Genomic DNA, 72,089 nt, shown 5'->3' with positions numbered 1-72,089 from the left:
GAACATAGTACATATATATATATATATATATATACACTATAATTTAAAGTATTGGGCCTGTGCTGCCATCTAGTATTAATATTTAGAATTAGATTAGATTAGATTAGATTAGAAATATTTAGAAATGACAGTTATGAGGACGAATAGGGGCAACATTGTAATTTAATGTCTTATTTGGGGCAAATTTAAAACTGATCAAGAGAACATATTCCATTCGTACAATCCAGAGGCTACTATTCTCATCCATCTTCTTCCTTTTCTTTGGTGAGTTTTTCCCTGTTGTCTATTGTGCTTATGTAATGATCCAACTATTTAAATTCGGAAATTAAACTAATCAAATCGAACTAAAAATTTCGGGGCAATTTTCTGGGGTTTATATTAAGCGAAACTGAACTCTGTTACAAATAAAGCTACTGATATGGAATGAAAATAAACTGCGCTAAGAAATCTCCATTGATGAACTTGAACTCGAAACAGAAGAAGAGAAAAGGAGAATTTAGGGATTGAAGAAGAAGGAGACAAGAAGAGAGGGAGAAAGAGGATTAAAGGAGGGGAGAAAATACTCAACTGATCATTATTCTTGTTGCTCTTTCAAGCGTCTAGTTATAGGATTCTCACGCAATCACAGCCCTTAACCTTCGTTAACTCAGACTTAATCTCGTGCGTCCACGTGTTATAATTCTATTCGTCGCTTTGTTATACTTCACTATGCCAATATATCCGGGTCATTACAGTTTATTTGTTGGTACTAGAATTTGGGTCTTCACTCATTGAAGTTTGTCCAGTTTCTTTGGTTATCTATCGTTGCGCGTTATTAGTGCAATATTACTCTGTTTATTGCACTTTCTTTGTTTGTACTCACAATTTGGTGTGCATATTTGAACTTTTTATTTTATTTGAATAATGTCTTGGTAGAATTCTTACACACATCTCAATAGTTGTACCTGATTTGCACATGCATGATGTGTTTTTGATGAATTTTGTCCTTTGCTACCAACTAATAGTGCAGAATTAACCTGGGTCTCTTTATTTGCCATATATTTGAGGCATCAACATTGTTGTAATCTTCTTAATTGTTTACTTATTGGGAAATGGACTATGCAACCAATGTGTTTGATGATAAATCCTTATTTGGAGTAGAGTAATGAAGTCCATAAATTATATTTTAGTGTTGCCATTAGTCGAAGATTTGTGGGTTTTTAATACTCGCGAGCCAGAATTATATGAATTGAACAACTCTGCACTTCATAATTGTAACAACTGACTCCATTGAGAGGCCTGAACATACTTAGCTCTTGCACTATGTTGTATGGTTGACATTTTGTGGTGTTATTCAGGCTGCTGCAATAGAGGGGAAAAAAAGAACATCTATTTAATGGGTTTGGTCTTCGACTCTTTGCTATGGGAGGGTGTAGAAGATTCTGTCAAACCATGGAGTCTGGGGGCTACAATTCTGCATCATGAGGTAAGTCGTTTCATGTTAATTTGGTTTAGATAGCCTGTCTGCTTTCCACCTGAACTGATGCAAATTGCCATCCTACAAAGTGTTGATTAGATTGCTCGGCATGCTAAAGATGGAACAATTATCACCATGTATCTTTTTTTTTTTTTTTTTTTTGGTAGCAAATAACTAAATGGGAGTTGACTTGACAAGATGACCCATGAAGAAATAAGTTAGCCATACATGGCTTTAGTGAGACGAACAGTACGTACTGAGAATGGTCAGGACAAGAGCTTGCAGAAGTAGAATCCAAGTGTTGAACGCGTCAAAGTCAATATTTGCTCCATGTTGGTTTCAATTCTGCATTTGATATGGAGGTACGTAGTTTGTGATAACAGCGAAACAATATTTGAATATGATCGCATTATTACTGGCGTATTTTTATCAAACAGAGAGGCTTATACTGGATTAAAATGGAAACCTCACAATCCAGGAGTTTAGTGAAAGTGGAAAATGAGAGATTTTAAGAATCTTAAGCAATTGCAGCTATCAAATTACGCAACGATAAACAAAGCCAAACTGCATTTCATATGACCGTTGAGGTCAGGATACTTATATGAACGAGCAAGTACTGGATGCTGGCAGCTCAATATTGATTGAGCATGACAAGAAAGGCAATACAACTTTACACATAGCCACATGGAAATATCGTCTTGATGTAGCTTTTTAATTAGTTTCTTACGGTTATAACATGAACTTGCTATTCTGAATGCATTAAAGATCTGATCTCATCTTTGGATTTTGAAAGTAAAGGTTATTTTTTGTAGCACTCGATTTCCTGAACTGTTCTTGAGCTGTCAATGCATTCTTAATCCTTTCATTTTTATCGTATTGTTAAACAAAATGGTCAGTATAGATTTATGCTAAGATAAATTTCCAGAATAATGAAGTAGATTTTTTTGTAAAAATAAAGAAAAAGAAAAGAAAAAATATTATCAGCTATAGAATCTAGCAGTGAGTAGGGGCTAGAGTTTAACTTTAATGTTTTTGATTGTTTTCTTCAGCTTTTGTTGATGTGATTTTCCCCCTTTGTTGTGACATATAAAATTTAGTGCTGATATGGATATGTCGGATGGAGACTTTTTTGTGGCTCTATCACTGTAACATAAACAAAGTTTGAGTTTCAGATTCATTAATTTCATTGCTGACCGAAGCTTCGTTAGTTTATCATATGATCTTTTGTCAGTTTCACAATATGAAGGCACACAAAAGTTACTTGGAAGATCTACTTAGTGTTATATTTCATTTGACAAATTCTTCTCTGGTGAACTACTAAAGACAAAAATATTCTCTTTAATGAACTTCACTACACTAGTATTTCCTTCCTATTAGTTGTGAACTTGTGGTCGTCTCATCAATGCCTTTACAAAGATGATACTTTTATTTTTCAAGAACTATACTTCATGAAGTGTGTTCATGCGCATCATGCAATTTATGGCTCCATATTATTTATATTTCCAAAATAGATTGGAGAGCGTATATAAATGTAATTCTTTTTGTAGCTTATATGATTTAATTTTCTGATTTCCTGCTTCAGATCTTGCCATTGCTTTTCCACATTGGCCTTTTCTCGAGGTATATGCCTATATATACGAAGGGTCATATTGTAAGTTAACTATTGCTCTTTTTTGGTCCTATGAGCATTTTCTTTTTCTGTTCTACTGCATATTTGATTTGCTGTCTTGAAAGCTGCTCAGGTGATCTGAGGAGACAATGGTTTCTTTCATACCTTAGTCATTTGATTTATTTGATTCCTTACATGTAGCTGATTAATAATTGTGACCTTAGGAACGTCCAACATGATGACATTTGTCTAGAGAAACCAGGACAATGGTTAATGGTAATAGCTGCCAGCTTAAGTTTCTTGGTTTTCTCTCCTCCTTGACCTCACACAACTGGATTTCATAATAACTGGGATTGTCATTGTATACTGTTGTTATTTTCACTCTGTGGCTTCTGATTGGTTTTGAGGAGTTTCTCCTTCAGTGGTGTAGAGGAGAAAACTAGCTTTTCAGATATATTTTTTTCTCTGCTTTTTTGGAACCCCTGTCATTTATGTTTGTGGATGAAAGTGGCATTGTAACTCTCTCCATTTGCTATTGTTTTTTGGATTCTGAGATGGAGGAGTAGAAAGGAAATGAGGACTTTATGAACATAGGCTATAAATTAGAAGTGGTCCAGATTATTTATCTTTGTTGAAGCATGTGGAAGACTTAAGAGGTTGAATTGCTAATTATGAAAGTTGGAGACTCAGAATCTTTTTGAGAAAGAGTTATCTGATATTGTTTTCATTGCTGGAAAGGTAGAACATGATATGCCAGCTGATAAGCTTAGTTCATCCGTTGAAGAAATTGTTCACCTGCCAGACACAAGTTATTCAAAGTTACATGTGTTAGCATCTGTTTAAGTGTTCAACTTGGAGTCCCTTTTGTGCTTCTGCTTTGTCTTTCGTGGTTTCTCAACCTGTAATAATAATATCTTTTGGTGTTTGCAGTCTGCTTTGAATTTTAGCAGGTTGGTCTTTCACAAGAGAAGGTTCAACTCCTCCATCCTTTAGAAGTTCTTCATCACATGTAATACAGAGAGAACAAAAACGGAGATTGCATCTACTTTTGAGAATATATTTAGTTTCTTAAATTTCAAGTTTGTAATTACAAGTGAAGTAAGGGCATATAAGATACCTTTAATTCGTGTATGTTGCTATGACTATTTTTGATTCAATAAATGATAGTTACAACGTAATGACGTCTTCATATATTTTTGACTGTTTACTAAGGTTTCATTTAAATTGGATAAAATTAGGTAACCAAATTAGTTATATTGGGCTCGTGCATCCCACGGGCTTTCCCTTCTAGTTTATATATATTTCTTTTCTACCATTTAGAAGAGTGAGTTGTTACTCACTCTTCGTTGTCCGTCGTGGCCCACCTCTCATAAATAAATAAAAAATATTTGAGCCCACCCCTCATAAATAAAATAAAAAAATTTTGCTCCCCCCCCCCCCCCCTAAATAATAAAAAAAAATTGAGCCCCATATTAAACAGGCCCATAAAAATTGTAAAAAAAAAATGCGGGCTCATATATATTAAACAACAATTAATATTGAAAACAATTATGGACCACATATTAAACACCAGCCAGTATTAAAAAAAACCCACCACATCCAAACTCACGGGAAAAAAAAGTGAACCCCATATTAACAAAATCAAGCAATATTAAAAAAAAAATTGGGCCCCATATTAAACAGGCTCATAAAAAATAAAAAATTGTGGGCCCCATATATATTAAACAACTAAGATTAAAAAAAAATTGTGGACCCCATATTAAACACCAACCAATATTAAAAAAAGAGAAAAAAAGTAGAACCCACCACATCCAAACTCACGGGAAAAAAAAAGTAGACCCCATATTAACAAAATCAAGCAAAATTAAAAAAAAGTGAATCCCATATTAAAAAAACAAACAATGTTAAAAAAAAATTGTGGGCCTCATATTAAACACCATGCGTATTCGTAGCAAACACTAATATAATAAAGTATTAAATACGGAGCACAAACTATAATGTTATATTAATCGTGTTTTGAACATAATATCCCATATTGACAAAATCAAGCAATATATATATATAAAAAAAAGTGAATCCCATATTAAAAAAAAAACAATGTCAAAAAAAAAAGTTCAGACTTTGTATTCTTAGCAAACACTAATAGAATAAAGTTTTAGATACGGAGCACAAATTACAATGTTATATAATCGTGTTTTTAACATAGTACATATATATATATATATATATATATATATATATATATATATATATATATATATATATATATATATATATATATATAAAATAGTGCAAACTAATAATGTTCAAAAGGATGGGCCTCATACTAAACAATACCAAGCAATATAAAAAATAAAAATAAAAATAAAAATAAAAGAAACTATATAAAGCATGGGTTTAGACCAATGCTTCATCATCCGTTGTCCCTTAAAAAAAAGGGTGGGCCCCATACTAAATAACACCGAGCAATAAAAAAAAGGAAGAAAAAAAGTGGAACTCACCACATCCAAACTCACGGGAAAAAAAAGTGGATCCCATATTAATAGAATCAAGCAATATTAAAAAAAAAAAAGGTGAATCCCATATTAATAAAACAAACAATGTTAAAAAACAAATGCTTATAAAATCAAACAATTAAATCAATAATGATGGACTCATTGTCACATGTGTATCAACCCATTAGTGGAAGCAAATGAAATTATTGTATAGCAACATACTTAAAATACTTATATATTAAAATAAGATAGAATTTAATTACCTTTTCATTTTTTCGTTACTCTAATAAATGTGAAAAGAGATTAATGTCATAAAAGAAAAAATAATATTGAATGGAGATCAAATAATTAATAAGCTAAATTAGTGCAATTCTAATTCTAATTGACGTTTCCTTAAAAAACCGTGAAAAAAATAACATGACAAGTAAAATGAGTTAAACAAAAAATATTTACTAAAAAATAAAAATAGAAGTTATTCATGGCCCCATATTAAACACCAACCAGTATTAAAAAAAAAAAAAAATGGAACCCACCACATCCAAACACGGGAAAAAAGTGGACCCCATATTAACAAAATCAAGCAATATTAAAAAAAAGTGAATCCCATATTAAAAAAAACAAACAATGTTAAAAAAATTGTGGGCCCCATATTAAACACCATGCGTAGCAAACACCAATATAATAAAGTTTTAAATACGGAGCACAAACTACAATGTTATATTAATCGTGTTTTGAACATAGTATCCCATATTGACAAAATCAAGCAATATATATATAAAAAAAAAAGTGAATCCCATATTAAAAAAATAAACAATGTTAAAAAAAAAAGTTCAGACTTTGTATTCTTAGCAAACACTAATATAATAAAGTTTTAGATACGAAACACAAATTACAATGTTATATCAATCGTGTTTTGAACATAGTATATATATATATGTATATTATATGCATAAAAATAGTGCAAACTAATAATGTTCAAAAGGGTGGGCCCCATACTAAACAACACCAAACAATATAAAAAATAAAAATAAAAAAAAGAAGAAACTATATAAAGCATGGGTCAAATAATGAATAAGATAAATTAGTCAAATTATAATTCTAATTTGCGTTTCCTTAAAAAACCATGCAAAAGACAACATGACAAGTAAAATGAGTTAAACCGAGAATATTTACCAAAAATTAAAAAATAGCATTTCTTCGTTTAAATAGAAAATTAATTTCTACTTTGTTTCATTTCAAACATGTAAAATTAATTTAATAATTTGAATTAGAATTATCCAAATCAAAATTTGATAAAAAATAATAAGTATTTTACACTTTTAAATTAATCGAATTAAAATTGAAAGTATCAACTGATGCTTAAATATTGCTATTATTTCATCTCAAAGAGAGGAAAATAGTTTTCTTTTAAACAAATCTTCTCCTTTAAAAAGTATTAATAAATTTTCGTAGCAAACACGAATAAAATAAAATTTTAAATATGGAGCACAAACTACAATGTTATATTAATCATATTTTGAACATAGTATATATATATATATATATATATATATATATATATATATATATATATATATATATATATATATATATATATATATTATCATTATCTAAACACAACTACATATACATAAATATAGTATAATCCGAAGTGTTGGGCCGTGCGCAGCACGAGCATAGGCCATCTGGTTATATTTAGAAATGGGAGTTTGGGAAGGACCAACAAGGACGTACAAGGGCAAATATGTAATATTTTATTCCACAATTCTTCTATTTGCCTGCTACACTTTAGAGCTTGTTTGGATGGACTTATGCCTATAAGTTGTAAATAGCTTATAAGTTAAAAAAAATAAGTTGAAATAGTTTAACTTATTTTTTTGTTCAGCTTATAAGCTATTTTAGATAAGCTAAGTCAAAATAGATTTAATTATTTTTTTAGCTTATTTTAAACACAAAATAACTTTAAGCTGATCGGGCAAGCGGTCAAAAGAGCTGAAAACAACAAATTATAAGCCAATGCCAACGGGCTCTTACTTCCTACTTAGAAGCTTCTACCACCTTTTTCTTCTATCTACTACTACTACTGCATCTCACAATCACTCTGCTTTTACAAGCTTCCACCTTTGTCTTCTACTGCTACTACTTCTACTAATCTATCTATTATCTCAAGTATCTTCTGATTTTTGGTATTTCAGTATATGGGTTTTCCCCTTTCTTAATGTTTTTATGTGATTATATGTTCAAACACCTATGATTTTTTAAAGATTGACACTTCAATAGCTGATTAATGAATAATATGACTTCACTAATTTTTTGGGTTTACCAGGTTCTTCTTCATATTTTGATCGTTTTGCTGCGTGTCTTCACTGCTCAGTTTAGGTGATCTACACAGTTATTAGGTGAGTTCTTTTCCCGATTTCCCCTTTATTTTTCCATCTTTTCTGATTATCAGTGTTATTTATTAGATTTGTCATTGTGCTTAGTTTTAAATTGAAGAATGCTCTTTTCTGTGTTTTGAGTCTTCCATGGAAGATTTAGCTTACTTTCACCTAAATTTTTTGGCTAATTGGTGATAAATCTCTACACCTCTGTTGTGCGTGTTCAGCTTCTTCGCTGTTTTCATGGTTTATTCTTTATTTTAAACTGTTTTAAGCTTTTCAAAGTGTAGCAAGAATGGAACTGCTATCAAACTTGCCTTGGAGGTGTTTGACAAATTGCCTGAAAGAACAAACTTTTCGCTGTGTTAGGACCCTCTTAAATCCAGATTGTTTAACCAAAAATAGCTTTGAATAGGATGTTTCAGAAGAGAAAAAGGGACACGGAAAAGAGAAAACTTACATCTATAATCTTCATATTACTATATTCTCCCCCAAAAAACCATGAATTGGAAGGGAAAAAAAAAGATGCAAAAGAGGGAGGAAGGAAGAAAGAAATACAGAAAACATACCAAAAATTAGGAGTACAGATACCTGAAATTGGAAGCACAAGGAACAAAGGGAAAGTTGAAATCCGAGAGCCAATTTTGCTCTTTGGAGTTCTGGTTAATTATCAGAGAAAATTTGATTGATTCTAGAATCTATGTAAGGGAAAAATGAAGAATGTGATTATATGTTCAAACATCTATGATTTTTTAAAGATTAGGTGCACAATTATCATCTGGTAAAAATTGATTTAAAAGGGGAAGAACTTCGATGCGGTGAAGATGTAGGATGTTATGCCTAAAATAACTGCATCACTTACTATATTTTTAACTAAAATTTATGTTGTTTTCTCCTCCAAATTTTTGGAGCTTTATTGGTGATAATGCCGAAATAATTTCAAATGTGACTGTAACACGGCATATTGTTAAAGGAGGAAAACTTGTGTCAGGCTTAGACGACTTCGTCTGCTCAAGTTGCGTCCACTTTAATGCATGCGTGTGAAAAGCTTGTGCTTCTACTTTGTCTTTTGCTGCTTTTTCCAGCAAGCAATTGCATCTTTTAACTTCCATCACAAGAGAAAAATATCAGCTGTTTCAATCTCAAAGGTCTCCATCACATGTGTTGGTATTTCCGGATAGAAGGTAAAGATGGCTTTCATTAACTTTAGGAGATATATTTATTTTTTACTCTCTAAAGGTTGTACTTGTAAATACAATAAGGGTATATAGTTATAACTTGATAATGTTCTAGCTGTTCGTCGCCTCAACTGCACATGCTTTGCCACATATATTTAGTCTTTTAAATCCTGTTTGAGTGATATTACACAGAAAATTATCACCCGAGCATATCGAATTCTGTTTATCCTAACCTCTGACAGTTTTGACTTTACATTGGCGTTGGAAATGTTCACATTTAAGTTAATAGAGTGGATTAATCAAGAGTTCTTAACCTATAATAAATTCAATATTATTTTGAATACTATATATATTAGTTTTAGAATGCTTAAATTACACTAGAGTCACTAGCTCATGAATATAGGAGCCAAAGGTTCTAATGTCAGATGCCTTGGCAAATTAAATAGGTATCAAGCAATTGAAATCAAGGTTGAAAATGATAGATATTTTTGGAGGTTGTGATGGCACTGATGTAAAATGAAAAGGATAATTCACCTTTTGGTTTGTACCTGGTGTTTGTCTGTTTGAATTCTGGCTTATGTAAATTCGTGTTTTCTATTAAAAGGCACTGATTCTATATAATTCCTGAATTCCATATCTTTTTAAAGTGATTTTGGAGGTGCAATCAAAGCAAGAGAAATTTATGTCTTTTTAGAGAAGAAATTAAAGTCGTCTCAATATGTTAATTTGATTTTTCCTTAATTATTCTAATTCTCGACTAGATATATTATTTTACATAAAAATATATGTTTACATTTTTCTTTGTGCGTGCGACTGTAGAGTGACTTTCCCTGGGAAAATTGGTTATACTGAATGCCAAAGCAACTAATCACACGGCTAACTTTGTTACTTTTAGCTTCGTTTTCCACCAGTTACTGATTGATCTAATAAAATGTCAAGCATATCTCATTAAAGTATTGTTTACAATAAAATCTTCTACTATAATCTCTTGAATGATGATCTGATTTAGCGGATATGTCCAGTATTAGTGCTTCCAGTGTTATTGGAATTAAGATATATGCATCATGAACCACAAGCCTAATTGAATAGGCAATGTCTGCGTAGTGACTCTTTCTATTTCACAATGGTGACGGGAATGCAATACCAGTAAAATCTAAGAGAAAATTCTATAGACATGGCAATGGAATTGAAGATGAGAAAAGGTAAAGTTGAGATGGTTCTAGAACTATACAGAATAAGGATTCAGCTATGAATAGGTCTTAGCTTTTAGAGGGGGACATCAAGGGAATTTAATTAAAAGAGAAGGGTATGAAAAGTAATGAGAAATTTACTGGTAATTGATGATATGCCTGAGACAATATTATTTTCTTTTTTCTCAAGTGTTCTTCAAGATTCTCATCTAAACTCAATAATCGTTTATTCTATCTCTTTTTTCTTTTTTCGCAAGTGTTCTTCAAGATTCTCATCTATAAGGTACATTCCTCAATGCTTTACTATCTCTTTTTTCTTTTTCACAGGTGTTCTTCAAGATTCTCATCTATAAGGTACATTATTTACTTTTGGACTGTATTTGTGATCAATACATGTGTGGCGTTATCATTTTGATTCCTCAATGCTTTACTATTTTAGTAGAAATCCTGATTCCTAAAGCATAATAAGTGAATGTAAATCAAATGATGTGACACTTATTCTTTGGATGGTTTTGTGTATTAAGTCGAATTGAACCGGAAGTCAATAAAAGTGTACTATCATTCTAAGGTTCTTGAGAATTATTTCAATAATTAATGTAAATTTGATGAAAGTTTAAGCTGTTTGGGATTTACTGGAAGTCCGTTAGTATATTTTGGGTTATTAAGGCTTCGTCTCTGCCTATTGTTATTTAGGTGCATATCAAAGCTTAGTAACAAGTCAAGAGAGTAGGAGTTGAGCTTTTCTAAATAGCAAGTTTTATCAATATTCCATTGGCGATAGACTAATACAGGACTTTTTGAGTAAAGACTTCCTTTCTAGATCATCTGAGTTTATATTATTTTTTATAAGGTGGCATTGATTTTTTATTTCAGAAACGATAGAAACTGCAGTAGTTCCAGATTTTCTTTAATTTCCTTTTGTGCTTGGTTATTTGCTCAACTATCCTGTGTTCTGGCCTTTAGAAACAAACCACCTTCTTCCTAGCATGGTTGGTTGAACTAAACTCTGATAACATTAACAACCATGGTACGTGCTTTTGTTAATTGCAAAAGGTTATGCTTAGCCGTACTCTCTGTGTTCTTGTCAGCTGAGTGAGGGAGGAAGATTACCACTTACACCATTTGTTCCATCAATCTTCCTCTTCTCTTTCACCATTTCCTCAACTTCAATCCATGACCTCCTTAGAATAGGGGACTTCCAGCTGGACTATTCCCCAAAAATGCTGTAAAATCATATGATCTTGATGAAAATGGCCATCTTCAAGTCTACTTGGATAGTCCATGTTTTGCAAAATTTGAGACAAGGTTTTTTTTTAATAGTGTTGTAAGAGCTAACCTTAGCTATGGTGGGCTAATTGGACTTGAAGGTCTTTCTCAAGAAGAGCTTTTTCTTTACTTTTCAAATCATGCTTGGATTATATTATGGTGGTCAGCTTCAAAATGTATAGAAATTGGTTGCAGACTTTAAGCTATAAAATAATGTTACGAACAAATTAGTCTTATTCAATGCATAATGGTGTAGATACAGAAGATATGAAAACTAATTTGATTCTTCTTGTTTTGGGAACTAAAGATTAAGAGGATTTAAGATTTGTTGTTTCAAGGAAATTACCTGAAAAAAGTTGAAAGATATGTAGTGAAATAATTGTGCAGGTTTATTTTAGAAGTGAAGTTTTCATGTTTCTTTGGATGTTCCATATATAAAGCATTACCTATTATTTGATCCCTTCTAAGTGTCTACTGTGTATGATAAACACGGGAAGCAAGCAAAAATCTCAAACGCTTCTTTCCATCCATCTAAACTAGGAGCCCGACAGGTAGTGGGAAGACAAAAGGGACGTATTATGACAGATTAGAGGATATAATACACAATGCATTCCATTTGCTTATCTTGATTAGCCTTTATAATAGAAAACTCTTCAAATAGTAATCATCTGAAAGATTCTTTACCCAAAAAAAAAAAAAAAAGTAATCATATGAAAGATGTGCAAAGAGTCATTGGCTATATAATTATACACATATTATGTCTTCCATACAATATATATGGGTTTGTAATTAATGAGCACACATCTTTTCATGCTATATCTGCAGGGTCTGATTCCACGGACAAAACTTTTGCTTACTCTTGGTGGAACATTCTTTTTGGCATTTTGGTCTATTCCAGCTGTCTCGGCTTGTGACCTGGTAATTGATTTCTTTGATCTTTGGTTTGCATCCTTATGATGTCTTTGTGATAAAGGGGCAACTGCAATTAGTTTTCTCATCGATCTAATCTGATTTGGATGATATATCAACTCTTGAAGCTATTAAAAGAACTCTGAAATTTGTTGTTCTTTGTTTTCCTATTTCCATGATATCTATTTGTTTTTTTAAATTACAGGCAAGCACAAGAAGAAAATTAAGTTAAGCTGGACAACCATTAAGGTTTTGGATCGGTTATGATTTTTTCATTAATTGCATACACCAGGAAAATGCTCCTCAGCCATCCCATTCGACCAATAATTTCGTTGATGTTTAGGTAATATTATGCTTCTCTTTTCCTTCATGTAATATAATGCTTTCTTCCATGGTAACTATGTCTTATCTATTCTGAGCTTAAGCGCCACAATAAGGAACCCGTCCATCTAAACCAGGAGCCCGACAGGTGTTGGGAAGACAAAAGGGACGTATTATGACAGATTAGAGGATACAATACACAATGCATTCCATGTGCTTATCTTCATTAGCCTTTAAATGACTACTTGGATATTCTTCACAAACTATTTAGAGAAGGTTTTTCATGTTTTATGTCATCTTCTTTCTTTTAATGTCTTATACCATCTATTCTCCCTAACGTGCAGGGGTTTGTTAAAAGACATGCATAGTTCTTGACCCTTAATAGCCAGCTTTGGCCTACCGAATGTTGACAGGTAAATGCTTGGCCAGTTAAATTATAATTTACGATATTCAAAGATATTCTAAATAATGGTACAAGTGAAGAGCAAGAAAAAAGTGGATAATACTAAATTACCACCTGCTATCAAGGGATAACGTTCATTCGCTATAGTTGTGTTGATGAAAATGTGATTTAGGTAGCCAAGTTTTCATTGTGCAAGACATATTGCGAAGGCTTACATTTTCGGTATCAGTCTTTTAATATCTTCCTTTTCTCCAGCCTTGTCTCTCTTAAAATCGGAAAAGTTCAGAGTCGCGAAGCAGGGGGGAAAGATTATCTACCAAAGCTCGAAGAAAGGTGATATCTTATACTGGAGCTTCGAAATTTTCCCTTCAAATTTAGAATTGCTGCAACACTCATGGTAATAGTATGAAGTGTTATTATGTCCTGTACTGTACATGTAATTGGTTTTGACAATACGCTTGAAATGAGTATACAAATGTTTTTCCATGTTGAATCTTTCAAGTTATTTTGTAGCTGGAGGTTGCAAACAATGAATCGAGCATTTTCCCGTTATTCACATAAAAGTACATTTAAGCCGGAATGTTGGGTCCGCGCATCACTATCTAGTTTGTATATATTTGAGAGATAGAGGAAAGAAGTCATTTATACATTACATATGCAATGTATCGTCATTGTATAAATATGTATATAATAATTGTATAATATGTATATAATCATTGTGTATACATTATATATTAATTATACATTCCTTTTTGCACTTATTATACACTGACAATGTATATGTGGTGTACAAAATTATGCATTTATTATACACTGACAATGTATACGGGGTGTATAAACACAATGATGTATTTTTATTGTTTAATATCTAACATTCATAAATTTATTCTCACTATCCAACCTTGTTTGTTTAATCTATAACTGTGTTCCACAAATAATCTTTCTATTTTTGCCTTTCCAGCAACGTACACATATAACTTTATTTCACAAATGAATATAATATGCTACGAAGCATGTCATGTCGAGATTTAGTTGAAGCATGTCTCTTTTATTTGCATTTCAGTAGTAACGAATGTTCATGCCCTGTACGGGCACATGCCATCTAGTATAAAATAGGACTGTGATGCGAAATAATAACCAATTTTTTATCCTAATACTGTTGATTTGATATTATTCAACAATATTCAATCAAGTGAAATAATATATATATTCTTCTGTAACTAGTTGACGGATTAGTTGTACAAGAAATGTTATACGAAAAATCAAGTTACTGTCACATTAGCAATATAAGACTTAATATCAAAAACAACAGCGCCAAATTTTATTTTCGAGGGAGAAATGATTTTTTAACCCATTACAAAAAAAAAAAAAAAAAATTTAATTTTATGTCTTTTTTTTATAAGAAATATTCAATTTTTACACGTAAGAATTTGGAAAAAAAAAACATATAAGAAATTTGAAAAAATAATTTTCTTTTATTCAAACTGTAAGAGGCCAAAAAGTCTTATTTCCTCAAAAGGTTGTTGTATGTGTCATTTATTTCTTCTCAAAACCCGTTATTATTAAAAAGAAATTAAATTTTATGCATTGACAGTACATAAAGAATTTTTTTTAATAGTACTGATTGATAATCTAAATTAGGAAATAATAATTTATTATAATAGATGAAATTATACGGATAATATAAAAAGTTCATTATACTCTAAGGGGTCGTTTGGTTGTAAACAAGTAATCCCGAGATTATTTATCCCGGGATTAGTTATCTCAGAATTAGTTATTCCATCCTCCCACTGGGATAAAAAAACACTACAATCTTGAAATAACTAATCCCGGAATTAGTTATACCGTGAATCAAACGTGGGATAAACTCATCTCAAATTTAATCCCGGAATTATTTATCACTTATCTCTCGTACCAAACGAGCCCTAAAGGAAAAATGAATAGTGACCTCACACATACATTATCCAAAAATAAGTATAAACGGGGCCAATGAATTGAGACAATACTATTTTGCATATGCACATGATAGCTTAATACTGTTAAGTCGTTTGATAGGTAGCCAAAATTATCCCGACATTAATTTATCCCATCTCTTGGGATTATTTTATACCATCTAAAAGATGATATAAAATAATTCCAGGATAAGTGGAATAAGAAGGGATATCCCATCTTTTAAGTTGGGATGCATTTTATACCTTGTTTAGTACAAGATATAAATTTATTCCAAGATCAATTTATACCTTCTACCAAACATGGTACAAAAAATTAGTACTGGGATATCCCAACTTATACCATGCATCAAACGGTAAAAGCGGGGGTCGTTTGGTGCATGACATAAGCTGGGATATCCCAACACTAATTTTTTTGTACCATGTTTAGTAGAAGGTATAAATGCAACCCAACTTAAAAGATGGGATATCCGTTCTTATCCCACTTACCCCGGGATTATTTTATACCTTCTTTTAAATGGTATAAAATAATCCTAAGAGATGGAATAAATTAATCCCAAAATTATAATTCCGGGATAATTTTGACTACTTACCAAACGAGATTCTAATTTGGACTCTTAAAGTAGCTAGCGTAAATACTTGGTTGTCAAAGCCTTTTATTACTTGGACCCTACACAAGACTGACGTAATCAGGTTGAATCAACTAACGAAATTCATTGTTATAAGATACCCAAAAATATGATTTTAACTTGAATTTGGATTTTACGTTCTGATAGACTAGCAAAAGACCAGGATTTTGAACTTAAAGAGTATTTGTCTTAACTTGCTCAATACGTGCAAAAAAATTGGTGCTAATGCAGCAATCACGCTGAAAAGCCAACGAGCCTTCCAATTAAGGGTACACAAAATTAATGTAATGAAAGTTATGTCTCCAGAAATGTTGTTGGGTGTGTATCAGATCCTCCAAAAATAGTGCAATTTTTTAGGATCTAACCCCCCGTGCAGCAACATTTGGAGAGTCCGTGCAACATAGAACGAGGCTGCAACAGGGGGAGGACAAGGGAAAGAATAACTTCAGGTGAACCATCACATTTAATACTCAGGGCAGTAAAACAACAAAGAATTCTGAAGTTGGAAAGTGGAAAGGCTCTGGAGTACAATGTACGGGTAAAACTCGACCATAAATTTTGAGTGGGCCACTAAACAGATCTACAACCACTATATGAAAACCATATTATGAAGTCCACTAGAACCATTGACCGAAAGTCAACACAAATTTTGAGGTGTACATGGAACACTAAACAGATCTACAACAACTATATGAAAACCATAATATGAAGTCAACTATAATCGTTGATAAAAAATAGGCTCATGTTTGAGTAAATTGCAGAAGGAAAATGCTGAAAGTCCCACGAACTCTCAGCAATTAACTTTTGCAATTTAAGTACCGCATAAGCCAAGGAGAGATGCAGAAACCTGGAGACAACAATAACTTAGTGTCAGAGTCTGGTTGCGGGGAAAGGAAACACCAACATGAAAAATAAAGATATATATTATAGATGCATCACTAACTATCAAAAGATCAAACGACAAGAACATCTCAGCAACACATTAAGTGCAGAAGCTTGAAGACACAAGTATTGGCAACAACAAATCAAAGTTATTTTTTTGCGCTTACTATAATTCAAACTTACCCCGCTTCTCTGATTTGCTCTACAAGCTAATGTCAGAGAATGCAATCGAACCCAACATACTAGTGCATGTTTTCAACTCACGATATAAGTCTGGAAGAGGAAGTGTTGAACAACAAAAGATATGATTATTATTAAGTAATTAGTATCTAGATAAGGCATTTTTTCATTTGTTTTCTGTCCAACACAAACAAACTATAAGTGTTTATGGCACATGGCAGATCTAAGTTGGATTTTGGGGAAAGCTAAGTGAACAACCCAACAGAATCACACAGTTGCATCCTACTTCAATTCCCAATTTAATCAAATAAGACAATTACCGTATCAAATGGCCAGCAGGTACTAACTGCAGAATGAATATCATAATCAACTGTGCATGAAAAAAGTAGAGAAGACAAGAAAACCAACAAATGAGTCTATAATATGAATAAAAGCAAATTTTCAACTACTACAAATACAAGGAAACATCCATTCTTTCATATTTTCTATAGCCCTGCAAACTACTAACTGATCACCTAAACTTGTGATGTCTAGCAGGGATAGGACTGAGGAGTGAGGCCAATTGAAGAAAATGTTAAGAATATACCTTTACACTGACCAGAAATTTCATAAATGAAACTAACAAAACCAAGCAGATCAAACACCTTCAAAAGATTAACAAGTCACATTTTTAAACAAAGTAGTGTGAAGAAAGTATGCACCTACTTAATACTCCAATATACCATTAGCCCAAGATAGTATGGTTTTTCGTTTCTTTTTATGTAGAAGTGTTACTAAAAGAGGGCATCCATGGGCTCTCCCTAGACAGAGTATGGAAAACAGGAAAAGACGCTGTCTAAATTAAACAAGCATTTTACTATGAATAAAAGCAAATTTTCTATAATATGAATAAAAAGATAACCAACAAATGAGTCTATAATATGAAGAAAAGCAAATTTTCAACTACTAAACAATACAAGGAAACCTCCATTCTTTCACATTTTCTATAGCCCTGCAAACTACTAACTGATCATCTAAACTAGTGATGTCTAGCAGGGATAGGACTGAGGAGTGAGGGCAATTGAAGAAAATGTTAAGCATGTACCTTTACACCGGCCAGAAATTTCATAAATGAAACTAACAAAACCAAGCAGACCAAACACCTTCAAACGATTAACAAGTCACCCATTTTTAAACAAAGTAGCGTGAAGAAAGTATGCACCTACTTAATACTCCGATATGCCATTAGCCCAAGATAATATGGTTTCTCGTTTCTTTTTATGTAGAAGTGTTATTAAAAGAGGGCATCCATGGGCTCTCCCTAGACAGAGTATGGAAAACTGCAAAAGACGTTGTCTAAATTAAACAAGCATTTTACCAGTGCACTGCCGCCCACTGTATGAACCCCTAATATACTTCCATTTCCTTGAGCTTACTTGTTGTTTCAATTGATAACATTTATAATATTGAGGATTATCCCACAGGGCAAGCACTCTAGAGATTTCTGCAAGGATGACAACGGACTAGCTGGCATTATTACAAATTTTTGGCATATTGAACATCCTATCAAAGTGGATTAAAGGGTGCATTTTCAATAGCACTACTGGAAGGTCACTTTTGACTGCTTAAAGGCATCCATATTGTTAGTAAAAGACTTGTTATTCAATTTTATACGAGGAAATAGCTTTGTTGTGGGTATCAATTGTCTCAAAACTCATTCTTTATACTTCAGGAAAAAAAAAAAAAAAAATCTTGTTAGTATCACCATCCCTCTTTCAATGCAACCCTACAAGGACTTTAACTAGCAAACACAATCAACATGCCATCAAATCCCGTACAAATCAAACTAATCTAAGGAAATGATTGTAGTTTACAAACAATGCAAGCATCTGATCACAACTTCCTTTATTACTCACTTAATAAGGTAACCAAGAAGATACTGGCCAACAATCAATTACGTCGTACTAGTTATATAAATAAATCATCTTCATCCATTCCGCTCTATTCAGGTCCATAACAATGATATAGCTCAAAGAACAAAATAATTGAACCTTAAAAGATCCATTTAGCTTAGAACGACTCGACCATTCAAGTCCCAAATTCTTATTCATCATCTGTTACGTAGCCACACACACATCATCCCCATAAACTTTCTGCGACCGCTGCAAAATTCTAAGAATCCTTCATCGTATCATAGTTCGGCTCAAAAGTAGTTATGTTTTTGGGTATTTACTATAATTCACACCACACAAACATGATATGAATCGCCTTTAAATTAATTGCGTTAACATTTTCATCAGAAATTTCTCTGATTTGCTCTACGCAAGCTAATATCAGAGAATGCAATTGAACACAAATCAAGCACTCAACATAAACTAGTGCATGTTGCATACCGTGATATAAGCTTCTTCCCAGTAATCTTGCTTCCGGAACTAATTAAACTCCACCTGCAATCAAATAGTGAGAATTTGTTTTAGAACTTTGCTAAAATTCTAAAATCGAGTACGGAAAACTAAAACTATAATGTACAAATACTTACGCCATAAAACCAAGGTTCTTCAAAGATATATTCGATGACCCTAAATGAATAAACAAGAAAAACATAAGACCATTTTATTAGTCATCTACCAAAATGAAGTAAAAGAGAGTTCTTACTTCTTCGCTGGTACGGCATTGTCCCCAGGCACCAATACCTGATTCTTATAAGGTCCGGTTGCAAATTCATAGTAAACGACACCCAAAACTTCAGGAAAATCATACTCAACGTGATTGATCGGCTTGACATCAGGAGGGCAGTGATGGTAAAAATTCCTAATCAATACGACTATTCCATATGAGTACATATACCACCAATTTGGCTCTTTTATACTGGGATCACTAAGGGAAGGGACCTGATGTTCCCAAGTTTGTAGTAAGGGAGTATTTGCTGAAATTCTGTACTCCCAACCCTCAGGAAAGTAGTGTGATATGTATTGGTTAAAGTGTTCCTTGACCAAATTAGGGTTAATCTCAAAAGCCCGATTAAGCCAGTTAAAAAAGGCAGCCTTCTTACAAGAGCCCCAAAGTAGGGGTGCTCGATATAACCAAGATGCGTAACCCTCTCTGGAAATAACAAATCAAGATAAGTAATAAAATGATTGACAGAGCAAAATTAATGAAAATGTGAGCATAAGGTTGTCACTTACCGAAAATTTCCTTTCGAAGTAAAGTGATCGAACAAGTTATAAAATTGCTGAACTTCAGGTACTTCTTTAGGTACATCTTCTGAGCTTACTCTGGGCGGTGGATGTTTCGAAGTAGCAATAGTAACTAACTCTTTAAATTCTAGAAGGTCTTTTTTAAGACTCTCACTATTAGCTACAAGTTTAAAGTAAAGAGTTAGTACACAAACAAAAGTTAATATATTGTTTACCTAATTCAAAAACAAAAGTTCTAGAGTTTTCTTGAATTCAGTACATACCATGCGGGTGGAAAAAGTTGCCCAAGCGTACATTCTGATCTACTCCAAGATAAACTCCCTTCGACAAATTTCCATGGCGAGATCCATATTTGTGGATTGCTTCCACCCCCAAAATTATTTGACTGTAGAATTTAGAAACAAAACAATGAACAAAAGTTTAACAAAATTAAAACAAATATGAAGGAAAAACATCATAAACTTACTTAAATTTTTTCTTGAACTCAGTACCAACTCCAATACATACACCATCAATAATATTCCACATATTATTTTTGTCCGTATTATACAACCAAGTATCAAATGGAAATATCCTTTCCACGAGAACCAGCCCTTGCCCAGTTTTTGGATCTTTTTTAACACCATACGTTTTGGGGACCCATTTTGAGTTGATGGCACAAAACATATCATATTGCTTTTGAGCTTCTTCAAACGTGGAGAACACTAGTGCACTAGCCTTCTTAGACTCAGTTGAATCCTTAAATTTCACCTCACAGTCCCAAAGGTTATCTGCGCCTTTAACTTTAGCTCCAATTGTAAAATATAAGGTGCATTGGCAAATACCAGATTTAGACATTGCATAACAAAAGAAGGGGATGCCTTACAACTAAGTAAGCATCTGGCACTAACTTTGACCTGCAAGAGAAGGAAAAACAAATGTCAATGCTCTTGGAATAATAATTTTTTGCTTACTTACCAAACACTAGAAAATAAGTAAGAATCTCACTCGTTTTCCAAGAAAACACACCCTAAATAGACGGGAAAGAATCCTGTCCAGTATTTAATGGTCCGGTAAATCTCAATGGTGTCATGGATAAAAGACACCTGGTAGCTTAGAGTTTAAATGGCTTAGATGCATTTGATTTTTTTTTATAAAAACAACATTTCAGTTCTTTCACAAAATAAATATGAGCAGACCGAGGACTGCATAGTTGGTACGTTATTTTACTCATTTATTTCAATGACAAAAGATAAATAAATATAACATATGATTGGAACAATCTTGAAATCAGAAAAGTGGAGTATGTATTTTTTTCTTCTAATAGTTATGTTACCGATTATTTTTTTCTTTCTAACATGTGAACCAAAAAACTAGAATTTCTATATTACTAATACATTTTTGGTTGTTTAGTCTTTTTAGGTTCACTCAAAATAAATGCACAGATTCTTTTTCAGAAACAGCGTTAATGTATAAATCTGTTAGTTTATTTTTCTTTAAAAGCATTGTGAAAAATTCAAATGCATCCGAACCATTAAAACTATAAGCAACCAGGTGGCATTTATCCATGGCACTATTGATATTTACTGGACCATTAGGTACTGGACTGAATCCTTTCCCTAAATAGACATCTTAAGTTGTTCTCTAGATGGAAAAATTCAAGGTAGTGTAATATAAACAAATGAAGTGAAATCAAACAAAAGCACAAGCAACATAGTGAAAATAAGTGAGTCAGAATTATACCCAAGGTCCTCTGAATACAAAATAAGTGTGATATAAACAAATGAAGTGAAATCAAACAAAACCACAAGAAATATAGTGAAAATAAGTGAATGAGAATTATACCTAACCTCTTGTGATCACAAAATAAGTACAAAACAAACACCAAATTAAAATCAAGCTCAGACATATCATTTTAAAATTTGAAAAACGAAAAAAGAGGAAAGCGAACTTACAACAATGCGACGATTGATATCGAGATGGATGCAGGTCGAATTAAGCGTCCACAACAACGCGCGAGAGCAAATTAGATAACCAAACAACCATAAAAGATATATGCAAAACAGAATTGATATTGTCAACTGAATTTTACCCCAAATTGAGTTCAATCAGTCTTTAGGTTCAATCGTGGAATTTTGAAAGGGCGATTCTTGTAATTTCGCTACAGAATTGATGGGAGTTCTGAAATGAAAGAACAAACACAACAACGTTCGAGTGAGTCGTACTAGAGATTCTTGGAAAATTTAAGTAAAGTGACCTTTAAGTTTGGAAATTAGAAGAGGTGACTTGTAGGACCTCATTAAGTCAAAATTTAATTAAATTTGGGATTAAGAAAATTGAGGTTAAAAATATATTTTATCAAACTTGTTAATCTTTAACAAAATACAAAAAAGACCCCAAATTATTTAATCTAACCCCCATTTATTTCAAAATCATCATCGGTCCAATATCAAACCAAACCACACGAACTTCATTCAAAATAGGAACTGATCTCAATTGCTCCTTTAAACTTTCAACTTCAAACCCACGAACTGATCTCAACTGCTAAATGTGCTTCTTGAAACCGTCTTCAAAAGCTGAGTCTCATACGAACTGCTGCTCTCCATTTCTCTCAGGTAAAATCGCTCAACTTTTTCTTCTTTTAAAGTTAGGGTTTTGAAATCAAAGTGAGAAAATGATGATTTTGGTCAGAGGAGAAGAAGAATAACATGGGTTTGTCTGCAATGTTGTTTATTTTGTTGTTCAATGCTTGAGAAACCCTTATTTGTTGTATTTGTTCGAGTTGTTGGGGTTTGTGTGTTTGTAAATAGTGTATGTGATTGTGAAATTCTGGTTTTTGGTGTTGTTTGTGTTCTCGTTCTCCTTAGGAGTTCGAAAAAAGGGCTTGTTGGGCTTGACAAAACCCGCATTTGCTCTATTTGTTCCACTTGTTGGGGTTTCTGTGTTGTTAAATAGTGTATGTGGTTGTGAAATTATGATTTTTGGTAGTTTTTGTGTTCTTGTTCTCCTTGGGGTTTCGAAAAAAGGGTTTGAATTTTTTTTTTATTTTTTCCAACAGCTGAGTAAGTTGTTGCAGCAACTTCAGCACTTGTTTGACAGTTGAGGTTGGTTTATTTTGTTTAACTTGTGATGATTGTGTGTTTGTATTGAAACAAATGTTTTTTCTGGTTCAAAAGTTAGAGTTTTGAAATAAAAGTACGAAAATGACTAATTTTGGTTAAAGAAGAAGAGGAAGAACATGGGCAGGGTGTCTATGCAATGCTGTGTATTTTGTTCAATTTTTTACTGTTATGTGTTTGTAATACACTGATATTGCAGCCTGATAGTGAAATAGATGTTGTTGTCCTGTTGTTGTCCTATTGTTGTCCTTGTAAGGCTTAGGAAAAATGGCCTTGCCATTTTTTTTTGTTTTTACCCAGCAGCTGAGTAATCTGTTGCAACAGATTTCTAATCTGTTAGTAAAAATCCAACAGTTGTTGAGGTTGTTGCAGCAAGTGAATATGTTGTTGCAACAGATTTAAAATCTGTTGAAAATTGTTAAAACAGTTGTTGAGGAAGCTGCAGCAACTGTTCTGAAGGTTTCCAACAGATTAGTCTATTGGAACAACTCAATCATATGTTCCAACAACTTTACCAGTTGTTGCACCAAATTATTCATCTGCTAGAATTAATCAATACAGTTGCTGAGGAAGCTGCAGCAACTGTATTAATATTTTCCAACAAATATATAATCTGTTGCAACAACTTATGAAGTTGTTGGAACATATGATGGAGTTGTTCCAATATATTACACACTTGTTGCAACATATGCTTCAACTCTTGTAAAAATTCATTATTTAGTTACTTTAAATGGTGCACAAATCAATTGAAAGTGTTTTTGCTTATCTCCTGTGTGCAAATAAAATGTCTTCACGAAAAAGAAAAGGGGAGGAATCATCGAAATCATCTACAGTTAGTAAAAGAGCTAAGGGGCCATCATTAGATGATCTTGCTGAACAGGCAAATATTCTTTCTGATCAAACTGCTGAACAGGAAACCTCTCAAGTAGGAGTTTCTGGCCAAAAAAGTAAAGAAGATCAAGTAGATGAACAAGATAAAGAAGAAGAACAAGAACAAAATAGAGAAGAAGAACAAGAAGAAAATAAAGAAGAAGAAGAAGAAGAAGAAGAAGAAGAAGAAAACAATGCTGAAAATGATGATGAAGAAGAAGAAGAAGAAGAAGAAGAAGAAGAAGAAGAAGAAGAAGAAGATGTAAATAATGATGACAATGAAGAGGATAAAATTGCATCTTTTGAAAGGTCGGCGACCGGGGCTGTTGATTCTTCTATTGGGACTAATATTGACAGACCTTCCACTGATGAAGTTGTCAAAACTTTCAGTATTGAGAAGTTCCGTGTGCAGATGCCGATGGATAAACTAGGTGATTTGAATGGTGATCTTGTTGTAAAATCAGTCATGGGCAAGCCCTTTGATCACTTTAGGAAGATACTTCAGGAGGACTTGGAGGATTTCTTCAGGGCCACATGTTTTGGCATGTATCTAGATTTGCCTGAGGACAACAATGCAAGGTTTCAAATGACCATTGTGTATGGTCTTCTCAAACGAAGAATTATTTGCAGCAAAACTAATGAGATATGGATATACTACTGCGGCATGCCAGTTTGTTTTGGCATCAAGGAGTTTGCCATAATCACCGGACTGAGGTGTCATGATCCTTCTCAGCCTCTTCCTACAGTTACATTAAAGAAGGGAGCCATGACACCCAAGTCATCCAAGGCAGCCAAGACACCCAAGTCATCCAAGGCAGCCAAGAAAGGCAAAGCCAAGGTTGATGATGATTTGGATTTAGTGGATGTTTGTGGAAAGAGCTACAAGGCAGCGGATTTGCTAGCAGACTTGAAGTCAGAAACTATGTCAAGAAAGCACAAGGAATCATTGTGCTTAGTTTGGTTTGTGAATTCTATTCTTTGGGCAAGGGATGTAAAGAATAATATAGAACTTGGTTTGATTAAACTGTCGGAGGATCATGAGGCATTCAATAACTATCCATGGGGTCATAAAAGTTTTAAGTTGACTGTTGAATATTTGTGCAAAGCTTTGAACCCTAATGTGAAGACTTCCAACATCTATGGCTTCCCTTGGGCCTTCATGGTAAACTTTCTTTCTTCAATGTTAAATCTTTTTAATTCTTTTCCTTCATTGATTATTCTGATTTTTTGTGGCATAATTTTTTCTAGGCTTGGGCATTTGAAGCCATTCCTCACCTACGAAGTCAAGTCAGGGACTACTCAGAAGAAGTTTGTTTTCCAAGGATCCTCAGATGGTTGACTACTAAAAACAGCAACAAAAAAATGAATCTTGATCCTTTTAACCCCCCCCCCCCCCCCAAGGAAGCAGTAAGTCAGAATCTGTTGGAAAATATCCCTGAATAGTTTTATAAGAAGTAACTACTTGTTGCAACAGATACATTTATCTGCTGCAACAACCTCAGAATATGTTGGAAAATCAAAACAATTGCTGAGGAAGTTGCAGCAACTGTTCTGATATTTTCCAACAGATAGTGAATATGTTGCAACAACTCCTAAGATATTGGAACAACTTGATCAGTTGTTGCAACAGGTTCACAATCTGTTGGAAAATATCAGAACAGTTGCAGAGGAAGCTGCAGCAGCTGTTTTGGTTTTTCCAACAGCTAAAGAATATGTTGCAACAACCTAGGAGGTTGTTGAAACATATGTGGGGGTTGTTCCAACAGATTACACACTTATTGGTTGAATATATCTGTTTATTTGTTGTAGGTTGTACATCCAAGGCTTATCCCGACAAAACGAGAGGTGCAGATGCCATGCCTTGTTAGTTTAGGGCATAGGGAATCTGTGCATGATGAATTGATTGATCAGATAAAAGAAGAATTGGTTGGAGCCACAACCATCATAAGGGCTGGTGTTGTTGATGGTGGTGGTGATGGAGTTGGTGGTGGTGATGGTGATGGTGTTGGTGACGCTGTTGATATGAATACTGTTGTTGATGTTGCAAGACAAGCAGTGGAAGGTCTTGCTGATAAAAGAAGAGATGATGATGGTGGTGGTGATGGAGTTGGTGGTGGAGTTGGTGGATATACTCCCCAAAGTGGTGGTGGTGGCAGACCACAGATATCTCTTATAGGTTGGGTAGATATTCTTCAGTTAGTGCCGGTTCCTCCAAGGTGTATTCTTGTGCTTGTGAATGCAGTACTTGCAGGCTGAAAATGGAAGGTTTTATAAACAAGGTTGAAGAGTTGCTTCAAGCACAGAAAGATACGAATTCAGCTATAAAGAATTTGATGTCCAAGAGAGGTGTCCAGCCATCCAAAAAGCTCAGCTCACCCTATACTCCTATTGGGATTCGCAAAAGGGCAAAAACAATTTCCAAGGCACTTGCTGATTGTAGAGCAAGGAAAACAAGTACTCCACAGAAGTCTATTGCTACTCATCCTGCTGAAGTTGTGCCACAAGTGCTGAAAAAAGTTGATATTTTCAAGCGTGTAAACCCCCCCCCAAAAAAAAGAAGCTTGAAACCTTGATCAAATCCAAAAAGAGTGGGAGAGCACTGTACTCAATGCATGAATTTGGGGCCGAAGACTTCAAGGTTATAACAAACATGCACGAATGGTGGGAGGATTGGGTAAGTTTCAACACTCATATATATGTATATAATTCAGTATATTGTTTGAACAAGTCATATAATTCGACGAACTTGTTGCAACAAGTTAACTAGCTGTTACAACAAGTTACTAACTTATTGCAACAAGTTAACTAGTTGTTCCAAAAAGTTAACAACCTGTTGCAGCAAATTCACTAGTTGTTCCAACAACTCTAACTACCTGTTGTAGCAAGTGGCTGACTGTTTTGATACTTTTACTGCAGTATGTAGATGAAATCTTGTTGCTGATGCATATGAGGCAGCTTAATTTCCCTGAGTACTATGATTCCGCTGATAGAATCATGGACCTCAACTTCTACCATCACTGTCGCAACAGGTACTTAGGATTGTCCGATGAGTCTACAAATGTGGGTGTCGTGCCCTATGATCAAAGACTTGCTTTCTTTAGGTGGGATGATGGTGGTCTCGCTTTTCCCAGAGGTAGTGTGCCCTACCCAGGTGGCTGCGAGTGGATTGGTGCCAAAAGGATCATAGCTGTCATGAATATTAATGACAACCATTTTGTCACTGTTGAGATCATCATTGAGGAGGGTATCATAAATGTTTATAATTGCAACATCCCATGTAATGACGACGGTGCTTTCTTCTGCCACATGCAACCGTTAATGTATTTGTTCCCCAAGTTGCTAAAGCAGAGTGGCATGTTCTCACACTTACCTGAAAAGTTGCTGAATGAATCATGAAAGTTTGTTCGGAAGAAGGATATCCCCCGCAATGAGACCAATAAGGCATGTGCTTCCTGGTCACTTGCTTTTGTTGAAGCTTTGCTTACCCGCACGAATATGACCAAGCCCGATACCTTATTGAGTGATAATACTGTGGAGAGGATGCAATGGAGGTGGGCTTGTGGAATTATTGATAAAGTGTTGGAGCCCTAATGTGGGGACAAACAATTTCTATTAAACTATGTTTGCATTAAACAATTTCTCATATTTTGCTTGCATTTGAATTATGGTGGATGAACACATTATGTAAATTTGGTAAATATATATTATATGCTCAGTACCCTTATATATTGTTTAAGTTGTTTCAGTAGTTTTACGCAAGTGACAGATATGTTGGAACAAATACCTAAGTTGTTGCAACAAGTAAGGAATCGGTTGGAACATATGGATCTTCTGTTGCAACAATTTACTTAATCACCTGTTGCAACAAGTTAGTTAGTTGCAACAAGTTAGTTAGTTGTTCCAACAGATGTGTTACTTGTTGGAGAGAACTTCAGTTATTGTCTCTGTGTCATAACAAAATGCAACAACTAACTGAGTTGTTGGAACAACTAAATTACCTGTTGCAACAAGTGAGGCATCTGTCGGAACATATGGATCTTCTGTTGCAACAAGTAAGGCATCTGTTGGAACATATGGATCTTTTGTTGCAAATAATCCAGCAGCTGCTGAAGATGTTGCAACAAGTAAAGAATCTGTTGGAACATATGGATCTTCTGTTGCAACAATTTACTTAGTTGTTACAACAATGCACTTGCAAATTGATTAAGTATTCCATTGTTTATCACTAAATATGGTTGATTTCCTTTGTTTATCACTAAACATGGGTGAATCGAGTAGTTCACATCAATTCTCTCTAATGATCACTTGATTCAGTGCATGCTGGCTTTGGAGATCCTCTTCGCTGACTAAAAATACATCAAATTGATTAAGTATTCCATTGTTTATCACTAAATATGGTTGATTTCCTTTGTTTATCACTAAATATGGGTGAATCGAGTAGTTCACATCAATTCTCTCTAATGATCACTCGATGTAGTGCATGCTGGCTTTGGAGATCCTCTTTGCTGACTAAAAATACATCAAATTGATTAAGTATTCCATTGTTTATCACTAAATATGGTTGATTTCCTTTGTTTATCACTAAATATGGGTGAATCGAGTAGTTCACATTAATTCTCTCTAATGATCACTTGATTCAGTGCATGCTGGCTTTGGAGATCCTCTTCACTGACTAAAAATACATCAAATTGATTAAGTATTCCATTGTTTATCACTAAATATTGTTGATTTCCTTTGTTTATCACTAAATATGGGTGAATCGAGTAGTTCACATCAATTCTCTCTAATGATCACTCGATTTAGTGCATGCTGGCTTAGGAGATCCTCTTCGCTGACTAAAAATACATCAAATTGATTAAGTATTCCATTGTTTATCACTAAATATGGTTGATTTCCTTTGTTTATCACTAAATATGGGTGAATAGAGTAGTTGATCACTAAATATGGGTGAACCAAGTAGTATCTGCTGCCGCAAGTATAGTATCTGTTGCAGCATGTGAGTAATCTGTTGCAACAACTATAGTATCTGTTGCAGCGGATATAGTATCCGTTGCAGCAAGTACAATATATGTTGCGGCAAGTAGAATATATGTTGCAACAACTATAGTATCTGTTGCAGCGGCTATAGTATCCGTTGCAGCAAGTGCAGTATCTGTTGCAGCAAGTACAATATCTGTTGCAGCATATGTAGAATCTGTTGCAACAATTGTAATATCTGTTTCTTTTGAGTGATTAAGTTGTTGAACAAATCCTTACTCGTGTTGAATAAAACACAAGTTGTAACACATAACTTAGTTGAAAAAACACCAACATATAACTTGGTTGTTGCAATAGATTTATTACTTGCTGGAAGTTAAACATAAATTACCATGCTAAGAAACAATAACATTACAATGTCATAAAGTTCCAACAGATAACTATTGTTAAAGCATAATGCAATTTACAACTATGGAGCATTTAGTCTTGGACAAGTTGTTTTTTTGTGGCTAGCTGTTTTGCATAAGGAGCATTTGTTTTTCCTCGTTGGAAATGATTCCCTGATTCCGCGCCTCCTCTTTGTCCGCCTTCTTCCGGGTTTGCTTGGATCAACATATGGAGGAGGTATCTCTCTCTCTAAAATCTCCAAAGAAACTTCCCAAGATTCTTTAGAAGGCACAGGACAAATTTCCTCACAATATGCAATTATGTAATTCTCCACCTTATAATATGGAGATGAGTAGTCATAAATCCGCCTTCCAAAGTCGTCACCATATTGGACACGAAGCGCTGCCATTGCATGTGGACAAGGTATTTTGTCCAGGTCAAAAACTCTACAAGTACAAGATCTACTTTGCAGATCGACTGTCGCAACTGCACCGTGACCGATGACGCTGAACTTGTAGTTGGCTATTTGATGGGCTAACGACTTGTTCCCCAAGTTGACAAATTTTGAAAAAAAAATTCAACTGAAGGAACAAAGATGTTTGGTGAGTCGATGAACTCCATACGTCTCTCATGAAATTTTTCTGCAAATCTCCTGTTTATGGCATCAAATAAAGCAGTAATAGGAAACTCTCTTTCAACATTGAACATTGAATTCACCGACTCAGCAATGTTTGACGTCATAAGATTATACCTGTGAAAATAAAGATCTTCAGTTATGGTCTCTGTGTCATACCAAGATGCAACAACTATGTGGGTTGTTGGAACAAGTAACTCACCTGTTGCAACAAGTGAGGCAGTTGTTCCAACAGATGTGTTACTTGTTGGAAAGAGCTTCAGTTATTGTCTCCGTGTCATAATAAAATGCAACAACTAAGTGAGTTGTTGGAACAACTAAATCACCTGTTGCAACAAGTGAGTTAGTTGTTCCAACAGATGTGTTACTTGTTGGAGAGAACTTCAGTTATCGTCTCTGTGCCATAACAAAATGCAGCAACTAAGTGAGTTGTTGGAACAACTAACTCACCTGTTGCAACAAGTGAGGTAGTTGTTCCAATAGATGTGTTACTTGTTGGAGAAAGCTTCAGTTATCGTCTCTGTGTCATAACAAAATGCAACAACTAAGTGAGTTGTTGGAACAACTAACTCACCTGTTGCAACAAGTGAGGTAGTTGTTCCAACAGATGTGTTACTTGTTGGAGAGAGCTTCAATTATTGTCTCTGTGTCATAACAAAATGCAACAACTAAATGAGTTGTTGGAACAACTAAATGAGTTGTTGCAACAAGTGAGTTAGTTGTTCCAACAGATGTGTTATTTGTTGGAAAGGTAATGTATGAATACCTATTTCCGGGGAAGAATACCCTGCTCCATCTGTGGAATCCAACACGTTCAAGATGTTCGGCGGCCCCAGGGACAGTATCTCTGATTTGATTGAAATGGTCATTGAACTCATCTATATTGTACCATTTTGCTGCTTTATAAAACTGATATATAACCTTCGTATTGTGAAATGTGGTTCGGAGATTTTCCCCAAGGTGCTTCATGCAACAACCATAATGAGATAAAGGGAAGACAATTGAAACTGCCTTTTTGATACTTGGATGTCTATCAGAAATTATGCACAACTCTTTGGTATCATCTACAAAGCTTCTCATTTGTTCAAAAAAATATTTGTATGAGGCATCACACTTCTTGTCCACTACACAAAATGCCACAGGTTAAACATGATTCTCTGCATCTTGCGCCACGACTGACAATAACACTCCTTCGTACTTGCTCTTCAAGAATGTCCCATCGACAACTATGACTTTTCTCATTTGCGCAAAACCAAGCATCCAAGCCTTGTAGGCTACAAAAAAGTACTTGAACTTCCCATTAGCATCAACCTTCAATGTCGTCTTGCTTCCTGGATTTGCGGAACGAAGCATATAACGGTACGCATCAAGCACTGCATACCCGTGCTCATGTGTCCCCCTTGTCAAAGATTTTGCAATCTCCATGCCCTTCCAGAACTTCCAATAACTTACCTTACAACCCAATTCTGTGCAGAATGATTGGCTCATATCTTTCGTAGATGGGCCTTTACCGTCAGGAAACCTATCTTTGAAGTATTCACCAATGACTTTCGCTGTGGCGTGTGGATTATGGCTAGTAATATGCTCAGAACCACATGTGTGATACTTTACGTAGGTTGTAATACAAAATCTGTCAGAACTTAAAAGCTTCATAGCCCTCAGCCACCACTTGCACTCCGGATGTACACATCTAAAGCAATACACAGTGCGCGAATTAATCACCTTCTTGAGTGTAAAATATTTCTTCACGCAAGCAAGTTTCAACATAGTTGCTAGTTGTTCCTTGTTCTTGAATGACATTCCTTTATAAAATCCTGTTTCATCATCTTGAACATGGTTGCACTGTGAAGATTGTATAGAACACGGTGCATTGCTCGCAACTTCGAGTGTAGGAATCGGCTCACCCCCACTTCCATTATCTGGAATATCCATATCCATATCTACCCCATCCAATTTATTATTTAACACATCTTGTTGGTCTTGACCTAAATTATGGTTCTCTACCGGGCTTCCAACCACGTATACCCTTAAAATGGGCCTAGCTACATCATTCAAATAAGTACGCAAGCGATCCTGATCGGTTATCTTAAAAGGCAAGACCCTCTGGTTTTCAAAAGAGCTATGCATGTAAGTGATGGCAAGATCTTGCGGTTCACAAGTTAATTCACAATAGGTGATGATTAAGTTCACAAAATCATCAAACACAATATCTCTTTGGACACTCATCGCTATCGTCTCTAACATGTGACTACCCTTCCATCGCCAAATATGTCGATTGTTCTTCTCGATCCATTCGCCATGGCAATCAACACCTATTGTTATTGAGTCCCCCATTAATGCTACCTGAATATATGTTTTTTTTTTTAAAAAAGGTCATGACTGTATAGTAACAAAATACAATAACTTAATGACTTGTTGGAACAGATGAACCAGGTGTTGCAACAAGTGGATTACCTGTTGCAACAAGTACTATCCTTGTTGCACCAACTAACTAATCTGTTGGAATCGGCTTCAGTTTTATGAGTTCTGTTTAATCCAAAGACAGTTGAAGATGTCCAACAGATTAGTGAGTTGTTGCAACAAGTAAATTACTTGTTGCAACAGGTAATACACCTGTTGCAGCAACTAACTAATCTGTTGGAGTCAGCTACAATTTTTTTTTTTGGGTCCAGTTTTTGGGTTCTGTTGGACTGAAGCTGAATCCGACGGATCAGTGAGTTGTTGCAACAAGTAAGATACTTGTTGCAACAGGTAGTACACTACTTGGAACAACTCACAAATCTGTTGCAACTTATTCATACTACGTATTTAACAACAATTAGTATAGAAGTTGCAACAACTACATAATCTGTTGTAATTGTGGCAGCAACTACAATAGCTGTTGCATAAACTACAGCAGCTTCTGCAGAAACTACAACAGTTGTTGCAAAAATTTAGAAGCTCTTATACAGCAGCTTTAGCACTTGTTGCAACAAGTACAATTGCTACTGTAAATTGTTGGAAAATCAGCAGCAAAACCCACATAAACAATTGAAACAAAACAACAATATTTTACTTACCAAATGAGCGGAAATTACTTCTGAAGTAATGCCCAGCCAAAAAATTGCAAAATCTGCTGGTTTCGTTTTTTTCTTTGTTGAGCAAATTCTTCAAAATGAACGCACCAATGGAAGAAGAAGAAGCAGGGGAAGCAACAATACTCATGAAGTAATGCCCATGTAGACACTAACGAAATCCAACCAAAAAAATTGCAAATTTGGTGGTTTAGTTTTTTCTTTTGTTGAGCAGATTCTTCAAAATGGAACAGCAATGGATGAAGAAGAAGCAAGGGAAGCAGCAATGGAAGATGAGGAAGAAGAATGGAGGGAGAAAAAGAAAGAGAACAGGCGGATGGAAAAGAAGAAGAAGAAGAAGAAGAAGAAGAAGAAGAAGGAGGAAGAACGAATCGAGGAAGGAGAAGAAGAACATAGGAGGGAAAAGAGCAAAAACGGTGCAGCTATTGGCGCCCTTTTTTTTTGGACCCATTTTGGTATTTTAGGGTTTATATTGACTGGATTAAAGTGTTAAAAATAAAACTTGAGGGCAAAGTATTAAAAATAAAGTTAAGGGTCAAAGTGTCAAAATAAAAACTTTTGGGCAAGGTCAAAATCTCTTAATCACTAATAAAAAAACACCACCTCCACTCAATAATTAAAACTTGAGTCACCTTCTCTCAATAAAAAGACTTAAGAGTCACCTCTAGCTAAATGCCCCGAGATTCTGTAGGGTTGTGTTAAGTAGGTGTGGGCGTTCGGTTTTTCGGTTCGATTTTATCAAATTTTGGTTTGGCTATTTCGGGTTCGGTTTTTTGAAGGTGGACATCGAACACCGAACCAAACTAGTTCGTTTCGGTTCTTTCGGTTTCGGTTTTTTAAAGTTCGGTTCGGTTTCGATTTTTTCAATTCGGTTTTTTGATATAATATTAGAAGCGATTCCATTGACACTAATTTGTATTCTCAAAAGCAATAAAACATAAAACTGATAAATTGAAATCAAAACCAAACAAACAAGATACACAAGAATAGAAAACTATAATCATGATATAGGATTACTATGTGTTATATACATACCGTAAGAATAATTAAGAAAACACATAAAGGACATACATTAATCCTAAAGACACATCCTAGTTACCTTTCTTTGTTAAGAATATTTGATTTTCTCAATTGAAGTGGAAAATTAAGGATACAAATGCAAAAGAAGACTTATTACAATTGGGTTTTTTTTTGCTTTAAACTTAATGGGCCTGGACTATTTTAATTTTTTTTGGGGGTAATGTATTAAATTTCGGTGCGCGTTCGGTTTTTCGGTTCGGTTTTATCAAACTTCGATTCGGCTATTTCGGTTTCGGTTTTTTTACGGTGGACACCAAACACCGAACTAAATTAGTTCGGTTCGGTTCGGTTTGTTGAAGTTTCGGTTCGATTCGGTTTGGTTTTTCAGTTTTCGGTATTTATGCCCAGCCCTAGTGTTAAGATAGTTTCAAGTTGAGACCCAATGTTTTATATATATATTTTTTGGGGCTCATTGTAAAGGGTAGGTAATCAAAATGTTTTTTTTTTTTTTGGTTCTTTTTTCATAGGGCAGGGGTTGGAGAAATGAGGAAGCGGATTATCACGTGGGAATTCAAACTCTCATTAATAAAGTAAAAGTTTAGATAGCTAACCAGGCAGAGCTACTAAGATTCCTACACCTTTATCCTTACTTAACTTCATTCTCAGAGTTATTTTTTATTACATAAAATTGTTCTAATTTTATGATTAGCTAAAAATCATTATATTGGACAATATTTTTATGATATTCCCTCCGTTTCATAATAAATAGTGTTTTTAGCTTATGCATACCCTTAAGAAATTGCTCACTCCTAGAAAATTAGGTGTGTTTTTATTAACTTACCCTAATCAAATTTTACCTCTTTCTAAGTTGACATTCGGTAATTTTAGAATAATAAGATTAATTTCTTCCTAAACTCCTAAAGCATCACTTATTTTGAAACAAAATTAAAAAAAAAACTAAAACACCATTTATTTAGAAACAAAGGCAGTATTATATTACTTGTGTAATAGTTTTTATAAATTAGTAAAACATGGCGATCTTTCACTTAAAATTCAAGTATTGTTTTTCTTCATCAAAAAATAAGTTACCAGACATCAAAATTAAAGTGAGGCAAAAAGTATATTAAGACTACCAAAAGATACGTACTAACATTTAATTCAATTGATTGGTTAAAACTTTGTAAAATGACTAAGAAAGCATAGCACTCTCTTTAAATTAAGCGTGTATTCTATCATCATTATTATATAGAGAAGTTTTCGCTCTATCCAATACCATGGTTTTAAAGTCTCATCCTTAAAATATAAAATTAAAAAAAAAAAATTGGGTCAATTTATTGCATAGACTACTTCTGTGAAATCAAGTAGTAGAATATACATTTTGCGTTTCAGGAAATACAGAAACAAATTGACTTAGCTACTTCTTTGTGGATTATTTTGGTAGCTCAATGGTTTGTCCAAATTTTTTTTTTTTTTTTTAAATTTTGTATATGTAACTGGGATATTTTTGCAGTGCATGTGTTCCAATCCTACTTCAACATGGAATTTTACGGTATGATTTTCAACAAGTTGTGTTAGCTTGGTGGCATACGATTCTGGAAGCGTATATGCTTTTTTTTTACTTTTATATTTTGGTTTCTTTATTTGTGATCCTGTCACTGATTTTTGTTGTTGGGTTTCAGATGCCGTTTTATTGCTGGTTGTTTTGGTTGGATTTGTGTGTATTCAGCCAATTTTTGCATCATTGTATTTGTAGCTCCTATTAGTTTCCATTCTTTTCGTAAGCAGTCTTCTAATTCTGAAACTAAATGGTGGTTTCCGTGGTTCATTAATGTATGGTTTTCTATGAAATTATGTTTGTTTCCATTGTTCTTAAAATTATGTGGTATGGTGTTGTAAACTCGTGGTTCATTTCACGGTTATATAACCATGAAAAGTCTTAATTTTTGAAATCACGGATTTGATGGTTTTCCGTGGTTGTGTATTTTATTTCTTCATTATATCCCACCCTCCATCATTCACTCCACCCCACCCCCACCTTACCACTCACCACCACCCCACCCCACCCCCACCCTACCACTCACCCCACCCCCACCCTCACCCTACCACCCACCCCCACCTCCACCCCACCCCCAACTACCTCACTCCTCTGCCACCCACCCCCACCACCCACTACCCACAACCACCCACCTCACACCACCCACCCCTCCACCACCCCCACCCCTACCTACTTATTTTTTTAAAGTTCCTATTTTATTCTTTACCTGAGTTTTATTAATATATAAAAATTAATTTCTAATTAAGAGTTAAGGGTATTTTAGTAAACTTACAAGTTATTAGACAGTACCATACCGTCAAACCAAACAATATAAATGTTATTAAACCACAACAAACGATACAGTCTATCCAAACATTGTGTTGATTAATACAGTACAATACAATACAACACCATACTGTACAATACCATCCTGTACATTAATGAACCATGGGAAACAACCATTCAAACATAGCGTTAATGCTCTTTGTCGGATGACCTGCATGTTACTAAATTTCTTTACTTACCAATTTTTAAACCTTAGTAGATTTTAAATGCAATGGATTTTAATATTTTAATAAATTGCAATATCGAATAATTTTAAATCTATTTAGTTGTAATATAATGGATGCACAATTTTGATTGACTGTAAGTGATAAATTTTACTGTTTGTGTCCTTGATATTAATAGACCACATTCATCCTCTTTTTATCAATGTGTTAATTGCTCATGCCGGTTGAGAAAATCATTCGTTGTCTTCCTAGATGATTCTCAATGATGGCCGACTAGTTCCCGTGCTGTATGGTTGCACCTTTGTGCTTGTAGAACAATGTTTGCACCTTTGTGTTTGTAGAACAAAATTAGTCCCGTTAGATTTCTCTCCCCAAGCCTTTTTGTTTATAATTTTTTCTTTTTACAAGTCATGAAGCCAAAAAAAGATATGTTGCCTGCAGGAGAATGAAGGAATCTTCAACAATGCTTCTTTAGTTCCATTTGTGCCTCGACATTCAGGATATTATGCAGATATGAATTAAAATCCTTGTATCTGACTAACTTGTAATTGCATCGATTTTATATTCTGAGAATATTATTTGTTGGTCAAATATTTTTGGTGAGTTGCATGTGCATTATGGTACAGAGCTTAGTTTCTAGAGTAAGAGAATGTAGCCGACACTTGAAGGACATAAATACTATATTGAATTTGTATCAAGCGTTAGAAATGATTATTGATACGGATCAACCTGTTTCGGACAAATAGAAGTTGTCATTCCTTACCTTTTTTTTTTTTTTTTTGAGATAAACGATTGTCAAGTGATTTTTACACTCCAAATAGATTCATGAACAGGTATTTTACCATATGTTGCATTGTGCCCAGCCTAGATTATTGTTATTATCTCTTTAAGCCAGGGCCACCAAATATACGAGAAATATAACACTATGAAGTGATAATACAAAAGTCCTGGACACTTCATATTAGTAACTTCTGTCAATTTTCTTGATGACTGTTGTGCCTCTTTTGGTTATCATGTGCTCCCTTTTATTAAATTACTCTTTGCATTCTTTTTGGGATAATTCATTGAATTTTGGCAGTATAGATTTCTTAACCTTGGTCGTAGAGGACTTCGACTTTGTTGATAAATACACTGCAGTTAATTAAAATTACTTGAGATGTTTGTATCTTTTTGAACCTCGATCTTCTAGCTGGAACCAGTTGCTCCTGAGTTGCTTTATGATAGCTAGATCAGAAGTGGTATACTTATTAAAGCAAACTGAAAAAGCTTATGCTACATATTACTGCTCCAATGTTTCTTTTCTTTAACTTCTTTGCTTTCAACAATTATTTTACATGACAAAAATGAGAGTTGATTTTAACTCCTGCAATCTTTGTCTCATAGGTTTCTCTTTATATTTTTCATATTACTTGCCAGCGGATTGGTCTCTATCGAGAGGCGGATCCAGGATTTAAATTTTATGGGTTCAATCTATAGATTTTTAGCATTGAACTCATTATATTTTTAAAATTAGGGGTTCATATCTATTATTTATTGCAATTTTAATAATTTTTTTACATATAAATTTAGGCTTCGCGTCCAAAGTTTGGGTTTCAATTGCACCCCAACCTTATAGGCTACCTACGCCTCTGTCTCTATCTTGTGAAAAAGGTACGATAATATAAGGCGAAGAGCTTTATTCATGTTATAGTTTTTCTGGTGCGAAGTAAGTGTTTTTGGTAATTGATTGGACAAAGTGGAATTTACCAATGAGAACTCTGAACTCTGCATACGGCTACTATCCTACTGCAATCACATTTTTAAATCCTAAACAAATGCTGGCATGTCATGGGCCAAGAATGGTGTACTAACTACAATGATTCTATTGGAGATTCTATCAAAAAATTGATCAACCTAATTCAGTTGTTCCATTCATATTCTTTTCGTTCTTAGTGTTCCATAGTGATTTCAGCAGTGTCTTCGTATTTGATTCTTTCTTCTTTTTGTCAGGTGGGATATAGATGACAGCTAGCAATTACTGCTATTCGGAGAAAGTGGCCCCTCTATTTTCAACGCTTTCCAGCAATATCTGTGAGTTGGAAGTAAAGCATTTACGTGGCAAACATGTAGGTTGACAAGAAACATAACTGAGATTGTAAACCTCTTTACTTTTTCTGATAACTAATAGTAATATTACACTCTGTGATGTTCATATTCCATAGGTCACCCACACCACATATTCTAAACTTTCTAGCATACTAATCAAGGTTTTTATTGTTTCTAACGTAGGAACTGTAGAGAAGAAATTTTACTCTGTGGGGCAAGACATGCCAAATTAAAGTATAAAACACACAAAAAAGAATGTCGATTACACTTAGCTCCATTTAGTTTTAAAATATATCCATCACCTCACTCTTAGCTCAACGTAAATAATAATGTTTATTTACTATATCATTATAATCTTATACTTCCTCATCCAAGAAAACTTAAATTTTTATCAGCTTATGATGATTGACTTGGTTAATATTAATTGACAGAAGATATTGCAGTACCTTTCCAGAAGTGCAGCATCAAGGTAAAAATACTTTTTAAATTTTTCCATTCATTAAAAAGCTGGTGCTTGTTTCTTGACCAAGACTTACCTTCGAATTTGGTTCTGTAAAAATTGTTATACAAATGTGTTATCATCAAAATTTGTGGTTGACAGTTAGCTCTAAATTAAAATTCTTGATGATGTTAATCTATTTTAAAGTTTTCACAAAATTTAATCTTGCTTTTTACTTGCTAGCAAGATAATTCTGGTAAACTTATAAACTTCTCATGTTTACATAGCCATCCACTTCCCAGGACATAAGCAGAAATATAAACAACCTGCCTTATTACTTTTTCTTGAGATACAGTGCAAAAATGATCACAAGTCAGAATCTACAACTGATTGTGAACACTTTGTTTCAAGGTACAACAGTTTGATCATCAACAGTCGATCCCTGAGTTAAGACACTATGTTCATACTACACCTATGTTCATACTACACAGGGGCGGACCCAGCTGGTCTCAAGTGGATTCATATGAACCCACTTGTCAAAAAATTACAGTGTATATATATGTATATTTATTCAGTTTGTGAAAAAATGAATGATATATTTAATATTTGACTCCACTTTAACCAAGTGCAATGCTCAGTGCAGTGGCAAGTGGGTTCAAAAATTTCTGATTGGTCCCGAGTTCAAAACTCAACTGCAACAAATCAGTGATTTTTTTTCTTTTTTATTTTAGTCATTTAAAATTAAAATTTCATCACACAAATAATATTATAAGTTATAACCTAAACCACTGACACTGAGCACAACAACAATGGTCCCTTACTTTTTTTTTTAAAAGCAACCACTAAGCAATGCCTAGTGCTTTATTTTATTACTAAATAAAAGAGCCTCTTTTCAAAATGTTTCGACAGAAACATATGGAACAAGCAAAAGCTCAAAAATCTAAAAAATCTAGCTAGATTCAAGAACTAAGAACAGAGAACAAATCTCTTCTCACAGCAACTCAGTCTCCTAGCTTAGCAATCAGGTATGATTCTCACCCATTTTCATTCCTGTCTATTTTTGTATGAACTGAACTGAAATGGTGTATAATTTTGATTCTTCCAACTGAAAACCTACAGATGTAGCTTGAAGATGTGTTGTGTTGTGTTGAATCAATTCTTTTGAACTGAAAACCTTACGGCTTACTCCTTTTCCTTTTTTTTTTCAATTTCTAATATAATAGAATTAAAATACAAAAAAGACCTAAATCTCAATCTAAAACTAAAAGGGTGCTGAAAAGTGAAATCCCCAAGTCTCAAGTTCATCATATCTCAAGTCTCTGCTGAAGCAAATTGATCATCAAGTTCAGCTCTTGCATCAACACAAAACTAAGCATCGATCAAGTTTGCCTTTTTGTCCTTTATTCTGTACTTCCATATAAATAAAATTATTGTGGCTGTTTTTGATTTCTTCACTTGAGAAAACCCTACCACTTAAAATTGAAGAAAATTGATTTTGGGATTTTGGGATTTTGGATGCTAAATATAAGCATGTAATGGAAGGAATAGGTAGAATGAAAACAAGGTTTTCATAATAAAATAGTTCACAAGCATGATGCCATTTTTTCTACAGTTACAATAAAATTCTATAATAGAATAGAAGAGTTAATGATAATGAACCTTTTTCCTATGTCTTAGCTTTTTGTTCCTGCCTCTCTATTCTGTTATATTATTGTTCTAACTTCTAACTTATAATTAGAATTTTAATTTTGTAATCCAGTTTCAAAGTCCAATGAAGAGATATTTCTCTACGGTGTCGTCCAAGTTTCCACAACCAAGTTCATCCGCTCAAAATGTTCCTCGCGTGGAAGAAAACTTGAACCAGTTAGAAGAAAATCATCATTCTGCTAAAAAACAAAAGCAAGGAGTAGATTTGGATTCTCTACCAGCAGATCCAAATAAAAGAATACCCATTCTGGACTATCATCCAGATGAACGTGATGAGATTAGACGAGCATATATCCAAAGGGGTCCTCATCAACCTCGACTTCCTAGGTTTCCTCAAACAGATTTTTATGGATATAAACGTCGTTTTAATCGTAAATGGTATAAAAAATACCATGATTGGTTGGAGTATAGTGTGGTAGAAGATGCTGCTTATTGTTTGTGTTGCTATTTATTTAAAGATGAAAGCATTCATCAAGGTGGAGGCGAAGCATTTTCAAGTATAGGGTTCAAGAGTTGGCACAAAAAGAAAAGATTAGATACGCACGTTGGTGAGTTGAACAGTGATCACAACCAAGCAAAGAAGAAGTGTGAAGATCTAATGCGACAAGAACAGTCAATTCAAGTTGCGTTTGTAAAGCCGGATAATAAAGCTAAGCTTGAGCACAAAATTCGTTTAAAGGCTTCAATTGAGGTGGTGAGACTCCTCTTGAATCAAGGATTGGCATTTCGTGGACATCGTGAAGATGAATCATCATTAAACAAGGGTAACTTTCTTGAAATTCTTTCATGGTATGCGAAGCGGTGTGATAAAGTTAGTGATCTTGTGTTGAAGAAGGCTCCAAAAAACAATCAGTTGACTTCTCATAAAATTCAAAAAGATATTATCACCGCATGTAAGTTGGAAACAATTAAAGTTATTATGGAGGACCTAAATGGTGACTATTTCTCATTGCTAGTTGACGAATCTTGTGATGTGTCACGTAAGGAGCAAATGGCAATTGTTTTGCGATATGTTGATAGATGGGGATCTGTGGTGGAACGCTTTATTGGGATTGTTCATGTTCGTAATACTAGTGCTCTATGTTTAAAAGAAGCAATTGTTAACTACCTTGGTCAACATTCTTTGAGTTTATCTAATATACGTGGACAATGCTATGATGGAGCAAGCAATATGCAAGGGCGTCTAAGTGGCCTTAAAATTTTGATTCAACAGGAAAGTAGATCAGCTCATGCGATTCATTGTTTTGCTCATCAACTTCAATTGACTCTTGTTGGGGTATCTAAAAAATGTCTTCCAGTTGGAGAACTTGTATTGTTGGTTTCTAATGTCTTAAATGTAGTGGGAGGTTCTTTTAAACGCATGGATGAACTTCGAGAATCTCAAGCAGAAAAGGTTCAAGAGGCACTAGATATGGGCGAGGTTGAAACCGGTAAGGGCTTGAATCAAGAGCTTGGTCTTGCTAGAGCTGCTGATACTCGTTGGGGTTCACACTACAAATCATTTAAGAACTTCATTAGTATGTTTGGCTCTATTACTGATGTTCTTGATACTATTGTTGTTGATTCCGAATGTGTTGAAGATAGTTGTAAGGCAACAGGATATCTTAGAGTTTGTCAAACATTTGAAATTGCTTTCATATTGCACTTAATGAGAGATATTTTGGCGATTACAAATGAGCTTAATGAATCCTTACAAAAGAAAGAACAAGATATTGCAAATGCCATGTTACTTGTTAAAGTGACGAAGAAACGATTGCAAGATCTGAGAGAGGAAGGATGGGATCCACTTATCGAGAATGTGTCTGCATTTTGTGTCAAGTATGATATCTTGATACCTAATTTTGATGAGTTCTATATTAATTTTGGAAGATCTCGACGTAAAGTTGCGGAGCATACTTTCTCACATCACTATCATGTCGATATATTTTTTAAGATTATTGATTGGCAACTTCAAGAACTCAATGATCGTTTTAATGAGGAGAGAACGGATTTGCTTATTGGAGTTGCTTGCTTGAATCCAGTTGACTCATTTTCTAGTTTTGACATCAATAAAATATTGAGAATGGCTGAATTATATCCTGATGATTTTGGTGAAGATATAATGGTTACTCTTAAAAATCAGCTTGAGACTTATATTGTTGATGTCCGTGATGTTGATGAAAGGTTCTCCAACCTGAAAGGACTTGGTGATCTTTCTAAAGAGCTAGTTAAGGCAAAGAAACATTTAAATTATCCCTTTGTGTTTCGCCTTGTAAAATTTGCATTGCTCCTACCGGTTGCCACCGCTACAGTTGAAAGAGCTTTTTCGGCGATGAAGTTGATAAAGAGTGAATTGCGAAATCGAATGGATGACGACTTCATGAGCGGTTGTATGGTGCCTTATGTAGAAAAAAATATATTTAAGACCGTTTCTGATGAGAGTATTATGAATAGGTTTCAAAAAATGAAAACTCGTAGAATACAATTGTAATAATATATTTTAATTAATCAAACTTTATTTTGGTGCTACTATCAATCTTATGGTCAAGAATTTGGAATTCTCTGTAACTTTCTATAGCTATCTGTTTGGAAGTGGAGAGCCTGCTAACAATTCTCAAACTACTTGCAACCAGGAAATGGCTCCAACTAATGATCGTGCCCCAAAGCCAGCTGCTTCAACTACAATGGAGGCATCCTATTTAATGAACAAACAAGGAAGGAAGAGTCTGCTGCTCACTTTACTAGAATGGTATGTCACTTTTACTTTTTTAGTCCTTGAGGGAGTTTGTTATGTGAAAATACAATACAAGTTGGTGAACTGCACACATCTTTTTAGATTGCTCTATCATGACTTATTCGCTTCCATTGTTTCTTTTATTTTTTTTGTATTGATTTGAATTGCTTTTCCTTGTGCCGAGGGTCCACCGCAAAATAATATCTCTACCTCCCATTTGAATGTTTTTGTCCACTCTATTTTTTTCATATATTGAACCCGCTTAGTAAAAATCCTGGGTCCGCCACTGATACTACACCAATTGTTTTAGTGGGAACTAACCTTGGTAAATTTACTTTAACATTAACTATAAGTTTTTCATAATTATTAAAACATGTATAGTCTAATATGCAACATGACTTACAACCAATGATGCTGAAACTACAGGATGATGAGCAATATTTTAAGTGATCATCCAGGAAAAACTCCTATAACAACCTCTCTGTCGAGTACAATGGCAAGATTCATTCACTTTTGGAAGATGAAAATATTTTCAAAGTGAGGAAGCAATTTAGAACCAAAAGTACACTCTATTTGAACCAAGTGTATTGAATGAAGGAAAGTCAAGCAGGTTCAAATTCCTAAAGAGCATATTTAGTGAAAGAAATATGATTACCTCGATAAGATGTTCCCTTCATTCTTTCTCTATGTTGTTTATCGACAATGCCATGTCAAAACTGTCAATTCTAACTCATCAAGTCTCCTACATAATGACTCTTAATATTACTTTAATGAACTTCTCATGCGTTTGGTTATCAAAATTTCTTGGTCCGTGACTTTGAACTTTTTGTTGTTTCTTCCTAGCAAACTGAACTTATTTGTAGTCTCTTTTTTCCGTGAAAATTTATCATCTTTACTATGTGTATGCAGAAGGCTTTGAAAAATCTGAGCAAGATGGAAGGCTGAAGCAGTTGAAAGATGCAAGAAAATTTCAAACTCTATGAAGATAAATTTATAGCTAAACTTACCCCGCCTTCGACAGCTTTAGTTTGTCTTTCCCTGCAGATCACCAAAATAAATGAGCTTTCTATGCATCTAGATAGGGTGACCTTAAATGGTATATGTTTGTTCAATGGTGAAAGTTTTGGTATTTCACATGATTTTTTTGTGCAGGTTTTGATAGGTCCGCCATTGAAATAATACATACAAAAAGAAGAAAGAAACTATTTGTGCAACATTAGTTGATGCTGCTAAAAAAATTCCCGAAGCTTGTAACATTCAGTTCTCATTAGTTAATCAATAGATTATTCGAAAACCCTTCAAATAGTTGACATGAGCTATGTTTAAATTTATGGAAGTGGCTTCTCTCTTATTAAGTGGACTTTTTATTTGTATTAAATTATAATAGGTTGGTTTATAATACACTAGCTTTCGTATGAGTGCTATATGTTTTAATCTATTTTGTTCTAAAACCAGTAAGGTCAAGCATATGCCCGTGTTCATCTAGTAGAAAGAATAAAAAGTGCAGAAGTATAGACATATCTACTTTTTTTCAGGGTCGGGTTCGATACTTTAAAGCTGGGACCCAGTGTTTTATATTTAAATTTTTATTTTTAGGCTCATTGTAATGCGTAGGTAATCCTGTATCCTTATTTTTTTTTTCTTTTTTCTTTTTTTAGTTCTTTTTGCATGGGGTAAGGGTCGCGCAAATAAGAGAGAGGATTATCATGTGGGAATTCAAACTCTCACCAATAAGATGAAAGTTCAGATAGTTGACCAGGCTGAGCTACTAAGATTCCTACACCTTTATCCTCACTTAACTTCATTCTTAGAGTTATTTTTTGTTACATTAAATTGTTCTAATTTTATGATCAGCTAAAAAATCATTATATTGGACAATATTTTTATGATATTTCTTCCGTTTCATAGTAAGTGGTGTTTTTAGCTTAGGCATGCCCTTAAGAAATTGCTCACTCCTAGCAAATTAGGTGTGTTTTTATTAACTTACCCTAATCAAATTTTACCTCTTTCTAAGTTAACATTGAGTAATTTTAAAATAATAAGATCAATTTCTTCCTGAAAATCTAATGCATCACTTATTTTAAAACAAAATGGAAAAACTAAAACATCATTTATTTAGAAACAAAGGGACTATTATATTACTTGTGTAATAGTTTTTATAAATTAGTAAAACATGGCGATCTTTCACTTAAAATTCAAGTATTGTTTTTCTTCATCAAAAAATAAGTTACCGGACATCAAAATTAAAGTGAGGCAAAAAGTATATTAAGACTACCAAAAGATACGTACTAACATTTAATTCAATAGATTGGTTAAAACTTTGTAAAATGACTAAGAAAGCATAGCACTCTCTTTAAATTAAGCGTGTATTCTATCATCATTATTATATAGAGAAGTTTTCCCTCTATCCAATGCCATGGTTTTAAAGTCTCATCCTTAAAATATAAAATTTTAAAAAAAATTGGGTCAATTTATTGCATAGACTACTTCTTTGAAATCAAGTAGTATAATATACATTTTGCGTTTCAGGAAATACAGAAACAAATTGACTTAGCTACTGTATTTTGCTTTTCACCAATAATTTTTAAACAGCTCTGAGTACTGAAATTGTTTGGAGATGTATATTATATCAATTTGGAAACAGCACAAAGTTGCATTACTTTTTATTCTAAAGTGTTGTTATTTTTATTTGAGAAAAGACATGTTTTGGCCCTGAACTTGGCAGCAAAACTCACTTTAGCAACTAAACTTAAGTTGTATTTATTTATCCCCTTAACAACTTTCAAGTTAATTAAATACCCCCTTAACGGCCTGGATCAGATGAGATCTTGGTGTTGTTCACCACTTGCCTGGTGATTGGTCCACGTCATTAAATATTTTTTTAATTATTTTTATTTAGTTAGTTTTTCTCTTTCTTCTTCATCCCTTTTCCTTCTAACCCCCAACCCCCGCTCCCTCTCCTTCTTCCCCCAACTCGTTGCTGCTATCTTCTTCTTTCTTCAACAACATTCACGTATGAGCAACACCCAGAATCAACACCAAATTGAAATACATTCATTTCTTCAACACAATCCGAAACCAAAAAAAAATTTGTATAAAATTAACAAAACTCCACCCGTTCCCTAATTCATAGCACAATTCATCACTAACCCACCCTATTCTTCTTCCATAGATTAAATGTTGGAGAGAAATAAATTAATAAATTAACGACTATAAATATAATAATTTTGTATAAAATAAATTGACACTGTCAAAGAATACCACGAAATAAAGTATACCAAGAATTCTTCATTTTTGTGCTACTGTTGCTGTTGCCCCCATCCCTCAGCCCCCACTCCCCACTCACCCCTCATCTCCCTCTCCTTATTCCCCATCGTTTCAGCTATTGCTGCTGCCCCCATCTCCTTATTCCCCACAGCAATTCAAGTGAGTTTTTTGCTTTGTCTGCTTTGTAACTGAAGATATGAAGCTTCAAAGGACGAAATTATAACAAAAAGTGGAGAAATAAGTGATTTAGATAAGTGGGTATTGTTTAAATTGGGTTTGAACAACAAGTATATCTAGAAAAAGAATATCTACTCTCTTCAATTTATCGTTTCAAGCATATCTGCTCTCTTCAATTTATCAAGAAAAAAAAAGGAAAAAAAATTAAAAGAAGAAGAAAGAAGATGCGGATTGAGAGCAGAAGCGAGAGGATAGAAAAGAAAAGGGAAAGGGAAAAGAATAAGAAAGAAAAGAAAAAGGAAAAGAATAAGAAAGAAAAGAAAAAAGTTAATTTAAAATGGAAAATAAAATATTAAGAAAATCTTAATATATCATCCAATTAGAAGATGGCATCTGTACAGTTGGGATCAGTTTTAGTGTTTTTTTTTTCATCCCACGCCCTTTTAAGAAATTGAGTACACTTTTTTGCCACGTCACCCGTTAAGGGGGTATTTAATTAACTTGAAAGTTGTTAAGGGGGGTAAATAAATACAACTTAAGTTTAGTTGCTAAAGTGAGTTTTGCTGCCAAGTTCAGGGGCTAAAGCATGTCTTTTCTCTTTTTATTTCATTGGATACTTGACTTCTCCAAATCTCTTTTCCTTTACACTTCTCATGTGATGACTCTTAGGCCTCATTTGTTTTCATTAACATTAGTTTGAATGCATATTTAAATAATTAAAATATTATTTGTAAATTTAACCACGGAATCATTAATTTATTTTTTTCAACATCTGAATGTGCATAATTTGTTTATTTTTAGACATAATAAATATACAGTTAAAATAAACAAGTAATTAACTATTTAAAATTATAAATTTAATAAACTAAATCATTATTTGATACAACAAATTATTTATGTTCGCTCGAGAAGGTGGAGATGGTTTTTTTTTAAAATAATAATAATAATAATAATAATAATAATATTACATAGGGGTAGGGGAAATAGGGGAGAGGATTCGAATCCTAACTAACAAGATGAGAGTTCATTCAAACTACTTTTAAAAATTAAATAGAACTTGAGTCTACAAAATCCTAACTACTTTTGTTTTTTTCAGTATCCACAAAGTCCTAAGCACAAAAAGTTATTTGTGTACTTCGTCCAAAATTAAGCTAACCAGCTTGACAGATTGGGCCATACCGTTTTCGGCCCGAAAAAGAGCTACTGTGACTAGCCGACTGCAATTTGTGTAGAAATAATATGGGTCATTTGCCCTTTTGTACCCTTTTATAAATTAATCCACATAAAAAAAAAAAAAAAAAAAAAACATGACAAAAAATAATTTTATCTATAATATCATGTCTAAATTCTTAAGGAATCAAATCTCCTTTAGAGTAATAAAACATAAAAGTATTATATAAAATAATAATGCTTAATTGAAAAGGCTCCTAAAATTATAGTAATATCACAACAAAAGGACACTTTTTCTATGGTTCCTCACAGGGGCGATTTTATGTATTAATTTTGGGTCACGTGAACACATGGTCTCTCTATAAAATTAGGTATTTTGTTATTCACCTAGAGGTCTAGGGATCAATTCTCACATAATACTTTTTTTTTTTTTGTGGTGAACCCATGCTCTGGATTCGCCTCTGGTTCCTCATTCATCAAATTCTTTCTCAAAATAATAAAAAACACCAGTACTAAAAAAAGGAATTTAAAATAACTTCCCTTTTTAAAAATTAAATAGATCTTGAATCTACAAAGTCCTAATCACAAAAAGATATGTAATTGTGCACTTCGACCAGAATTAAGCTAACCAGCTTAACAGATTGGGCCATACCGTTTTCGGCCCGAAAACAAGCAACTGTGACTAGCCGACTGCAATTTGTGTAGAAATAATATGGGTCAGTTGCCCTTTTGTACCCGATTTTGTGCTGATCTTTAATTTTAGTCCTTCAAGTGGGCTGGTTTTAATTTTTGTCCTTCACAATTAAATTTATGCCTGTGGAGGATTAAGTTACGCATTATAATATCCACAAGTTACGCCCACACCCTCCTTCAAATGGACTGGTCTTTAATTTTTATCCTTCAAAATCGAACTTAGGAGGCCATCAGTTCGATTTTGAAGGACAAAATTAAAGACCAGTCTATTTGAAGGACAACTCGTGCGATTACTTGAAATAACATTGATATCACCACAAATAATGTTGCAAATTTTAAAATATTGTCATAATTAGAAATCAATTTAGTTTTTTGTTTTTTAAATGAGATTGTATGTGCCAAGAGAGAAATTGATTTCCCGTTTGGCCATGAGAACTTTTCACCTATTTTTGAAAAATTATTTCATTTTATTTGAAAATCAGCATATGGCCATGAAATTCCAAATAAAAATTGAAGTGAATCTAAAACCTTGTTTTAACTTCTTTTTCTTCTACTTTCATTTCATTCAGACAACCAAATGTTCTTTGCAAATACTATAACCAAATACTACTCCATCTTCAACTCTAACTTCAAAATTCTAAATAAAGTGAAAACTATTTGGTTCTCATGGCCAAACGTTTGCCTATAATTGTTGTTTTGCTTGCTGATAAAGCTCAGGTAAGGAAATGTTTATTAAAGCTCTAGTTTATATTTATAATTGTTGTTTATGCTATACATTTTTCATATTTACAATACGTAGCTATCATTAGATATTTTCGCTGCATTTGACTGTATTTGAATACACTGTTTTGGAGAAGCAAAAATACATTGGAGAAGAACCTGTGAAAAATATGTAAGAAAAATAATGTAGTCGGCTGCATTCGAACCTACGCGGGCAGGGGCAGAGCCCACACCCAATAACCACTCTAGCCACGGCTGCTTGATGTATCATGTAGCTACGAAATGAAAATATAGCCATGAAATGTAATTGTTGCAAAAAGCAGTTATTATCAATAATTACCTCTTACAAGAAGCTACACCAAGTAATTTTTCCTATTTTAGCCGCTTAATCAAGTACTTACGGACCATTGTAAGCCTACAAGTTAGGGAATACTATTACTAGCTTTGAGATGTGTTATTTAATATGTAGCAACTTATATGCATCAAGCCAACAAGGTTCCCCTACTACAATTGGTTCAAGGTCAGGAACCAAATAATTCTCATCTAAAAATGTGAATGTGCGGTATATGATTCAATTGCTCCACCATAACGCACAAAGATGGGTCCCCCAAATAAGGTTGGGGTTTAATTTAGATTTCCTAATATTAGGGGGATATATGATAAGCAGCTAGGAAAATAAATTATATATAATGAATTATCATTAGGATGATCCTCATAATTCAATTTAACTGCCAGATGCATTTGCTGACCAAAGTGAAAATCATATTCCAGCTGCAAATGCTCCTACTAGAATTAAAGTACTTGAAGGATAGAGTCTATGACACGCCTGAAGCGTGATAGACCAATCGGTTTCAAAGGTAAATCTCCTTGAAGAAGGAGAGGAGCAAATGATCAAAATGGCTATAATAATGAGGCAAGTGCTTTCAAAGAGAACCACGACATAACACTTCATGAAACCTTCGGAAAGGTTCAGATACCTGAAAGTGATGAAAAATAAAGAGATCTCGATAAGTTATGTCGCATTGGAACCGATCTCAAATGACCATCGACAGTATCTTTGATATAATGTAGCGCTCAGCATTATAAATGGTGACGAGGATCTTGAATTCAAATATGTCAAGAAATGTGGACAGATAGATGATTGGCCAAATGAAAATACGCAATTCAAGTACATTTGGTTTCACGTGGTAAATATGAAATATTTTGGATCTATAGTCCAAACATTTGAAGATATAATGTCAATGGGGTATAAAGAAACTTTTGAGCGAAAAGTGAAATGAATTATTAATCGGTAAGATATAAAATACAGCTCGTGCCTTGTGGTATAAAGGTTTTTTCGCAAAAGTCCTGACATTATTATATGGAGATGTGTTCTCCTGTGGTGGATGCAATGAGGTTTCATACAGTCTGGCAGTACGTGAAAAACTTGAATGCGTATAATGAAATATTTTCATGTCTAGCTACACAGTGAAGTTTATATGAAAATTCTTCAAGGATTGAAAAGGCCTTAAAGCGATTCCATTGAGTACCCCAAGGGCTATAAGATCGCTTAACATAAAGAAAGATCAATTTTGGATCTCACGAAAATGGTTTAGAAAGTACCATGTCTTAGTGCAATTGATGCACTAATATATCCTGTTATTACTATCCATGAGATAATGCTTTTATTGATATGTAGGCAAGATATAGCCTCACTTTTATTCGTGGAGACATCAGGATGAATCAAATAATGATATGAATTTATTGATTCTAACCAATATTATCAAGATTTGTTGGTTATGAAATGCAGGGCATTCATATGATCTCTATAAAGTTAGATCTCAAACAAATTATGTGTGAGCATGTGAGGATGCTGCCATAATATGACGTTCTACTTGACAATCAATTATACTTATTCAAGTCTGCCAGGATATCAACAACTTGTAAAGCAAGTCAGGAATGTATCTGACTAAGATCAATACCTCAGCACATTTTCCAATCATGTGATATTTATTTGAAGATGAAGATTCCAACAATATTATACGAAGCTGTCATAACTCAATTGAAAGAATGATATACCAAAGGAGATGGAATAAAGCTCATTTCGTCAAAGTTCTCTCTCAGACACGATCTTTAACAGAAAGATGAAATAGATATTGAACAAATTCTGATAATTTGGCGGATATGTTCAATAAGGCATTGCCAACCTCAATATTTGAGAAGCTAATACACAAGATAGGAATGCCTCATTTTCGAGACATTAAGTGATGTTTTCATCAGGGGGAGTACTCCTCATTAAGACATTACTAGTAAAATATGCGCTGCACTCGTTTTTCCTTAGCCAAGGTTTTGTCCCATTGGGTTTTCCTGACAAGGTTTTTAATGAGGCAGCAAGCAATGCGTATTATAAATAGCTATGTAATACTTTTCTTTCACTAGATTTTCATTTATTTTACATGAACATCCAAGGGGGAGTGTTGTGAATAAATTGATGGATGACCATGTGGGGCCCTTGCACTGTAGCAAGTCATGGTGCCCAAGTTACTCAAAGTTTATAAATAGCCTCCAACTTCAATAAGAATGGGACACCACAAAAAGAGGAAAGAAAACTTAGTAGTATTATTTTCTGTTTCTCTCTCTCCCCTCATTTTTGCTACTTTAATTTATTGCGCTGCTTTTATTTTATAATAAACTTCCCTTTTAAAAAATTAAATATAACTTGAATCTACAAAGTCCTAATCACAAAAAGATATTTGTGCACTTCGTCCAGAATCAAGCTAACCAGCTTAACAGATTGGGCCATACCATTTTCGGCCCGAAAACGAGCTACTGTGACTAGCCGACTGCAATTTGTGTAGAAATAATATAGGAAAATTTACCTGCCATAGCTACCTCTAAGACTTATTTATGAATAATAACTACCTTATTTTTTATTTAATTTTTGTAGCTTTATTTTTTCAAAATTACATTTCATAACTGATCCAGTAACTTTTGAAATACATGTACCTCTCTATTCTCCCTCACTACACATTTAAGATTTATCATCTTCTTCAAACCCTAAAAAAAATTCTCTCTCCTCTCTCCCCTTCCCCTCACTGCCGCCTCTCTCCCTCCCTTTCTCTATCTCCAGACTCTCTTCTCCTTCCCATCACGTACCCCTCCCTCCTTTCTCTATCTACACCACCCATGCCGCTGTCAACACCACCACCACCACCACCACCACCACTACCACTACTACTACCGTCTCCATCTCCAAACTCGAAGAAAAGCTTAAGCTTCTAGTTCTTCAGATCTGAACTCCGACGCAGATAGTATATCAGATTTATACAACAAAATTGGTGAATCTTAGAAGTATTTTAATTGTGGAAAAAGAGGAAGCAGTGGGTTTCACCGGAGCCGCCACCACCACCATCACTATTACTATCATCTCCATCTCCAAACTCGGAAAAAAAAAAAACTTAAGGTTCTAGCTCTTCAGATCTGAACTCCATATGCTTCATGTATTAATGGTTTTTGGTGGCGGTTCAGTATTGTTTTTGGAGGAAGGAGGAGGTTTTTTCCAATTTGTTGTGGTGGTTCGGTAGGGTTTTTGGAGTGAAGCAGAATGGTGGATCGGAAGAAAGGCGGCGGAGGAAGGAGAAGGGTTTTTCCAGTTGTTGTGGTGGTTCAGTAGAGTTTGTGGTTATGGTGTTTCAGTATATTTCCATATATTTCAGTATATTTCGCTATATTTCAATGTACTGTTTTCAGTATATTTCACTGTACTGTTTCAGTAAATTTCGCTATATTTCAATATATTTCTAATTTACGACATACTTTCTGATACATTTCATTGTATTCCATTGTATATACGCATACTACAATTTTATATTTCTTAAACAATCAACCATATTTCATTGTATTCGAGTGTATATTTTTCTGTATTTGGAAGTATTTCTAAAAGTTTGGAATGGAGCAATTTGGAGAGAGAAACGTGGGTTGTTATGGAACTTCAGCCGTTGCGTGATACATGGTTGATTTAATTTGACTTACCATTTAAAATGAAAGAAGATAATATGTTCCATAAATACAGCCTATGTTTACTCTGCCAAATTTTGTATTTTCGTGTATTTCAAAAACACGAAATACAACCGAATACAACAAAAACCAGCAAAACACTTTTGAATAGAGTGATTTTGATAGAGAGACGTTAGCTGTAATGGAACCTCATGAGGTTTGCATGAATCATGGAACCATTAATACAAATTACCATATAATTTGAAAAAGATTTTTATTGCCATAAATATAGCCTTTTTTTATTCAACAGCCACACTGTATTTCACTGTATTTCGTTATATTTCATTGTATTTCAAAAACGAGAGATGCAACTAACATACAGCCAAAAGCAGCTACGAATTGTAAATCTTCAACTTATAGCTATAGCTTGTTAGAAGCTGTTAAAAGGTAGTTATTTGTGTAAGTTTTACAATAATATATAGGTCATTTGCACTTTCGTTCCCTATTTTGTGCTGGTCTTTAATTTTTGTCCTTCAAATGGACTGGTCTTTAATTTTTGGCTTTCACAATCAAACTTGTGTCTATAGGAACATAAGTTACACATTATAATATTCACAAGTTACACTCAGCACCCTCCTTCAAATGGACTGGTAGCATAAGTTCGATTTTTAAGGAGAAAAAAATTAAAGACCAGTCCATTTGAAGGACAACCCGTGCAATTACTTGAAATAACATTGATATAACCACCAATAGTGTTGCAAATTTTAAAATATAGTCACAATTAGAAATCTTTTTTGTTTTTGTCTATGAGATTGTATGTACCAAAAGAGAAATTGATTTCCCGTTTGGCCATGAGAATTTTTCACCTATTTTTGGAAAAATGTTTCACTTTATTTGAAAATCCGCATTTGGCCATGAAAATTCCAAATAAAATTTGAAGTACATCTACAACCCTGTTTTAACCTCTTTTTTTTTTCACTTTCAGTACATTCAAACAACCAAATATTCTTTGCAAAGACTATAACCAAATACAACTCCATCTTCAATTCCAACTTCAAAATTCTAAATAAAGTGAAAAATATTTGATTCTCATGGCCAAACGTTTGCCTATAAATGCTGTTCAGCTTGCTGATAAAGCTCAGGTAAGGAAATGTTTATTAAAGCTCTAGTTTATATTTATAATTGTTGTTTATGCTATACTGTTCTTTTTTCTTAAAAAATAAAAATAAATATGCTATAGTGTTAACTGTTGTGTGCTTACTATTATTGTGCGAAATTTGAAAATATGTACTTTAGTATTAAGAAAAAAGTTGAAAAATGGTCCTTATCAATTTATGTGCCACAGTTAGAATATAGAGAGTTAACCAAGTTTTTGTTTGACTGAAATTTCTGCATATGCCTTTTAAATATTTAAGTTGTTAATTATTGTGATTTATAGTACTTTTTACATAGTTTTCAAATATATAAATCTTATTTCCAAAAACTTAAAGCTTCTACGTAAAAATTCACGGTTAAAGTTTAGAAATTTTGAATCTCGAAATTCAAACGGTGCCATATAAATTGGGATAGAGGGAGTATTTGCATTAGTTTTCAAATAGTGACTATATTTTAATAGCAACACTAAAAGCGGTTACACCATGTTACTTCTACGCACAATTAAGCTATTAAGCTAATCAGCTTAACAGACTGAGCCATACCATTTCGGCCCAAATGCGACCTATTGTGACTGCAATCACCATAGTGAAAAATAAGGGTCATTTGAACTTTTGTCCTATTTTTGTACTGGACTTTAATTTTTGCCGAATAATAAGTACTCCCTTTATTCTAATTTATATAACACTCTTTCCTTTTTGCTCCATCCCAAAAAAGAATAACATCTTTCTATATTTAGTGAAAATTTAACTCTAAAATACCTATTTTACTCTTAATGAAATGATTTATAGCCACATAAATATCTATGACTCATTTTAGACAATAAGTTTCAAAAGTATTCTTTTATTTCTAAATTCCGTGCAAGTCAAACACTATCATATAAAATGAGACGGAGGAAGTAATTTTTTTATGGAGCACAAATTTATATTTTTACATCATAATTCATAATATTTCATTAATTATGTCTCGCATGGCTTTTGGATTACTGACCGACAAAAAATAAAAATCAGCCCATCAGGGCATTTTCGTACATGTTACTCCCATGAATCCTACAAAGGCCAATATACTCAAGGTGGGGGACCAAGGAAGGCCGGTAATCTAGCACCCACTTTGGTCCAACAGGGCAAGGTTTTTGGAAACTCAGTGGGTACACAAAACTCTTTTTCTCCTTTGACAATAGGTTCTTTGGTGTTAACTGACTCTGACAGACCTCCTGATGGGAGGGGAAACCAGGTTTTTCAATGATTGTGTTTTTTGGAATGTGAGGGGCATGAATAGGCCCCCCAAACAAAGGGAGTTAGGAAAGTATTTGAGACAACATCAAATAAGTATTGCTAGTAGTATGGAGACTAAGGTGAAGGAAAACAACTTTGTAGCTAGTTTAGCAAGAATTAGCAGAAGTTGGTGTTCGGCTAATATGTTACATGTATGCTCCTAATGGTAGAATTTGGCTGCTATGGAAGGCTGATGTAGTTAATGTGACTAGATAGAGACTCAAGCTCAGTTCATCCATTGTGCAGTGGTTGATCGAAGGTCCTTATTTAACTGTATAATGACAGTGGTGTATGGAAGTAATAGCAGGGAGGAGAGAAAGCTACTATGGGAAGGACTCATTCAGCTGAGTAGTACAGTGTCTGAGGCATGGTGTATCTGTGGTGATTTTAACTCACCTTCGAATTATGAAGACAGAAAGGAAGGTCAGCCAGTGTCAGATGCAGAGATTAGAGAGTTCAGACAAGCTAGTGATTAGATAAATCTTACAGATATGAAGTCCAAAGGTAGATTCTACACTTGGACTAATAGGCATGTGTGGAGTAAGATTGAGAGAGCTCTGTGTAATGATAGCGGCGCGGGTAATAGAGTATGAAAACTTTGACTGCTCATTTTAAAGAAAACTATTTTTCTGATCATTTTCCCATATATTTGGAGTGTTCAACCAATAGTCCTTAGAGAAGGAAACCTTTAAAATTCCTCAATGTGCTTGCAGATGATGAAAAGTTTTTACAAGTGGTGGCTGCAGCTTGTAGCATGTATAGAGTTTGGCAAAAACTAAAACACTGTAAGGAACCTCTTAAAGAGCTGAAAAAGAGTACTAGTGGTAGTGTGGACATGAGAATTATGGAAGCTCAGGAACTGTTACAGGATATCCAGATTCAAATCATCATCAATGACAATCCTGGATTAATTGAAATGGAGAAAAAGGCACAACAGGGACTATACAAATGGCTAGATGTTCAGTAAAGGATCTATAAACGGAAGGCTAAGGCTCATTGGATCACTGCAGGTGGTGGAAATAATAGCTACTTCTTTAACTGTATGAAAACTGGAGCTGGTTCTAACTCTATAGTTGTACTCAAGAGACAGTAATGAGAGAATGCTACACTTTCATCAGGATATTGAAGAAGAGGTACTGAAATTCTATAAGGGACTACTTGGGTCTAGAACTAATGGCTTATCAACAATAAATTTGACCACCATGAGACAGGAGCCTTGTCTTACTGAAACTCAGCAGAGAAGAATGTGTGCAGGTGTGACAATGGGAGAGGTTAAAGCTGCTTTATTTGATATAGAGGACAACAAATCTCCTGGAATAGATGGGTTTAATTCTGCCTTCTTTAAGAAAGCTTGGGAAGTGGTAAAGGAGGATCTGTTTCTTACTGTCCAAGAATTCTTCCAGTATAACAAAATGCTCAGGGCAGCTAACAATACACTTGTAGCATTAATACCAAAAACTGGCCAGCCAGAAAGCATAAGAGATTACAGACCAATTGCCTGCTGCACAACAATGTACAGAATCATCTCTAAAATTTTATCAAAAGGGATTAGGGATGTGCTGAATGATATTATTGGATAGATTCAATCTGCATTTATTCTCGGAGGCTTATTACAGATAATATTCTATTGAGTCATGAGCTAGTCGAGGGTTACACCAGGAAACACATCTCTCCAAGATGTATGATCAAGGTGGATCTCCAAAAAGCTTATGATTCAGTCGAGTGGCACTTTGTAGAGCAGATCCTGAAGGAGTTGGGGTTTCCACAAAGAATGGTAAAGTGGATCATGAAGTGTATAACCACTGTAAGCTATACTTTCATCATTAATGGGGGACTTTCTGACACTATGCAAGCTAAGCGAGGTTAAGACAAGGTGACCCCATATCACCTTACGTATTTGTCATGGTGATGGAATATTTAAACAAATGCTTAGCGACACTGAAGGAATTGCCTGATTTCAACTATCATCCTAAGTGCCATAAGCTGAATATTGTACATCTGTGCTTTGCAGATGACTTGCTCATGTTTACTAAAGGGGATGTTAGCTCAGTGCTTTAGGGAGAAGTTCAATCTGTTTTCTGAAGCCTCAGGTCTGAAGGCTAATCTGAACAAGAGTCAAGTGTACTTTGGAGGTGTCGGTGAGGAGGATATGACTGAGATTTTGAATGTGCTGGGGTATGAAATAGGTGAACTCCCTTTCAAATATTTAAGAGTTCCCTTATCCACTAAAAGGCTTACAGTTCTACAATGTAAACCACTGGTAGACAAGATTACTTCAAGAATTAATAATTAGATGGCTAAAGGATTGTCCTATGGTGATAGGCTCCAACTCATTCGTTCTGTTCTGTTTGGAGTGCAAGCATACTGGTCACAACTTTTTCTACTCCCACAAAAGGTCATTAAGCTTATTGAGGCCGCATGTAGAAGTTATTTGTGGACAGGACAAGCAGATATCTCTAAGAGAGCATTAGTGGCTTGGGATAAGATTTGTTTTCCAAAAGGGGCAGGAGGCCTGCACGTAACTAATTTGAAGATGTGGAATCAGGCAGCAATCTGTAAACTTCTCTGGGCTTTGAGTTAGAACAAATAAAAGTTATGGATCACTTGGATTCATACTTATTACATAAAAAGATGTAGACTGGAGGAGATGGAGGCACCCCAACAGGCATCATGGATGATCAGAAAGGTATTTAACATGAGGAAATTCTGGCACAACATCATCACTAATGAACAGGTTATTCACAAAGGCAAGTTCCAGATTGGCGCTACTTATAAAAACTTAAGGGGGGAGGTAGAGAATGTAGATTGGAAGAATCTTGTTTGTCGTAGTGCTGCTGGGCCTAAGCAAGTATTTATGTTATGGCTAGCTCTTCATGGTAAGCTTAGAACCAAAGACAAACTGGTGAGCTGGGGTGTTATGGCTGTGTTCTTTATGTCAAAATGTGGAGGAAACTGTACAACATTTATTTTTTGAATGCCCTTTCACAAGAGAATTACGGCAGGACTTCCTCAAGTGGGTGTATGGGTAACATGCGATACAGACATGGGAATTGGAGTGGACATGGGTGAACAAGCAAGCACGAAAACTGAAGACTAGAGGACCTATCTTGAAAGCTGGATTGACTGCTATAGTCTATGCAATATGGATTGAAAGGAATGAGAGATTTTTTCAGAATAAAAGACGAGCTCGGGAAGCCATCTTACATGCTGTGAAGACTGGATTGTGCATCAGATTTAGGACTAATAGGAAATTGTTTGAGCTTATTTGTTCTCTGTAGTTACTGTAGGTGGATAGGTGTGAGTTTCTAGTTTTTGCTAGGTGCTACTTGAGAAGGGAGGATGCTGGTTGGCTCCTCCCCAGTTTTGTAATTACTACTTGGTGATTCTAATAAAGTTAGTTTAATTGCCAAAAAAAAAAGAAGGATGAAAAGGGCAAAATTAAAAACTACCCCATTTGAAGGACAATTCGTGCAAATTTCTACAAAAATGACAGCAAAACCATAACCCCTTTCTTCACACTTAGCCTTGAAGAAAAAGAAACCAAAATCCCAACAAAAAAACACACACATAGAAAGCAATCAAGCATTTTGAAAATGTTCAGGATCCAATACGATACCGACGTAACAACATGGTCACCAGCAGGTAGGCTATTTCAAGTAGAATACGCAATGGAAGCAGTTAAACAAGGTTCAGCAGCAATAGGTCTTCGATCTAAAACTCACGCGATACTCGCGTGTGTTAACAAGGCTAATTCTGAACTTTCATCTCATCAGAAAAAGATATTTAAAGTTGATGAGCATATTGGTGTTGCCATTGCTGGATTAACTGCTGATGGACGTGTGCTTTCAAAGTATATGCGTTCGGAGTGTATTAATTATACTTATTCTTATGAATCGGATTTGCATGTTGGGAGACTTGTTGTTCAGCTTGCTGATAAAGCTCAGATAATAAAATGTTTATTAAAACACTAGCTTATATTTACAATTGCTTGCGCTGTACTGTTGGGTGCTTGCTATTATTGTTTGTTAGTGAAGTAAATTGTGGAAATTGAGGGGTTAATATATAAACTGTGTCCTGGATTTGTCCCAAAAATGTTTTCAGGTAGTTGTAGTAAAGAGATCTCTGACAATGGTGGATTCTTTTTTATGTCAGAAACGTTCTGTTTGGTTGACCATAGAGCTACTCTTGATTTAACAGTTACCTTGATGTGGTCAATTGGTGAACCACTGCCTTTCCCAGTGGCACATGCCTAAGGTCTACCAAAGCCCTTATCATGAATGAAATGTGAAAATTAATTCTGGGTTCTTTCTTATGTCAGTGGATATTGATCTGAAACTTTTTATGGACATAGCTAGTACATCTTCATTGGATGAATGTACATTAAAATGACTTGGTTTATTAAATACTTATTGGCTTCAAAGTCTTCCACTCGATCAAGGGTTTAAGGCTGATTTAAGCGGAAGACTACTACGTACATTAAATAAATGGTTTTTAAGAGATAAACAACATAGAGAAGATGATTTATAAGCTTGAGTACTTCTCTACCAATAACATGCAGTGCCATACAAGTATGGATGCCTTAAGTGCAGCTACAATAAGCGAAAAGCACAATAGTCATTCGCATTAGAATAATAAAAGTCATTTGCATTTGAATGATGGTTTTTCGTCGCCCTCAAAAACTTTTGAGCTCCGCTCCCTTTGTCCTTTCTAGGTAAAAGCTTGAGGAATAACATTCCATCCTTTGGTGTTCTTCCTCTTCTACTCCTTTGCTTCTAAATCCAAATTAACTCGTAGACCTTTTTAAGATTAGTCCAGCTTATTCCATACAATTGACATCACTTTGCTATTTATCAGAAGATGATTAACATCGTCCCATGTTTTCTTAAAACGGGAAGAACCAAACAATGCGTATATTCCACCTTTTCCTAAAATATTCAGCAGTCAGGACAACACCCATGGAACTACTAAGTTCCTTACCCCACTCCCCACACAAAAAGGAATTTTGAAGAACGGAAAAGAAGGAGCTGCTTTAGAGAATTTGACGCCCAGCAGTTAGAGGAAATTTCATTCTTTCCATCTTCAATAAAAGCAAATTTCCCTTGTATTACCAAATATTTTCTGATCTTATAGTGTTAAGCGAACACCTTTACAGAAGTGAACTCGTTAATCAGGGAATTATTTGAGGCAGGATATTTAGTACCTAATAACTAGTCTGTTTCCCTTTGTTAGATTATGAATTGACATACATATGCTAATACTTGATATAGGGAATATCTGATTTCCATAGGTTGATGCGTCTTTTCCTTCTATATCTCTTGACATATTTTTGGTGGGCAGGTTTGTAACCAACGGTCCTGGAAACGACCTTATGGTGTTGGCCTGCTTGTAGGTGGGCTGGATGAATCTGGCGCTCACCTCTATTACAATTGCCCTAGTGGTACCTACTTTGAATATCAAGCTTTTGCCATTGGATCTCGGTCACAAGCTGCAAAAACATACTTGGAGCGTAGGTTTGAAAATTTCACGGATTCTTCACGAGGAAGTCTGCTTAAGGATGCACTTTTCGCATTGAGGGAGACATTGCAAGGAGAAAAGCTGACGAGTACGAATTGCACAGTTGCTGTGGTAGGAGTAGGAGAGGCTTTCCATGTACTGGATATAGAAACTATCCAAGGATTAATCAATGAATTCGAGTTAGCTGGTGAAGAAGAAGCTCTTGCTGCAACCATAGATGCAGTTGCAGATGCTGAATCAGCAGTACCCGAAGCGAGTGATGCCCCTACTGATGAAGGTGCTGCACCGATGGATATATGACGGTGACATTATGTCCTCCTTTGAATCTTATTCCTTCCGTATGCAAAAGTTTCTTAGAATATTGGGGTTTCCTTTGATAGTGGACGATCTTTTCTTGTTGAACTTGCAATTATGTTTTACTACTTTTGTCCAAACATATAAAGGGTCTCTAATCTTTGTCATAACTGTGCAAGATATTAGAATTTCATCGGATGTAACCATGCATCAACTGGGGACAAAATTTTACTTTGCAACGACTCACACAACTAACACAAGTTGTGTGAGGATTGTCCATGTTTGACAAGTGGAATTCAGGATTTTTAAATCACTGCCCTACAACTTGTCGTGATAATGGATACGAACTTGGTATAAAGACATATTTTCTTTTAATAAAAATGTCAATATTGAGCCGTCCTTGCCATTAGAGATCTTTTGAACAAAATACGTTTCCCTTTGTTCGAAGATTATTCATCCTTTTTGTACTTCTCAAGCTTTTACTGGAATGTGACTGGACAAGTTTCACTAAGAAGTCACCCAATTCGGCTAGGCAAAGATATTCCAGCCTGATATTTAAGCAGATGCTTGAAAAAAAGCTCCAATTGAAAGGCTTCAAAACACGAATCTTTTTTATTGAGAAAAATAATCTCAAATTAGCTAAGCTGAGGACAGAAGAATCTAGACTCTGTATGGTTGAAATGTTTAGTATCTTACACGTTAGTATAGCAAGGAATTTCACGAGAAAAAAGGATCTAAACTTCTTTAGTTTATAAATACTTTTGCAACATGACAACCTTTGACTTCACAGTTCCATAAAGGCTTTACATAAAATGTTCTCCATGGTTACCCATCTGCCTAAGCTTTGGGGTAGAGTTATCCAATGGATGTAATAGTGGGAGGTAGTAGTTGTCCGGTGAAATAGTTGACGTGAGCACAGAGGTGGATCCAAGATTTTAACTTTATGGGTTATGAATTTTAGAACAACGATCTCAAGTGTAAGTAGCTAGGTTATGAATATAATTTTTGTGGATATTTAGTGGATTTGCATCAACATATATACAGATCAGTTTGGGCTAAAGCTTTTGAATTCTACCGATCCCATATGTTAAAGCTTAACTCCGCCCCTAGGATACGCAGACTAGACTGACCGAGACACCACCATTATGAGAGAAAGATTCTCCATGATTACCAATCATTGGAAAGAGGACCAATGATCCAAAGAACATAGCTTTCAGGGAGAAAAGAGGGGCTGGAACCTGAATTTCCTATGTTCTTATATTTATATCAGACAGTTTTTACTGTATATGGTCATAGATTCCTGCTGCAAGTTCTCCATAACCAATAAAATTTGAGAATAAAGTATTTCCACTCCATCATTAAAGAATCCCCAAGCAAGTTGTCTAAAAGGGGACAATCTCAGTGAAGTTGCACTGTAAATAAGTATCAAGGATCCTGATACTTGAAAGCTAGAATTTTAATTCTATAGATATGATTTTGCCATGAATGGAACTTTAGGAATTTCTCTTTAATTTCTATCCATGGACTCCCCAAATCCTGTAATAACAAGTCGGCAGAATGATTCCTCTGTAATTGTGGCATATGTTTCCAACTGCCTTTTGCAATCCATTTGCTTTGTCCTAGTGCATAGCATAGTCAAAAACACTATAGCGCACACAGTTAGGGTTGATAAAACTAGCCCATGAAAATATGGCTCGCTCAACCTGTTCAAGTTCGGGCGGGTCATTAACTCAATCCAATTTAACTCATCTAGTTCAACCCATCTAAAAGTTAGGTTGATTTTGGCTAAATAGGTCCAAACTAACGTATAAGAAACCTTGGCAAAATTTTTTTTTTTTTTTTAAAAACCTTTAAAAGTTTTATAGGTAATTAAACATATTATATATATAAAAAAAATTTAAACAAAGAAACTAAAGGTAAGAGGGAGGATTGGCCTATGACCTATTGTTTAGCCCATTTTGACCCAATTCATCTCGACTCAGATAATCTTCAGGCAGGTTTAATGACCCATTCATTTATGAGTTCAACCTATTTTGACCAGCCCATTTGACACTCTTACACACAATTGACTCTGAAAAGATGAGCTACATCCGGGCTACTTGTTTGAATATATATGTGTGACCATATATCTTTTGCCCTTAACATGAGATGAGATGATACTTTTAAATTGATGTCCAGTCTGGTAAAGCATAGGTCAAATGTGTGATAAAAACCTAAAATATAGTATAAAGTAATCCCTTTAGTAGCCGTTTAAGTTTTTAGATTAGGCGATTCATACAATTCAACATGATATTATAATAAGTAGAGATTCTAGATTCGAGCTTCGTCGCTAATCATCAACAAATTATTTCTGCATGGAACTCGAAAAGAATTAGACCTACACGTGACTAGACGTGTTGCAAGCCTAAAATAGATTATGCTTTAGGCATTTTATACATATCTAAGTCGAATGCAGCGTGTGCTAAGTGCTAACGCATCGCATCCCCCTAAATCCGCCCCTGTAAATTTCGAGAAAAGAAGAATCCTAAAACTTCTTTTGTAAAATTTATAAGTTGATAATTTAGAGGGTAAAATGGGTATTTGGCTGGTTGAGTTACAATCTGAGTGATATATGGATAGTTAAGTGACTTTTCTGTTACAGACAAAAGAAACATGACTATTAGATAATTTCGGATAGTTGAGTGACCATTTGAGTAATGGACTCTTTGTTTCATAAAGAATATACCTAAAATATCCTCCATGATAACCAATCATAGGGAAGAGGGATCTGTCAGCAAAACAAGACAGACTTTAGGGGAAATTGTGGGGCTTTATTCCATATCATTTTCTAATAACAAGATTCTGCAATACTACAAGACCGTTGTAATAATATCAACATATATAGATTCCTATTGCAAATTATGCAGAATATTACCTAAGAAATTTGAGAATCAGGCCCCTCCACTCCAGTATGAACAAGATCCCCAAACAACTTGTCTATAATGAGATATTCTCCCTCTTTTTGATAATCTTGAGAGGCTTCAGTATCAAAGCCTGTGTTGGGATTTGAAATTTATAGGTTCTGAACTTGTAATCGAACTCGTAGCTCGTCTTAGTTACTAGGTTCGAAATTAGATATTTATACATATTTAATGAATTTCCTAATACAAATACAAAATTTAAGCAAAAGTCGTTGAACTATTATCTGTAACTTAAAAATCACTCAAAGTGCTCAAGTATCATATAAAACCACTAAACTATATTTGTACCAAAAATATCATTCAACTTTGCGTAAGAATCACATCTAATTAAGTTACTAAACAATATGTTTTGTAACCGGAAATTAACTTAATTTTGCCAAAGTAGGGGTAAGGTCTGCGTACACTCTACCCCCTCCAGACTTCACTTGTGAGATTACACTAGGTTTGTTGTTGTATCATATAAAATCCCTTTTTTTGTTTCCTCCTAATGACTAATTCTATGATATTTACACAAATTTGATCGACATTCTGATTATAAAAAATAGTTTAGTGAGTTACGTGATACTTGGGTATTAAGTGATTTTCTCGTTACAAAAAATCATTTAAATGACTTTAAGACGATAAACCATCTGGAAAATCAAACCTTCCTTCGGTCTTTGGAACAACTTTGATTTTTTCAGTTAGGGAAACCTTTCCAAATCAGGAAACAGAATCATTAGGAAAATATAGTATGCCAATTCAATAGTTTGAAGGCCATTACACTTGTGTTGTTGGTAAAACATAAGATAATGTCACAATGAAGAATCATATCCACATGACCACATTTTTAACCAGATGTTTTGTAACGTAAAGTCCAAAAAAAAAAAGACATCGATATAATAAGTTATCATTGATATCGACACATCTATATGACCAACTGCTCGGGAGCTCCTCTATTTAATGATTTTCCTTCTTGATGGATATCTTGTTTGTATATATCTTCTTTAAGTTTTCCGTACTTTACTTACGAGCTCGTGTATTATGCACCTCTATCTTTATAGGGGCTTATGCACTCCACTCGCTGTCTATTAAACGAACGTTAGAGTAAAATCAAACTTCTGGCACATTCATTTGCTTTTTGAAAGTTTTCTTGACCATATCGTTAGAAGAGAAATAATAAAAGATTTCTAAGTCCCCTAGCATCTTGGATGGATGTTAAATAATTTTTTTATCCAAAATTAACAATATCATTCTGCAACAAGTAGCTTGGTAGACACATTAGCTTGGTAGACTAATACAACTAGGATTACATCCTTTTCATATAGAACTTTATGCCACATGTTGTACAATAGAATATGATTCTTGTTTTTTTTTTTCCGCTCGCTGTCGATACCCGGAACGAGGCCCGATTAAATCTGAATTCGTATCGGGAAGATTCACACTGAAGTGAAAGCGCTCCCTAACAAAGGCGATTCCATTCACATGATTTGAACCTAATGATGTCATGCTTTTGGCATTCTGGAGAAGCAAATTTAGGTGATCACGTGCTAAACGTGGTATTTATAAGGATTAGAACTGACAAAAATTACCGTTTATTATTTCAGGTCTAGCATGGATCATCGCTTTTAACATCAATAGAGAGAGCCGTTCGAAATTCCCAAACTCAGACATCTCAAACTCTGAAACCACCCTTTATTCTAAGATCAAAATCAACAATCGTATTTCAGAATATTGTACATAAATTGTCAGAAAAAGATCTAAAAGTGAAGGGTTAATAATACATGATTTTTTCCAATTTGATGTAGAGAAGTAATTACAACATTTTCCAACCAAAAAGACAGGTTTTTGATAGATTATGATTTAATTGCTTTAGCGCGTAATCTTAATTAAAATTAGGGATCTAATCCTATCCACCGGCTAGGTGAATTCCCTAGGTGATCCACTTGCTTCTGATACTATAAAAAGCAAGAAGATGACTTCATCAGAATTAATTTTTAAAGTCTCTGTAGATACTTTGTCTTAATTACTTTCCTTCCACATCTTCCGATTAGCCTCACTTCATATTGTTGGCTCTTCAGACAAGAATCACATTTATGTGTAACATAGATCCCCTCCTATAAAATGAAAAGATATTCGCCAACTTGCTAAACCCTACACTTTTTCCTTTATTTTTTTATTTTATAACAGTGGAATCAGGACAGTTTGCACGCACCTCAATAATTTTATGGAGTACTTGCTAGTATATTTTTTTCTAGTGGTGGAGCGTCCAGACCAACTTGCTTGCATCTTCACAATTTTAACACTGCTACCTCCCACTAGAGGCAGAGCAAGGGGCGGATTTAGGCAAAAAAATAGGGGCACGTGAACCCATGATCGCTCGGCAAAACTAGATATTTTATGTACATATTTCCTAGAATTTATCTAATATTATCTGCTGGCAGCTATGTTCCAAAAATGTTGAATGCTGAGTTATTTACCCCAAAGAACAGAGATCGAATCCCACTAAATACATTTTTTTTCCTCCTTTTTAGTGGTGCACCATGTTCTAGAAATCCTAAATCCATCTTAGAGCTACACTAGTTATATACGGGTTCGATGAACCAATAGGTTTGGCCAACTTCCTGCAATTGTGTTATAAATCTACTGAAGTGTATAAATAATTTTTTCAGAGCCTAATAAGCTGTCTTTTCTAGAATTCAGAATCCTTAAACTTAAAATATCGGATCTAAACTCTACCTCTCACCAGCATAATTAAATACTGGGTAACTCTATCCACCAATTTTTAGATAAATTAATAGAAATCACCTACCGATTTTTGTCATTTTTTAAATTTAAGTAGTAATTTCACCATGATTTTTACTCACTTTATTGACCATCTGATAGGCCGCACCTTAGATGCCACCTTTCTCCTCCTTCCTATAAATAACATAGCTTAACATCTTGTCCATACAATCCCCTTGACTTAGTCTTTTTCTTTTCACCCTCTTCCATATAATTCCCATCTCACAATTCCTTCCTCCTAGATATCTTGATCACAACATAAGCTCAAATTATTATACTACAATGGCAAATTGGACTACAAAACAAAACAAAAAATTTGAGGAGGCATTGGCTTTATATGACAAGGAAACTCCTGATAGGTGGCATAATATTGCTAGGTGTGTAGGTGGAAAATCAGCAGATGAAGTGAGGAGGCACTATGAATTGCTTGTAAAAGATGTAATGCAGATAGAAAATGATCAAGTACCTTTGCCCAATTATAGGGCTGCTGGTAGCAATGGAAGAAGATATGCTAATTAAGGAACAAAGGTATTGTAAATCTTTTTCATCATACCAAGATAGTCACACATTTCTCATTTTTATGGCTGAATTTAACTTATATTCACTGACGATGTAATGAAAATTTTAATCCATCATTGCAATTTAACTTGTCGTATAGGTCATTCGCCTTATTTTTAACATTACTAATATTCTACTTGTTATGGGAAGTTACATGTAACCTATGTTGCTCGAATTCTTTAAAAATGTCCGTAGGTGTATGTTGGATCCTTCAAAAGTAATTCACTTTTAAGGATATGATACGGATGCGATAACATTTTTGAAGAGTCCCAGCAACATAGTCTGTTATTACATTTCAAGTGATCAGATAGTGTAAAATATTTTGATTATGGGCATGCAGCAGTTGCAACAATAATTGTATGCTTTAATTCCAAACAAGTTGAAACCATCCATGAAATAGTCGTTCATATTTTTTGAAAAACTGTTAACTGTCATGATATCCTTAATAAACGGATATATTATAGAAATGCTGAGGCTTTAGCCTTTACTATTTTTGCTAGGTTTTTTCTTGCCAGCTTAATAGTTTTATACTGTAAATTTTATGAACACAACTTTTTATATTATCGGGTTAAGTTGATTTATTTTTATAACACTAGTAACTTTATAGTAAACACGATATGGTAATCCGAAAAATAGAATAACAGCCTCTAGCTAAATTGCACTTTGTACGTAAATACTATTTGCTATTACTTAAATCTTTGTGTTTATGCCAATTAAAGACATGTTCAAATAAAGAAATTCTTGAAGCTATCTTCCAGATTGTTTGATTTTTGATATTTTAGGAAAGCTATTAATGTTCCCTATAATGTTTAAGCTCCTAATTTAGCAATCCCACATGAAATCTAATCCTACTTGTTTAAGCTCTAAGTAACCCACATGAAATCTATTCCCACTTGTTTTAGTGCACATGCATATTGTCCTACATCTTAATTTCTGACCACCTTATTATACAAAACAAAATTGTTTAACAATTGTATCTTGTCTTGAGCATAAGTATTATCACATGATGTAACACATATTTTAAGCACTTTATATGCAAATTGATAGAATTCAAATACATTGAACGAATAACCTTTTACCCAATATGGAATTTAAACTTCTTTTTTATTTAATTTGTATGTACTAATAGAGTAAGAAAATGTATGCTACTCCTTAGTTTTACATAATTTAACTTGTTAATTATATCAGGTTGTCAACCTTATTTTTAAGTTATTGTTTTTGCTTATTATTGACAATTACCTATAATTTTTTTTTTTTTTTGTGGTGACCTTATTCCGTAAAAATTCTTATACAGTTCAGTGTATCGGAATTAATCTCTTTTTAATCTTATTTTACTTGAACAGGCTTATGCAGAATCTGAGGCTATAGTGAGAAGGAAATTGCATCGATGTTCAATACCGTCTTGAGTATCTGTATAAAAAGCAAAAAACAAAAAACAAAAAACAAAAAAGTTGTTCTTTCCTTCAGCTATCCTAGCCTAGTATCTTGTATTTGCTGGAGTAATTAACTTCTTCTATGTCCATGTCTATTTTGCTAATTTGCACTGAAATATTTTGTTGTTAAAATACATAACGTGTGTGGAAATTATACCGTATTCCCTTTTCTCTATTTCTCTTGATTTTTTTGTTTTTCGAGTGTCAATTTTTTAATAGATTTACGTCCATAAATAAATAGCACATTCAGATGAATCAACGTTAAAAATCATGTCTTGAATAGAAAAAGAAATGCCTCTATTCATTCACTGGTTGTCTGGACGATTAGGGACGAATGTAAATTAATGATACATATTTAACAAAACTTAATAGCTTCGATTGAAACTCTGCATTTGACTTAATCACATTGTAAAATTGATTCAATATAATCATATATTTCCATCTTGAATCGATTACTATCTAAAAGAAATATCCCATCGGTCCAAAACGAAGGATGGAGTTAGGGACTTAGATCTTAGGGTCAATACACCTAAATTTTCGATTTTGACTTCAAATATTAAAATGTCATTTAGAAAGGGAATAATGCATGGGACATTCAAACATGAGGTCAGTATTACCTACTTTATGATTCGACTTTCAGATAGTAAAAGCATGTCTTTTATATTCACTTTTAAAACTTCATCATGGTTAAGTGATATACATTTTCACTTAGATTTAGTGATTTTTAGGGTTAATTATTTAATTGGTTAAATATAAATACATGATGCGAGTAAGTATTTATCGTAATTTTGATTCCATCACCTATCACATATATACCAAAATATTTGCTACAACTTTTAAGCAACTTTCAGCGGGCGTAAGTTTGAATTTCATTTTTATTCGCACCTAATATTTAATACTAATTTATCATAGTTAATTATAGGGAAAATTTCATAAGCACCGAGATCAGTGCCTTATTTTTAGGGGAAAAAAAATAGCGACATTATCTTTTGTTTCAAAACGTAGCAGTATATTTCTTTCAGAACATAGCAGATACAATGTGCGCGCGCATGCAATATCAATGTATATACATATATACATTGATAAATTACATATATAAATGTATATACGCTGATATATTGTATATGCACTGATAGTATATACACCATATGCTCGCTCGTATAAAAATCATGCCTACAAATTAGGAATACGTATACCAATGCATATCTGCTATAAAATGTAAAAAATAGTTATGTTTTATAATTATTTAAAAGTACTGTTATGAAATATTATTATAGAGTATAATCAGTTACATTAAGGTAATTTTTTCTTAAAATAATAAGTTACTCCAATCGCTAGGTTCATAGGCCATAACCAGTTAGACCAGTTCCATCTAGAGCTGAATCTCAAATCATTTTTGGAGGAATGGACCGTGAATAAGGAAAAGATGGGCCAAGTGCACAGATAGCTGATTTTGGGGCTCTTATTTAAGTTATAGCCCTCATATATTTTTTTGACAAGTTTAGCTATTTATAAGAAATATATGCGAACAGAAGTTACAAAAATTCGCATCTGGAGTTATAAATTTTAGCCTGAAATTTTGAGCAAAAAAACTATAAACATTTTTTTGTTTGAAGTTTGGCTCGACAATCTCAAAATGTCATATATTTTTGTTTGAAGTTTGTCAAGTTTGTCTTGGCAGGCTAAACTACAAACATCAAATCTAACTTCAATTTACTAGTTGGATCAATTCGGGAACCTTTATTTGTCCAGATCTTCGAGCTTCAATTCAACAAAGGTCTTATGCATTTTTATTTCATCTTTTGTAACAAAATAAATTCTCAAGATGTGAACTGACAACAACAACAACGATCTTATCTGGTGATTGCTAATACTGGATATCAGTTAAATAGGAAAACTGGTTACCGGAAGAAATTAACAAGAAAAAGACGGAACAAGATGAGGTATTGTTAGAACTTAAGTTATGACTAAATAAGTTATATCACAGGCAAAAGTTAGAAGGATAAACTTAGGGATTCAATGTTTCTTGACGTGTTGTTGTTAATTCCGCCCGCCAAAATATATATTATGTATAAAATATTGTTTATACTTGTAATTTTCTAAAATTGATCTATTGGAATAATGATTTAACACGTTCCTCCTCAATAATTGTATTGTTTCTAAAAGAGACGAGTACCCACGTTACATAAAGTATAAGTTCCATGGATAATACTCTAAGCTAAGAGACAAACCTATAATAGCACTAAACTATAACCTATGACAGTATAAAAAAAGAAACACTATAATTCAAAATGATGTTTATATGCCTATAACATACAATATATATATATATATATATATATATATATATATATATATATATATATATAGTAGAAGAAAAGGTTAAAGGGCTAACAACTCTGTACAGATTTTTACATTCGTCGTGTAAAATATTTATCACTTTACACTTTTTGAGAGTTGTTATAACTGAAAACTTGTTTAATAGGAGTAGTATTTATAGATGATGTATTTCTAGATTATGTTCTTTCATCTTTTTGAAACTTGAATTTTATAATGCTCCTAGTAATTCTTCA

The 72,089-nt window shown here is 34.1% G+C and overlaps 3 protein-coding genes, 2 long non-coding RNA genes and 1 pseudogene across 21 annotated transcripts; 5 read left to right on the top strand and 1 right to left on the bottom strand.

The window, feature by feature from the left end:
- Positions 1–119: 119 nt before the first annotated feature.
- On the top strand, positions 120–4,243 carry LOC132604140 (uncharacterized). Of its 3 annotated transcripts, XR_009568654.1 has the most exons (4): positions 317–1,465; positions 1,624–1,818; positions 3,039–3,107; positions 3,996–4,243. It is a non-coding gene; the product is annotated as an uncharacterized LOC132604140 (long non-coding RNA). The 3 variants fall into 3 exon arrangements; XR_009568655.1 differs by adding an exon at positions 120–264 and having other exon boundaries at positions 1,338–1,465; positions 1,624–4,243; XR_009568653.1 differs by having other exon boundaries at positions 306–1,465; positions 1,624–4,243.
- A 3,348-nt stretch (positions 4,244–7,591) lies between these two features.
- On the top strand, positions 7,592–13,937 carry LOC132604138 (uncharacterized). 10 transcript variants are annotated; one of them, XR_009568650.1, is made up of 8 exons: positions 7,592–7,746; positions 7,887–7,959; positions 8,912–9,122; positions 10,634–10,660; positions 12,398–12,490; positions 12,687–12,824; positions 13,147–13,215; positions 13,461–13,937. It is a non-coding gene; the product is annotated as an uncharacterized LOC132604138 (long non-coding RNA). The 10 variants fall into 10 exon arrangements; XR_009568648.1 differs by having other exon boundaries at positions 7,593–7,746; positions 8,930–9,122; XR_009568652.1 differs by having other exon boundaries at positions 7,643–7,729.
- A 2,290-nt stretch (positions 13,938–16,227) lies between these two features.
- On the bottom strand, positions 16,228–22,237 carry LOC132604141 (uncharacterized). Of its 4 annotated transcripts, none has more exons than XR_009568657.1 (9): positions 21,956–22,237; positions 20,488–20,917; positions 20,285–20,406; positions 20,010–20,181; positions 19,480–19,926; positions 19,364–19,403; positions 19,195–19,271; positions 18,203–18,329; positions 16,228–16,630 (listed from the first exon to the last, which is right to left on the bottom strand). XR_009568657.1 is itself a non-coding variant. In XM_060317494.1 (8 exons), exons 2-7 carry the CDS (start codon positions 20,856–20,858, stop codon positions 19,257–19,259), a joined length of 1,167 nt encoding a protein of 388 aa, XP_060173477.1. In that variant the 5' UTR covers positions 20,859–20,917; positions 21,956–22,237; the 3' UTR covers positions 16,228–16,630; positions 19,218–19,256. The 4 variants fall into 4 exon arrangements, 1 of the variants encoding a protein (XP_060173477.1); XR_009568658.1 differs by having other exon boundaries at positions 18,203–18,328; positions 19,218–19,271; XR_009568656.1 differs by lacking the exon at positions 18,203–18,329 and having other exon boundaries at positions 16,228–16,631.
- Positions 22,238–39,996: 17,759 nt separating this feature from the next.
- LOC132604137 (uncharacterized) lies at positions 39,997–45,605 on the top strand. 3 transcript variants are annotated; one of them, XR_009568642.1, is made up of 3 exons: positions 39,997–40,174; positions 43,469–43,584; positions 44,479–45,605. XR_009568642.1 is itself a non-coding variant. In XM_060317493.1 (3 exons), coding segments are annotated over exons 2-3 (2,307 nt in total). In that variant the 5' UTR covers positions 39,999–40,174; positions 40,909–40,920; the 3' UTR covers positions 43,471–43,582. The 3 variants fall into 3 exon arrangements, 2 of the variants coding, with proteins under 2 accessions (XP_060173475.1, XP_060173476.1); XM_060317493.1 differs by lacking the exon at positions 44,479–45,605 and adding an exon at positions 40,909–43,225 and having other exon boundaries at positions 39,999–40,174; positions 43,469–43,582; XM_060317492.1 differs by lacking the exon at positions 44,479–45,605 and having other exon boundaries at positions 39,998–40,174; positions 40,909–43,582.
- Positions 45,606–55,927: 10,322 nt separating this feature from the next.
- LOC132602566 (proteasome subunit alpha type-1-A-like) lies at positions 55,928–62,170 on the top strand. Its single transcript, XM_060315387.1, has 2 exons — positions 55,928–59,937; positions 61,331–62,170. The coding sequence occupies exons 1-2, from the start codon at positions 59,591–59,593 to the stop codon at positions 61,809–61,811; spliced, it is 828 nt and encodes a 275-aa protein (XP_060171370.1). The 5' UTR covers positions 55,928–59,590; the 3' UTR covers positions 61,812–62,170.
- A 5,512-nt stretch (positions 62,171–67,682) lies between these two features.
- On the top strand, positions 67,683–69,670 carry LOC132602565 (protein RADIALIS-like 3; annotated as a pseudogene).
- Positions 69,671–72,089: the final 2,419 nt, after the last annotated feature.

The sequence above is a fragment of the Lycium barbarum genome, chromosome 7, assembly GCF_019175385.1.
Source record: "Lycium barbarum isolate Lr01 chromosome 7, ASM1917538v2, whole genome shotgun sequence".
Taxonomy (NCBI): Eukaryota; Viridiplantae; Streptophyta; class Magnoliopsida; order Solanales; family Solanaceae; genus Lycium; species Lycium barbarum.
Note: the sequence above shows the minus strand (reverse complement) of the source record. Positions and strands in the feature narration are given on the sequence as shown.

Coding starts and splice junctions, on each gene's coding strand:
- LOC132604141 (XM_060317494.1), bottom strand. CDS start 20,858: ATGTCTAAATCTGGTATTTGCCAATGCACCTTATATTTTACAATTGGA. Junction 20,407..20,487: donor GAGTTCAAGAAAAAATTTAA/GTAAGTTTATGA, acceptor TAAATTCTACAG/TCAAATAATTTTGGGGGTGG. Junction 20,182..20,284: donor CAACTTTTTCCACCCGCATG/GTATGTACTGAA, acceptor TTAAACTTGTAG/CTAATAGTGAGAGTCTTAAA.
- LOC132604137 (XM_060317492.1), top strand. CDS start 40,921: ATGAAGAGATATTTCTCTACGGTGTCGTCCAAGTTTCCACAACCAAGT.
- LOC132602566 (XM_060315387.1), top strand. CDS start 59,591: ATGTTCAGGATCCAATACGATACCGACGTAACAACATGGTCACCAGCA. Junction 59,938..61,330: donor GTTCAGCTTGCTGATAAAGC/TCAGATAATAAA, acceptor TATTTTTGGTGG/GCAGGTTTGTAACCAACGGT.